This window comes from Castanea sativa, chromosome 4 (assembly GCF_040712315.1).
Source record: "Castanea sativa cultivar Marrone di Chiusa Pesio chromosome 4, ASM4071231v1".
NCBI classification, from domain to species: Eukaryota; Viridiplantae; Streptophyta; class Magnoliopsida; order Fagales; family Fagaceae; genus Castanea; species Castanea sativa.
In genome coordinates this window covers 30,044,293-30,116,381 of record NC_134016.1, presented here as the reverse complement: position 1 = coordinate 30,116,381, position 72,089 = coordinate 30,044,293, and the positions used below count along the sequence as shown (strand labels likewise).

The 72,089-nt window shown below is 34.3% G+C and overlaps 2 protein-coding genes, 1 long non-coding RNA gene and 1 pseudogene across 3 annotated transcripts; 3 read left to right on the top strand and 1 right to left on the bottom strand.

The window, feature by feature from the left end:
• The first annotated feature begins 12,856 nt into the window (after positions 1-12,856).
• On the top strand, positions 12,857-41,865 carry LOC142632161 (cytochrome P450 CYP736A12-like; annotated as a pseudogene).
• On the top strand, positions 34,983-38,669 carry LOC142632162 (uncharacterized). The gene is made up of 3 exons (XR_012843744.1): positions 34,983-35,281; positions 36,071-36,124; positions 38,263-38,669. It is a non-coding gene; the product is annotated as an uncharacterized LOC142632162 (long non-coding RNA).
• A 15,102-nt stretch (positions 41,866-56,967) lies between the features above and the next one.
• Positions 56,968-61,927, bottom strand: LOC142632041 (aspartyl protease APCB1-like). The gene is made up of 7 exons (XM_075806464.1): positions 61,230-61,927; positions 60,934-61,087; positions 60,749-60,834; positions 58,450-58,564; positions 58,280-58,352; positions 57,512-57,624; positions 56,968-57,205 (listed from the first exon to the last, which is right to left on the bottom strand). The coding sequence occupies exons 2-7, from the start codon at positions 61,063-61,065 to the stop codon at positions 57,131-57,133; spliced, it is 594 nt and encodes a 197-aa protein (XP_075662579.1). The 5' UTR covers positions 61,066-61,087; positions 61,230-61,927; the 3' UTR covers positions 56,968-57,130.
• Positions 61,928-62,101: 174 nt separating this feature from the next.
• LOC142632694 (uncharacterized) lies at positions 62,102-62,497 on the top strand. The gene has a single exon (XM_075807059.1). It carries the CDS (start codon positions 62,102-62,104, stop codon positions 62,495-62,497), a length of 396 nt encoding a protein of 131 aa, XP_075663174.1.
• Positions 62,498-72,089: the final 9,592 nt, after the last annotated feature.

Genomic DNA, 72,089 nt, shown 5'->3' with positions numbered 1-72,089 from the left:
TAATTCATCTTGTATTATAGAACTAGATGATGTATGCCCTTCTTCGGCTGTAGGCACATGAGTTCGAGCAGATGTACTTGCTTAAGATGCTACTTGGGGTGCCAAGGTTGCTATTTCGGCATCTTTTTCAATGAGTTTCCTTTGCAACTCTTGAAGTTGCTCTTCTAAACTTGTGGTGCTAGTTACTAGAACTGGCATGTCTTCAGAATCACTTTCATCTAAGATCTTTAACACTTTGCCAAATTGGTTTATTAGAATTTCTGGAAAGTCTTCTTCTTGAAAAATAGACTCCGAATCTCCGTATAGTGGACTATGAAAATCACTTTGTATTTCCATAGTATCAGAAGAAGTGGTGGACATTGATGAATCTTCGATGATGGATTGGGACATGAGGTGAGCCTTAGAGCGTGTGATAGGACCCAAGTAAGGCCTTGGTGGCTTATTAACCTCTTCACAAATCTTTGTCACATTTTTGTGCTTTGAACTTGTCCCTAATCCAAATTTTTCTTCTTTTGACAACAAATAGCCTGAGAAGAATGCCCATTTTTGGACCTCCAAGTTTGACTTGGCCCTTTTCGATTGTTTAGCACAAAGAGCCGTTAACAGAAAGTGATCAAATAATTCAAAATTTTGGCTTTCTTCCCACCTTACCCTTTTTCTAGGACCTTGCTTGGTTGGTGGCAATGTTTCAAAGGAGGCATCAATGTCCATGGCTACTTCTTTCCCTTTGAAAACAGGATCATACTTCGGTGAAGCTGATTCAAGAATGCAAGGTCACATTATCTTTGGTTGAGAAGTCACCTTTTGCTTTTGTGATGACGCATTCTTCAAAGCCTTGATAGATTTATTAGTAACCTTAAGCTTCGAGGTTTCAGGATGATTAGCTTCCCTTTCTTTAGTTGAAGTCACCATTACTGACTTGGTTGTTCCCAATCTGATTGGGATGGAGCCAATCATGATTTGGATAGGGAGAAGCCTCGAGGCCATACCCATAGTGTTAGAGTCATTTACATTTAGACCCTCGGTTTGGGATTTCTTAGCTTTAGCACTTTTCCTTGCCCTCCTCTTCCTTGAAGTCTTTGAAGTTGATGAAACTTGGATGTCGGTGATGCACTCACCATTCGGTACTTTGAGCTTGACGGAAGGGCGACCAAGGGCAAATGTCATGCGGCAACCACTTACTCCTCATGCGGTTGCCGAAAGCTTGTGGAAGTAAACAGTCACTTGGGGAGCCATTGGATAACCTATTTACAACACAAAAATTGATGTATAAGAAACATAGTTGGAGACAAAAAGGAAAATGTGTCCCACCGGGTGTGCCAAAAATTATGTTGAACGAAAATTGTTAAAAATAATTGTTAGATTATGTTTAACAAACGTTGTCAAATTATGTTCAACAAATGTTGTCAAATTATGTTTAACAAACGTCGTCAAATTATGTTTAATAAACATCGTCGAATTATGTTTAACAAACGTCGTCAAATTATGTTTAATAAACATCGTCGAATTATGTTTAACAAACGTCGTCAAATTATGTTTAACAAATATTGTCAAGTTATGTTTAACAAACATCGTCAAATTCATCAAACATAATTTCACCCATAGGCCTTTTGGGCATATAAGTTTTATTGATGTGAGTAGTACCCATTCAAGATAATGTATCTCTTAATTACAATCCCTTGTTTTAAGGGAAGACCCTTTGATTCCAACCATGTCATCCTCATACAAAGTTTATCTACTTTTATGTTTGAGGGGACATGTGTTTTTATTTATTTGTGGCTGCACCTAATAATTTGTTTAGGTTGCCTACGTACCCTTGGCGGGGATCAAGCCACTTCGTAGTTCTTAATTTGAGATCTTAGATTTAAAGTCTCAAATATGATTTTGTCCAATTTTAAATGATGGATCTTTAAGTCAATACTTGATATTTAGGATGGGTTTGGATTGGGTTGAAACGCGCACGTCTGCGTTTTAGCCCTTTTTTTTTTTTTTTGGACACGCACATGTCACTATTCATTGGCCATGAACAATGATTTTAGGCCAATGAACTGTGATTTTAGGCGTGAACAATGTTTTTTACGCATTAAAAAATTATTTTGCTACAGTGTTTTTCAGTTTCGATTTTCAATTTTCAATTGTATTCAAACTGACCCTTAATTAAGTATTAACATAATTTCTGAATTTGGGTGAGATAATTGATTTTAATCTCAAAGATAAGTTGTGGACAATGTTTTTATGGAAATTGTACCAAGGATTCTATCTTTGAGAAATTAAATGTCCAAGCAATTTTTCCTTTCTTTCTTTTGCTTCTTTGTAGGAATTTTAATGACATTTTGATTGAAATTTCCAAATTTAATTAAGGGAAAGAAAACTCCTTTGAAACAATTTAATCATTGTGAACATATTTGGAATTGGAAAATTTCCTTAAATCAATTTTTATGGTCATTTTATTTTAGGAATTATTAACTCTAATTTTGATTAAGGAATTAATAATCCCAAAGAATTTGTTATGATTAATATGGTAGAGTCAATGACTCCACTAAAAAAATTAGAGTCAAGGGCTCCGTAAATTTAGTAGAGTCAAGGACTCCATTGATGGGGTAGAGTCAAAGACTCCATTATTTTTGTAGAGTCAAAGTCTCCATTAATGGGGTAGAGTTAAAGACTCCATTATTTTTGTAGAGTCAAAAACTCCATTATTTTTGTAGAGTCAAGGACTCCATTGATGGAGTAGAGTCAAAGACTCCATTATTTTTGTAGAGTCAAGGACTCCATTAGTGGGGTAGAGTCAAAGACTCCATTGATGGGGTAGAGTCAAAGACTGCATTATTTTTGTGGAGTCAAGGACTCCAATTAAAAAGAACATTGCACCACAACTTGAGAGAATTTTTATTTGATAATGTACAAATAGAAGTTACGAGTCAAGGACTCATATTTAAAGCTTCATGCATGGAGTTAGGAACTCCTTATGAAACTCGATCCTATTTGCATTACCAAGCAAAAGTTCAAATTTGAGAAAGAGAGAGATATTTAGAGAAGAAAGGGACTGATGAAATCCCACATACAAGCCTATACTATTCCTCCTTTGCTTGATGTTACTCTCTCTTTTTTTTTTCTCTCTCTATGTCTTTGCCGTGCATGCACTTTTTTTTGTGCATTTTCCTTCTCTCTTTTTTTTTTTCTTCCTCCCTCTTTTTTTTTAACTTGTGCGTGCCTCTCTATTTATAGAGAGACTCCAAAGAAGTTTCTCCCTTCTTTTTCTCTCAACTGATCAGATCATGGAGCAGTTTTCGTCAGCTTTTCCTCCACAACTCCAAATTTTACGTTGAGCCGCGACCCACTTTCACCAAACTGTGCTCCTTAATTTCTGGCGGTGACACTTCTTTATCTACTTTTCAGCTTTTCAATTTTTTTATTATTATATTTACTTCTGCCGGCCATCTTTTCACCCTTTATCTCTCTTTTTTTTTTTTTAATAATTTAGGGACGTGACATATTGCCATTGTGGCAGTACTGCCACAAACCACCACCACTCACGTGATGTGAGTGTGGGGTTTTGTAATTTTTTTTTTTAACATCTTCCTTAACCATTTTTTTAATTAATTTTGAAGGGCTTTTTTTTTTTTTCCTGTCCCATGAACTTGTCCAAAATTTATATATTTTTTTATAAATCTTGCTTGGACATTATTTTTTTAAGTAACCTTTTTTTTTTTTTGAAAATTTAATATTTCAACAATACACAAACACAACCCATATCTAAATGTTTTTTTTTTCCTTCCTTTTTTATGTTCTTATTAGGGGCAGATCTAGGTTTGGAGTAGATCCAATGGCGCCGGAGCAGATCCAATGGCGTTGCTTTCGGGTTTGGAGCAAACCCAACACCAAAACAACATAATCCACCTCCTCAGCCACTCGTCAAACGATGTCATCTCGACCATGAAACGACTCCTTGGCCACCCCGTCTTGTCATCGTCCTCATCAATCTAGTGTCGGTGGCTCGTGGTCATAAGAGGTAGAGCTTAGACTCTTCAACCATGGGCTTATGGGTAGATCAAAGAAAGTGTTTTTTCCTTTTTATTTGGCCATGGGTGTCTAGGATTTGGCTTTTGTTATTGGGTTTTTTTCATTCGAGCTTGTTTGTACTAGGAGTTTGTGTAGATGGAGGTAAGGGAATTGGGTTGTTGCTGGTTTTGCTAAAGATGGATTGATGGGTTTGTGTTTGTATTCTTGCTGGATTTGCCTGCATTTGTGTTTGTGTTTGTGTTTGTGTTTGTGTTCTTGCTAGATTTGTGTTTGTGTTCTTGCTTATTCTTGGGTTTGTTTTTGAGGAAAAAAAAAAGAGAAAATTTCAATTCATGTTCTTAAATCTAGATCTGTGTCTTATTGTTCTTGTTCAAGGCACTCTTAATCTCAATTCATGTGATTTTTTTAAAATTTTGTTTGTAATTTTTTTTAGTTAAAATTAATAAATTAATTTTTTTAATTTAAATGCTGATGTGACATTTTTTAATGTCGAAATAATTTTTTTAATTATTATTTTAATGTGCCATCAACCACGTCAGCGTTTTCTATTAGTTGGGTGACGGTAAGGACTTAAATGTCATGCGTTAATTGGTTTAGGGACTAAAAGTAGTAAAATAAAAATGTAGGGGCCAAAATGGAAAAAAGCCAAAATGTAGGGACTAAAAGTGCATTTACACCAATTTTTAATTCAACTAGAATAAAATACATTTTAAAGTATAGAACAATAGAATCTAATTTATCAAAAACACAATTGTACAATTATAAATTTTATCCACTAAAGTTAAAGGACATGCTTGGAAAAATAAAAAGGGTGTGCCTTCCATTTTATTAAGACGTTAACTTCATTTTTTAATTGATTTTGTTTAATATACTATTAAGTGATCATTTGCCTATGGTTTTTTTTTTTTTACTTTTAACTCTTATTAATAAATTTTTAAGATCTCATGTTTTTTTATTATACATTTCTCACTTATTCAAAATATAGATATACTTTAATAGTCTTTCAATAAAAAATAAACTAATGTTAAACACACACTAGTATGAAGTGTATTAAGTTAAATTGCAACAACAACAACAAATTTGTACAAAAAAGATAAGTAAAAAACTAAATGTCAAGTGGGAGGCTATGCTAATATGATGTGAATAGTTGATGTAATAACTCATCCTAAGAGCATCCACAGCAGTGGAGCTAAAAATTTAGCTTTTTAGCTCTACAAAAAATTACTTTATCTATTTTATCTACTCACTTTACAAAACATGTTGCAGTAGTGGATCTATTTTAGCTTTCAACCTAATAAAACAATATAAACATCACAATAAAATAATATATCTACTACAATAAAATAATATATTCACTACAATAAACAACAATTACAACCCATTGCCACTACTGCTGCTGCCACCGACTATTCCACTGCTATCGCAATCGCTACCGTTGCCATCACCGCCACCGCCACCGCCACCGACTCTTCCACCACCAACACCACCGCCACGGTCACCGACTCTTCCACCACCAACGCCACTGCCACCGTCACCGACTCTTTTGCCACCGCCGCCACATGATAACAAATAATCATCTAGTGTTAACAAGTGATTTTTTTTAACCCCAAATTATACTTATACTCTTTTTTTTTTTTTACTAAAACAATTTCTCAATCATCATGATTGCAAATAAGAAACTAGAATAACAATAATATTTTGTTTTAACCCCAAATTATATATATACAAATTTATCTTTGGACTAAAAAAAATTTCTCAGCCTATTATCGTCTCAACCGTCTAATATTATATTCTATCTCTCCCTTTCTTCTTTGACTATCTTTCTATTTCTCTGTCTCTCCTTTTCTTCTCTGACTATCTTTCTATTTCTCTGTCTCTCCTTTTCTCTCTATTTTTTTTTCTCTTCACTCAGTTGTTTCTGGTTGGGTTGAACCGGTGTTTACTGGGTTTAAAGTGGAGGTTTGAATCAGCTGGGTTTTAGAGGTGGGTTGAATCGGCGTGGGTTGCAAAGGTGGTTTGAATTGGTTGGGTTTCAAAGGTGTGTTGGTTGGGTTTCAATTCCAGTGAAGTTGAATCGGTGGCTGGGTTTCAGAGGTAGGTTGAATCAGCGTCGTGGGTTGAATTGGCGTGGGTTGCTGAATCGTTGTGGGTTGCTGAATCAGTGGTGGGTTTTTGAATCAGTTTCGATGGCCGAAGCTTGTTTGAATCGGTGAGAGTGGTGGAGGCATGGAGATCAACTTGGTGGTTGCGTTTTGCTTGGGTTTCAATTGTTGATTTTTTCATTTTGAATCAGTGGCTGGAGCTTGTTTGAATCGATGTGGAGAGCGGTGGAGCCGTGGGAATCAAATTGAGTGGTTGTGCTTTGCGTGAGGGGTGGGTCGGAGCTGGGCAGGTGAGCTGGGTTTGTGGCGGCATGTGTCAATGGCGTGGGTCGGGGGGCGGCGGCGTGAGATGTCTGAAAGTTGAGAGAGAGAGAGACTTGAGAGTTCTGAGAAGAAAAGGAGAAAATAATAATAATAATAATAATAATAATATTTTAATAAGAGGGAGAATAAAAAATTATTTTTTTCTTTTAGCTTTGAGCAACAATGCACATCTATCTATAGATGTGCACTGTAGCAATTAGGTAAAAAAATTTAGATATACTCCACTGCTGTAACCTATTTTTGGTGTTTTGGTGTAGCTAAAATAGCTATATAGCTATTTAGCTACACTGCTGCAAATGCTCTAAATAGAGGAAAAGTACTCATGAAATAAAATAAAATAGAAAATGTCTATTCACTTTATTTGTTTTGGGAGACCGGGTCTTAATTTTGTCTTTTCTCCTACTTATTTTAATAGATGAAGCATTTTATTGATCAATAGAATGACCTTAATTTTTTAAGAGGATTTTCATTAAAATGTGTAGTATGTAAGATAGATAAATATAAATATTTATTTATTAAAAGAGGGGGTCTTTTATATTTTTATTTGGGGGCCTCAGGCCATTACCTTAGTTGCCTATAGTGTTGAGCCGACACTGAAAGTGACACCTATGTTTAAGCTAGCTGCCTCCTTGTCCTATAAAAGGAGGAAGTTGGCCATGGAAAGACAATTTTTTGTTGGCAAAGAAACAATAGCAATAGATAGAAGGGGATAGCAAAAGGTTTTTGTAAAGAAACACTTAGCAAAGCTGTCCATTGTTTTCTTCATAAAAGCTTTCTTAGGAGTAAAGGGTTCACCTAGGGGTGTCGAATGGGTGGGTTTGGGATGGGCATAATTGGGTTGGGTACATAAAACTAGGGTTGTTCAAGAATAAACTGGTTAGAGCTGTGCCGATCCGACCAACAGAAGGCTTCACCAAAGCTTTCAAGTACAGTGTCGACAGTTCTTTTCCGTTACCGACATCGGGTAGTCCGATGATATACTTTAATAATACTGTGTCATTTTAAACTTCTATTTTTAAAACTATTTAATGACCAACTTAGTCTCCTCCTTCACTTGTTAAACCATTAATGAACTTGTGCCTGGCTTTCTTTATTTTTTTAAACTATGGTGTTTTAGACTTCTTTTTTTTGCACTCAACTTAGTTATCATGGCTTTTGAGTGAAGTTGTAGTGTGCCTTTGTGTTATAACTCCTTTCTCTCTCCCTTGTGTGTGTTTGTTTCTCCAAAAAACTCCTCCCAAACCGACCAAACTGAACCACATACAGGCCTACATAAAACTCATTTACCCATTTATTTCTCATTTAAGTAATTACTTCTAACCCAAACCTAACCCAACTCAACCCAATTATTATGGGTAAACCCCAACCCACCAAATTACCCAATAATCATAATTACCAAAATGCCCCTAAAACTTGAAAATAACCAAAGTACTCCTAAAATCCTTTAAAATTACCAAAATATCTTCTAAACTTAAAAAAAGACCAAATAGGCTCAAAAACCACTAAAAATTATGAAAATACTCCTGAAACCTAACAAATGACTGAAATACCCCTAAAAAATTATCAAAATACTCTTGAAACATAAAAATATGACCAAAATATGCCCAAAACCTAAAAATTATGAAATACCCCTTAAACCTAACAACTGACCAAAGTACCCTCGAAACCTAAAAACTGACCAAAGTACCCTTGAAACCTTAAAATGACCAAAATACCCCCTCGAACCTTGTAAATTGACCGAAATACCACCTAAATCTAAAAATAACCAAAATATCCCCAAAACCCAAAAATTGACCAAAATACTTCATAAACCTTAAAATTGACTAAAATATCCACGAACCTAAAAAATGGAAAAAGTGTCCCTAAAACCTAAAAAATGATCAAAATGCCCCAAAAACTAAAAATTAACCAAAATACCTCCTAAACTTAGAAAATGAACGAAATACTCCCAAAACCTAAAAAATGACCAAAATACCCCAAAACCTAAAAAATTACAGAAATAACCCCTAAAACCTAAAAAAAAATAACTAAAATAATTGTGAAACCTAAAAAATGATTAAAACACCTCCAAAAGTTATAAAAATTACAAAAATAGCCCCAAAATCTAAAATTTAACAAAACACCCCTAAAACCTAAAAAATTACCGACATTCCCTTGAAACCTACAAAATGACTGAAATACTCTTAGAACATTTAATTTGACAAAAATACCCTCAAAAAATCCAAAATACCTCAAACCCCTATTTTGGTAATTTTAGAGGCTTCGGGTGTATTTTATTCATCTTATAGGTTTAGTGGTATTCTAGTCATTTTAGATATTTTGAGGGGTATTTTGGTCGTTTTAGAGGTTTAGAGCTATTTTGGTCATTTTAGAGGTTTTGGGTGTATTTTGGTCATTTTAAAGGTTTAGGTGTATTTTGGTCAATTTTAGGTTTAAGGTGCTATTTTGGTCATTTTGTAGAATTTGGGGGTATTTTGGTCATTTTTTTAGGTTTCGGGGGTGGCCTTTTTTAGGTTTAGGGGTATTTCAGTCATTTTGAGGTTCGGGGTATTTTTGGTCATTTTTTAGGTTTCAAGAGTATTTTGATCATTTTTAGTTTTTGGGGGGCATTTCGATCATTTTTTAGATTTCAGGAGTATTTCAGTCATTTTTTAGATTTAGGAGATATTTCGGTCATTTTTTAGATTTGAGGGTATTTTGGTCATTTTAGGTTTCAGGAGTATTTTTGTCAATTTTTAGGTTTTGGGAGTATTTCAGTCAATTTTTAGGTTTCGTGGGTATTTTGGTCATTTTTTAGGTTTAGGGGTATTTTAAAGGTTTCATGGGCATTTTGGTCTTTTTAGTGGTTTTGAGCTATTTTAGAGTTGGGTGATTTGTAGAATTAATACTTGGGTTTATTTGGGTATCTACTTAAAACCCAATTAACATTAGTGTTAGTTGGGTCTAATTGGATTAATACCCATTTAGCCCAACTAATAATTGGGTAGGTTTGCGTCTTAGTTAAGTGGGTGGGTTTAGGTGGGCAAATGGGTATGAGTTGATTTTACCACCCCTAAGTTCACCGTAGTTTTTCTAAACCTATTCTAGGGATATATTTCCCCCTATATTTCCCTTTTTAATTTGTAAATTTTTTTCTATTCTCAAGACATTTTTAACTAAAGTGAATGATAATCTAAATGTGCTAGTAGTTTCAGTTTAGGTGTTCATTTCTTAAGACAATCCCTAAAACCATACTCCTACATAAAGAGAGTGTGTAGCATGATTTTCCCTAAAAGGTATGACTATCTTTTTTCTTTTCTTTTTTTTGGTTTTTTTTTTCACGAAATATTTGAGAATTGCTACCTACCCATAGTGAGTGTCGGTGCCCTTTTACCATGGGCAAGGGGCATCATTATTATAGTAAATTCTATTTAGTTGTGAACAACTATGATGACTCAATACCTCTTCCATTTACTCCAACAATTAACTTTAATGTGTAGTTTTGTTATAAATCCACACTCACTTGATAGCTACTAGGATTGATTGGTCAATGATAATGTCATCAAATCAGTTATGTGACCCAATCTACAAGTAAAATCCCCCACCTATTGCACCCATTGGCCCCCCAGCACTAACTTGACTTTTGCAAGCTTCCATCTGTTGGGACATATGTGGTTCACTTAATAAGAACATATGTCATTCTTTTATGTAATTGGCTAATCCTTTGACAAAACGCATTTTACTTGTAATTGGGTAGATTTAGGATGTTTTTTATACTTCAAGAAACAAGGTTTCAAGATCAAGCATTAAAACCATGCAAGTCTGTCCAAGAAACAAGCTGAGAAGTGCTCTTCATTAAAGCTCGACAGTTGAATCTATCGAGCTTTAAGAAGCTGTTTTAGCCCCGTGGCTCGACAGCTGCTCGACAGCACCTCGACACCTCTAACTGTCGAGATTTAAGAAAAACAGTTTTTCAGTACTATTTTGATTCTAATCCGTGGACATGTCTTTGGACCTTCTTTTCTCATAACCCTAAACATATAAAACGATTATTTTAAGGGCCATCAAAGTAAGCACAAGTTGCACAAGCATTGAGCAAAGTCTGTTCAAGCAATTTGTGACCGGAGAAAAAGTTTGCCCTAGTTCATCTCTTTGTGAAGAAGCTGCTGTGTCTTTGCACCATAGGGTTTTGTAACCAAGCATCTTCTCATTCTTTATTGTGAGGATGAATTGAAGAACTTTGCAGCTAATATCTTTCTCAAGTTGGTGATTAAAGTCGCGTATGGAGATCCGCGCAATAGGTTAGTCATGTACTGGGAGCCGTGCATTGAAAATGAGAGATTGTTACTACAGAACAAGTCCAATTGGGAATTGGAGTAAGGGTTCAACTGTAGGTTGATATAAGGTACTGGGATTCCTTTACTTGTAACTGCTTGTTGTGATAATAGTGGATTCTCGGGAGTGGTGACCTTAAAATCACCCGGTAGGGTTTTTGCCTTGGAGGTTTTCCCCATTCGTAAATAAATCACCGTGTCATTTTTTTTTCCGCTGCATATTAGTTTATTGGTGATTTGTTTGTATTACCACGCGTTTGCATGTTAAATTAGTTAATTAATTAAACTTGGCTAATTAATTAATTAATCAATCACAAGAGATCAATATGTTTTTGGCCTATCACCATCAATATTAATCTCATGTGTTTGCAGGAGGAAGAGGAAAGCCTATTTTTACTTTTTTAGCTAGACCAAATTTATTATCATAGTATTTTTTTTTTTTTTTTTCTGAGAAGATGTTAGTAACTTTAGCATGTGATATAGTGTATTATTTAGGACAAAATGTTAGCGATTTCTTTTTTTTTTTTTTTAAATGAAGGTGATTCCCTAATATATATCTATTAAAATTATGCTTATATAAAAGTTATGTAACTCATAATGGTTCTGTTTTTTTTTTTTTTTTTTGAAACTCATAATGGACTTGGATGGTCAGTAATTGAATAAAATGAAAACTGTGACAAAAAATAAATAAATAAATAAAATGTATGATGACAAATTTTACCTATGAAAGGAAGATAAATGTGATTATAAGAAAGAGATATCGTATCATATCTTATAAATATAAATTATAGATAATTGAGTTATATCCATTACCCAGTTACTTTTTTTTATTGAAAATGATTTTTTTTTTCAGTACTTCCTTGGTCCCAAATTATTAGTCCTATATTCCATTTTAGGATATTTCAAGATGTAAATCCTCTTTGAAAATTCAATAAACTATTTTATTTAAAAGGTTAATACAAATTTTTCATTTGAGTTTCATTACTGAGGGTAGTTTTGAAAACTTATAAATTTTTTAACTAAAAGACAGCAAATTAAATTATATTTTATTAAAAAGTTAGATTCTTTAAATAATACTAAGGATTTGGGACAGAGATAGTAGTATTTTGGTTGTAGGACTACGATTTGTGACAAGTGTAGCACACATGGGAATTAGTTAGGATATCCATTTGGTGAAATAATATATATATATATATATATATATATATATATATATATATATATATATTGATTTTTATATTAATTTTTTTGAAAATTTTGGTAAAATAATTTTATATTAATCTCATGTGATGCACTAGCACATGGACTTGTTCAATTTGTCACTCAATAGTATATACCAACATCTTGTAAATATGGAAAGATTTCATGACCCAATAGAAGCATTGGTCATATACGTGCTAATTCTCCAAAAGAACTAATCAAATTATAATTGGAACTCCTTGTTGATAAAATAATAAAAATATAAATTATTTATAATTCTAAGTGGAGGAGGGAGAATTGATTCGAATCCAAAGTCACCATTAAAGAAATATTATAAAATGCTATTTTTCTTGCATGATAATTATCAGTTTACATGAATAGTATAATATAAAGTGTTCATTGTAAGTAAAAAATGTGACAAATGTTAGCCACTTTCTCCCAAAGTGGCATATATTTTGCCTATAATATATTTATATAATACTATCTATGTAAACTAATATTTTTCATTAATCATTATACTTTTGGTTATCTATCCCTCTTGAATAATCTTAATAGTTTGAGGGTAGGTTTGGATATCTATCCTTCTCTTTAATTAATTAATTAATTAACTAATTAAGGAGTAAATATATAAGAACAACCCTTAACAGAAATCATTATAAATATTAAAACATAATAATAATAATTAAAAAATAAAGACAAAACCAAACCAAACCAAACAAAACCCTATGATAATTTTTTACTACCCTTTCAACTTTACCCCTCTAAGTCTAGCTAACTCTTATAAGTACATTCCAGCAAGACTTTGCATTAGTATCTTAGCTTGCTAAAAAATTTAAATACCCCCTTGGCCCCTCCTCCCTAATATCATTGATTTGCTTGCCCCACGTACCCAAAATGTCTCCATTAATATTACTCATTAATCTTCTACTCTTCCTTGGATCCCTTGGGGCATTCATCCACATCATATATGCATCCTATTCACGTCCAAATGACCCCAAAAATAACAAGAAACCCCCCACCTGGTTCGCTGCCCTTAACCAATTATCGGTAACCTACACAAACTAGGTAACCACCCACACCGTTACCTCCAAACCTTAGCCAAACAATACGGCCCCATCATGTCATTGTGGCTTGGCAAAACACCGGCTGTCTTGGTTGTTGGTTAAATTTCAACAATTTACTTTTATGGTAGAGCAAAAAGAACAATACACAGATCTAAGAATAAGCAATAACACAAATAGATGTAAAAGGCAAAAGCAATAAACTAATACTGAATATATATATATATATAAAGAGACTGCAAATAATTAAAAATTCACAGACCAAATGTGTGAAGGATGAACAATTCAGATCAAGTCTTGTGTTTGACACAATCTCCTTAAAGCAGATTTCGCCCCTCACACAATCACTGTGGTGCTTTGAGACTCACGAATGTCTGTCTCCCTAGACAAACTGATCTACAACATTAAAATGAAGCACACAAGGTCGTATTCTACGAACTACTTAATGTCTCTTTCTCTCTTTTTGACACAAAATGAAAATGTACAAAATATTCTCACTAGGAGAATTTTTCTAAAAAGTAGTTTTTATGAATGAGGGACTATGTAAAAATTATACGTTACTGAACAGGCACTCTGTTTCAGTAATAACTTTTATCCATAGACTAACTGACTCAAAAATTAAAATAATAAAATATTATTATTTGAACAAGTAGGCTCAGTCTACATATGCCAAAAGCCTAACCCAATGTCCAACTCATGAGCATATAAACTCATATATTATCTCTTTCCTTTCCTATGTAGGACTCAGGATTTTTACCACTTATCATAACATCTTCAAGTGAACATAGAAAACATCAATTTCTTATTCACTCCATGCTATTTTTCCAACAATCCCCCACATGCATAGAAATTGATAAACACAATGCAAATGATGATGCAGACACAAAGAGAGTAGAAGAAAAGTTACTGTATCGAGTGAAGTAACTTGTGGCTTTGAACTTTCCTTTGTGAAAGACTATCAGATCTACTAGCTAACCAGTGAACATGATGTCTTGAACTATTCAGTCATTTGTGTATACTAAGACGATAGAATTCACACAACTCCTTTTCGAACATATTTCATTCTTATAATTGTGTTCATTTCGGCTCTGAATGTATCCTAGTAAATTCATGAAGTGCTTTAGAGAATACAGCCTTGACACTCTCAGGGAAACGACCCACTTCACACTCATATAGGTGATTCTTATTAAGAGTATCCTACTATACCCCACTCGGAATTCCAAGACATAAGAATCATTAAAAGTAAAGCTTACCCTAAACATCGCTTACAGGCATCACTATTTCATCATAGAAATGGGAGGAAGATGTTATCTCCATAGTGATAAAACTAGTCTCCACGATTCGGTTGTCACTTTGAACCTAGATCTTAGGATCTCCAATCAACTAGGTTGGGTTGCCATCCTGCAGACTTTTAAGTAATAGGTTTTAATCTCATTCTCCTTGATAAGCAGTTTACTTGCTATCCACTCAAACAACTGATTATGGATCTGTTTTTAATTTGAACCAATTTCCATTTGAGAGCAACTGCCTCATGGTAATATGTCTCTGACGAATATGTCTAGACCCACCATAACTATGTGTACTACCAAGACACTTAATTGGTACTTACACATTTAGAAATAGGTAGCATATTTCTCATGTCATTGTTTTGTTTCTCAATCAAAGCCTCTTTAAATAAGCCACCTTCTTTTTAAGAAGACACCCTCTCATTTAAAGAATTATAAAAAGTTATTTGACATTTCCATAATCCACAGTATCTTACAAATTTTCTTTGAGGTTAGAAAATATAATATTAGCAAAGGAACTCTTCCTTTTGATATATCCAACACCTTTCACACGTGGGAATCTTTTCCCTCTTATGCCTCAGTTTGATACTGAACAAGTTCACATGGCTTAAACATATTAAATAATCTTACAAGTCTATCCTGTCACTTTATATATCTAGGCCATGTGAACTCTTTTTCGTTCTGTAATATGTCAAACTACTTTCTCCAAAATGCAGGCAAGAGAAAAAGTTGAAAGAATCATATACACAAATAAAGAAAAGCCAAAAATTAATAAAGTAGTCTAGATATTTACATCAAACACATATATAAGTGAACTGAAGATTATATATATGCTTTTACAATACAAAGGTACGTAAACTCCAAGCTGGCTAAATATATATATTATATATATAATATAATATAAGTCATCTCTATATCACATAACTACAATATTACACTTCAATTATTATAAACCAAATCCACACTTGCAATAATCCAGATTTACTCTATATTAATTTTGAATAGCCCATTGCTCATATAAACGTACATGCCATTCCTTGTGAGTATAAATTTGTCAGATTCAATGACCAATTTGAAACCATTTTTACTCAAAGGTGAGCAAGAAACAAAATTCTTACGAATATCTAGCACATGCAGCACATCATTCAAAGTAAGTTTCTTACCCGAAGTCATCTTTAATATTACCTTTCCTTTTCCTCCAACCTTAGAGGTTTAAGAATTCCCCATGAATATTTCTTCTCCATTGTCCATAGGGAGGTATGAAGAAAACAAATTCTAATCTAAACATACATGGCGAGTAGAACTAGTGTCCATCCACCAATCCTTGGTATCTCCTCCTACCAAGTTCACTTCAAAAATCACTGCAGAAAGGTCTATATCATCCACATCTTTAGAAAAATTTTCCACTTCAGTAATGTTGACTTGAAAGCCTTCTTTGGTCCCTTGATCTTTACGCTTATGGCAGTCCTTAGCATGATGCCCCATCTTGCCACACACACAGTATTTTCCATTGAACTTTGTAAACTTACCCTTAATAGGCCAAAAATGTATTGACCCCTTGTAAAGGATTAATTGATTAATTAGCCAAGTTCAATTAATTAACCAATTTAATATGCAAACGCGTGGTAGCACAAACAAATCACCAATAAACTAAAGTGCAGCAGAAAAATAAATTGACATGGTGATTTGTTTACGAATGGGGAAAACCTTCAAGACAAAAACCCCACTGGGTGATTTTAAGGTCACCACTCCCGAGAATCTACTATTATTACAACAAGCAGTTACAAGTAAAGGAATCTCAGTACCTTATACCAACCTACAGTTGAACCCTTACCCCAATACCCAATTGGACTTATTCTGTAGTGACAATTTCTCATTTTCAATGCATGGCTCCTAGTACGTGACTAACCAATTACGCGGATTCCAGTACGCGACTTCAATCACCAACTTAAGAAAGATGTTGACTGCGAAATTCTTCAGTTCATCCTCACAATGAAGAATGAGAAAATGCTTGGTTACAAAATCCTATGGTGCAAAGACACAGCAGTTTCTTCACAAAAAGATGAACTAGGGCAAACTTGGTCTCCGGTCACAAATTTCTTGAACAGACTTTTCTTAATGCTTGTGCAACTTGTGCTTACTTTAACGACCCTTAAAATAATCCTTTTATATGTCTAAGGTTATGAGAAAAGTAGGCCCAAAGACATATCCACAGATTAGAATCAAAATAGTACTGAAAAACTGTTTTTCTTAAATCTCGACAGTTAGAGGTGTCGAGGTGCTGTCGAGCAGCTGTCAAGCCACCAGGCTAGAACAACTTCTTAAAGCTCGATAGATACAGCTGTCGAGCCAGCTGTCAAGTCAACTGTCAAGCTTTAATGAAGAGCACTTCTCAACTTATTTCTTGGACAGACTTGCATGGCTTTAACACTTGATCTTGAAACCTTGTTTCTTGAAGTATTAAAAGCATCCTAGATCTACCCAATTACAAGTAGAGTGCGTTTGGTCAAAGGATTAGCCAATTACATAATAGAATGACATATGTTCTTAATAAGTGAACCACATATGTGCTAACAATCTCCTCCTTTGGCAATCCGTGACAAAACCACAACAAACAAATGAACATATGAGAGAAGTCATAAATCACTCAACTCATACTCACTTGTTGAATACAATAAAATCTATCCTAACATAAACTCTTGAAAAATTTTGCAAGAAAAGAGTTCATGACAAGTAGACTTTGACAACTTGTATTTCTGAAACACTTCAAGGCATCTTTGTGTGAAACAGAAATAAGAGATTGCATACATAATAAGGAAACATGTGTATAAAAAAAGAAAAGAAATAACACATGTAGAGGTAGATGAATAAAACAAACATCATCATATAGATATACCAATTGAGAAACATCATGTATGTAAAAAAAAATGATGGTCACAAAACCTATGTACAAGAATAATGTATCTCTAACAAGAAAGAAAAGAAAAGATACATGTAATCCTTACTACATCCCTCAAAAACAAACTCTCCCCCTAACAAAAATCACCTAACTCTACCCTTAAGAGTGACTACTCTCATATCCAAAACTACTCCCCCTTTTTGTCACGAGTGACAAAGGGTAAAAGTGTCAAGTAGACATCTCGTCAGAACTGGAAGAGCTAGCATCTCCATCCTCATCATCATCATCGCCGGAACCATCATCAGGTGTCTCGGATGCCTCGGGAGGAGGAGAGGGAGACTCCACAAAACCACCAAGGTGAGCCTGCCGTTTAGCAATGCGGCTAACACATGTGTTCACCTGATACAACTCCGTAGAAAGTGTATCAAGACAAGCATCCATGCGTTGAAGCTGCACCATGATCGCATCCAAAGTCACACTTCCCGTTGAAGAAGAGGGAGCAGAGGTAGAAGGAGCCGAAGGAGTGGGAGGAGATGTCGAACCGGACCGCCTTGCACCAAACTGTGCCTCGCTCCTTTTAACGGTAGCATAGTCAATGGCACACATAAAGGAGAAGTGGTCGGTTGAGGGAAAAGTAATAGAAAAATGGCATAAGATTCGCGTGATAGTAGAAGGAAAAATGAGCTTATCATAGGTAACCGTATCCCTATAAACATCTATGATAGAAATGATAAATGTGAAGGAAAATCAATGGAAAGATCCTCAAGAAGGGACAACAGAAAACGAGAACGAGGCTCTATAATGGAGTTATAGTAAGAAAGAGGATACAACACAAAAGTCATCACCATGTTCAAGAATCTAGGACCTTAGCAAAAGGTCGACATGATGTAAACTGATGCTCACCCCAACCAACTGGACGCTCACAAAAAGCAGAGATCATCTCGTCTTTGGACATAGTTCGTAAACACTCACAACCAGGGTAGTCAGGATGCGCAACCCTTGGAACACGAAGCATATTGGATACCAACTTTGGTGTGACCACAATGCGCTTACCTCGAATGTGAGTATGAAAGAGAGGTACTGAAAGATCAGTTCCATGCATGTTGGAGTAAAACTCCTGAATTAGCAAGGAAGGATATGTGACCGGGACGTCACATAGTGACTCCCATTCTCGTTTGTGAATGACATTGGGAAGGTTAATGTCGACAAAATCTGACAAGACAACTTGGCGTTCCGAATGAACACCTCATTTAAAGAAGTTCTCCGAAAAGTCCTTTTGGGCTTTCTAATCACGAAACCGAACAGCGGATGGAGTAGGATCAGAAGATGAAAAGGCCCTAGAACACAGAGGGTTCTGGACAGGAGCAAACTTACGTTTTGGTGCCATTGACGCACTAACGTAAACAAGTGAGAGAGTGGGAAGAAAGAAACACTTAGAAAAGTTCCAACACAATTCAAAATATAGCAAGTATATTGAAAGGAAAGAACGTATGCATGAAAAATGCATGAACATGTGACATGCCATATAAAAGACATCATGGGCTCCGCCCAATCTAATCCTACCAGCACACAATCAAATTGCACACATCTAAATGCATGATAATACAGTTATTATGCTTATGAGATGCAATGTATGAGATTTGAAACTCATTTAGGCAAAAACCGTCCCAAATTTTCACAAAAACTCAACAATTTTGAAAAACCCTAAAAATTTTCAAAACTCAAAATCCTAGGTTTCAAAACATGAAATGCATGAATAATGAAAGATGAGAGGCTTACCAAGAGAAGAAAATCTTGAAAAAAGCTTGAAGAAACCTTGAGGAGAGTGTATGAGTGAGAGAAAGTGAAAAAGGGAGGTGAGAAAATGAAGCTATCGAGAGAGAGATCGAGAGAAATGAAGTCTGGATCGCATAGAACCTATTTATAGAACCTCAGTAAATCTCGAAAGATAGAGGTGTCGAGATAGGTGTCAAGAAAAAGACGTCGACAGATGCAGCTATCGAAGAGGTGTCGAGGAACAAAACATCAGACACGAGTAAGAAGCTCGATTGATCCACCAGCTATTAGGAATCTATCGAGAGATCAAGAGGTTTCTCGATCAATCTAGAAGCTATCGAGAAGCTATCAAGAGGTCAAGAGGTTTCTCGATCGATCTATAAGCTATCGAGGAGCTATCGAGATTGCAATAAGATGCAACTGAAAAGCTTGACAGATAAGCCAGGTATCGAGAGGTGTCGAGAAGGTATCGAAATGGCTTAAAAACAGTTTTTCAAAGAGGAGAAAAACACAGATATGAGTGCAATCAAACATGCAACTCAGCCAATGATCCAACCAACATTTTAACCTCTCAAAACATCTCTTAATCAACAAAGAGTTAAGCTTTTAGCTCCAAAAGCGCACACATACACACTAAACAAGTCTAACCAATTTTATATTTTAAAAACAAGTTAAGACAGTTTAGCGAGCATACATCAACACATGTAAACCTTGTGATGGCCAAATCACATTGTACCTGCACATGTATCAAGAGTAGCAAAGACCATTGCGTGTTGTGTATGAAAAACATCGCAAGATTGCATGAATGTCTCAAGGTTATGATGATTTGAGATATGAGAAAATCACTTTAACTCACACACAATCATACCTATTTGATGGGGACTATTACCTTTGAGGTACATCCTATAGCTCCTACATCTTCTAGAAAACACGCTTGCAATCATTTTTAGAGCATTTGTTCTTTTTGCTTTTTATTTTCTTTGCATATTTTCTTTTATTAAGCAAAGCATGCATGGGTATATAAAAGAGAGAAAAGAAATACCCAATTATGTTAAGTTTTTGACATTGCACTTTTGCTATGCCGAAGCATACAGATGTCATTGACATTGCGCTTTTGCTATGTTGAAGCATACAGATGTCATATCATGATTGGCGGGTAACAGTTGTGAGATGGTTATTTATGTCTTTCTCTTAGAATTTTCTAGTCATTTCCGTCAAAAAGAGTGATACGAGCATTAAGTACAGGAGATCAAATAACCTTACTCATCACAAACAAAGGGCCACAAAGCTCACTTACTTAGTTGTGCATAGAGATGCTCATCTAAGCTACAAAGGATACAAAGTTTAGAAAACTCTGTTTCAAAGGTCATTTTAAGGTTCACAAGAACCAATGTACACAAACACACACCGTTTTTGTATTTTTCTGAATTTTCCAATTTTTTTTTATTTTTGAATTAAAAAAAACAATTAAAAACTGAAAAACTAATAACCAAAAAATGCAAGACAAAGCAAAGCAAAGCAAAGCATAAAAACGAGACTAACTCAGAACATTAAAGCAAAACACACAAGTAGTGCAAAAACAAAAACAGAAGAAGAGAGAGAAAAAGTGATTAGATCACTTGGAACCCTTTTCCTTCCACACCTTGGAATAACCTTTCCTCTTCACAAACCTTTGAACCGTCGGTGAGGGGGAAGAACTGATACCGTTCAAGTTTGAAAGGAACATGAGGGTTTTGAGAAGATCTCCAAGAGGAGAAAATGAGGACGGGAGCTGATTCTGGTTTCCCAACGCCGGCATGCTGTTGCTATTTTGAGTGGCTAACCATATATAGCAATTTGGTCGAGTATGACCAGCTGCTCCACAGTAATGACAAAGATGCTGCTTCTTTTGTTTAGGCTTTTGAGAGATAGCCTTCTTAGCCCTAGGGTTTTTAACTTCATTCTTATCCTGCTTAAGGGGTGCTCTTAAGATAGATTTACCATTGTCTATGTTCTCACTAACTAATTCAGTTTTAATATTAGTGTTCTCAATTTCAACATTATTGCTAGGGGAAACAAAAACAGTAGTACTAGCAGAAGCAATATTAGAGGAAGAGAAATCATACCCTAAACATGTTCGATCTGAAGTAGATTTTTGAAAGCCGAGCATCTCATTGAGCTTAGCACTTGAAGTCCTTTCCAGCTGAGCTCTGACTTGGAATAGTTCTACCTCAAGCTTCTTAGTCTTCTCAGCCAAGAAGTTATTTTCGAACCTCAGTGCTCCAATAGTTTGATTTGCTTCATTAAACTTTGTGGAAAGCTCTTCACGTTCAAGCTTTACATCACTAAGCTTTTTGGTTGTCAACCTATACAGCTTCTCGTGCTTTTCTAAGACCTTCTATAATTTTGCATAGGCTATGTGAATGTCATTTTGATCATCCATCTTCTCAAACTTGGCTTCCACCAACTCCTCTTCTTCATCCACAACTTCAACAATCCCTTTAGTAGGATTAACTGTGGCAGTGAAGGCATTCAAGATTCTATCATCCTCATTGTCGGAATCGTCTTCAGGCTCGGTGTTGCTTATCGTAACAGCAAGTACCTTACTTTTACCAATCGTCTTGAGATACGTTGGGCATTCCTGTTTCATGTGTCTGAAGCCTTGACACCCAAAGCACTTAGGTCATGTAGGAACAGTGTACTGACCGTCATCCCTTGCATCCTTCTTCCCTTTGTCTTGACCCTTCAATTGAGAAGAACTGGATTGCCTATGGTCCTTGTTAAAGCCTTTCCCATTAACATTCTTCATGAACTTTTTGAATTGCCTGGTGATGTAGGACTTCATATGGGAATCTTCATCGTCTAAAGACTCTTCCGTCTCACTACTCTTGGCCTTCAGTGTCATATTCTTACTCTTGCTCGTCTTTCCGATTCTAGACAAACCCAACTCATAGGTTTGTAGATTTCCAATCAACTCTATCAAAGGAATTTTATCAATATCCTTCGATTCCTCAATCGCGGTGATCTTGGCATGGAATTTTTCGGGCAGAGATCTGAGCACTTTTCTCACAATCTTGGGTTCTGGGATAGTTTCTCCAAGATTAAAGGTAGAGTTCACTATGTCCTTGAGTTTAGCATAGAACTCATCAAATGACTCATCCTCTTCCATCTTTATCTCTTCGAAGCTTGTAGTGAGCCTTTGCAGCTTCAAATCCTTGACAGCCTTTGTTCCCTCATAGGTTGTCTAGAGAATGGTCCATACTTCCTTTGCAGTTTCAGTGGAGGATATCTTCTTGAATTCCTCATTTGTGACTGCACTAAACAACGCGTTCAATGCCCTGCTATTGAAGTTTTCCGCCTTGATCTTTGCCTCATCCCAATCGACCGGCGCTTCCTTTGGCTTGGTCCAGCAAATTTCTACAGCTTGCCACATCTTCTCATCTAGAGACTGCAAAAAAGCTCTCATGCGTACTTTCCAGTATGCATAGTTAGTCCCATCAAATAAAGGAGGGATAATAAGATATTGTCCTCTATCCATGACAACAAGGGTTAATGGATCACACACAAGGATTAAACCCTAATCAGAGTGTGCCTGCTCTAATACCACTTGATAGGCCAAAAACATATTGACCCCTTGCGAAGGATTAATTGATTAATTAGCCAAATTTAATTAATTAACCAATTTAACATGCAAACGCGTGGTAGCACAAACAAATCACCAATAAACTAAAGTACAGCGGAAAAATAAATTGACACGGTGATTTGTTTACGAATGGGAAAAACCTTCAAGGCAAAACCCCCATCGAGTGATTTTAAGGTCACCACTTCTGAGAATTCACTATTATCACAACAAGTGGTTACAAGCAAAGGAATCCTAGTACCTTATACCAACCTATAGTTGAAACCTTACCTCAATACCCAATTGGACTTGTTCTGTAGTGACAATCTCTCATTTTCAATGCACAGCTCCCAGTACATGACTAACCAATTGCGCGGATCCCAGTACGCGACTTTAATCACCAACTTGAGAAAGATGTTAGCTGTAAAATTCTTTAGTTTATCCTCACAATGAAGAATGAGAAGATGCTTGGTTACAAAACCCTATAGTGCAAAGACACAACAGCTTCTTCACAAAGAGATGAACTAGGGCAAACTTGATCTCTGGTCACAAATTGCTTGAACAGACTTTTCTTAATACTTGTGCAACTTATGCTTACTTTGACGGCCCTTAAAATAATCATTTTATATGTCTAGGATTATGAGAAAAGAAGGCTCAAAGATATATTCACGGATTAGAATCAAAACAGTACTGAAAAATTATTTTTCTTAAATCTCGACAGCTAGAGGTGTCGATGTGCTGTCAAGCAGCTGTCAAGCCACGGGGCTAGAACAACTTCTTAAAGCTCGATAGATATAGCTGTTAAGCTAGCTGTCGAGCTTTAATGAAGAGCACTTCTCAGCTTGCTTCTTAGACAGACTTGCATGGCTTTAACACTTGATCTTGAAACCTTGTTTCTTGAAGTATTAAAAACATCCTAGATCTACCCAATTACAAGTAGAGTGCGTTTTGTCAAAGGATTAGCCAATTACATAACAGAATGACATATGTTCTTAACAAGTGAACCAAATATGTGTTAACAACCCCCATTAGTTCCTTGACTCAAACTTTTACCAGTGTACTTCCTCTTATTCTTATTATGCTCCACAATACTTGCTTTAGATTCCATGTAGTGATTCCCTACGGTTTTTTCTAAAGGGCGATTATCTTCCTCAATGATCAATCTTACGATCAAGTCTTCTAGCCGCATCTCCTTGCACTTATGCTTTAGGTAATTTTTGAAATCTTTCCAAGATAGAGGCAGTTTCTCGATGATAGTAGCCACTTACAAACATACCCTCAGCATGTATTTCATGTAAGATTATCTGAAACTCTTGCACTTGACTAAGCACAGTTTTGGAATCCACCATTTTGTAATCCGGAAGTTTGCCCACAATGAACTTTTTAGTTCCAGTATATTCTGTCTTGTATTTCTTATCCAAGGAATCCCACAATTCTTTTGCTGTCTTGATTGAACTATGCACGTTATACAATGTGTTATCCAATCCATTTAGAATATAGTTATTGTACAGGAAGTCAGCATGTTTCCATACTTCTATAGCAGCAACCACTTGCCTATTTGTCTCATTTTCCTTGAGTTTTGGAGCATTCTCATACAAGAATTTTGCCAAATTTAGGGTTGTGAGATAGAACAAAATTTTTTTTTGCCATCTCTTAAACTCAGTACCATTGAATTTCTCTGGCTTTTCTCCATGATTAACAGGAACAATAATAGGGGCAGCAACAGGCACAATTTCATTTGACATTTCTGTCAAAATAAAACTCCATCAGATTGAATTCTCAAAATCCAATTGAAGCATTGTTTTATATTACAAAACAACCAAAATATATAGACACGACATTGCATTCAAGTATTACTTTAAAGTAAAAATCATATACAATATAATAAACTATCTAGTCTCTGTGCAATGTCAGAATATACAAAGAATTTTGATAGTAAAAGTATTCTACACAGGTACCAAAGAAATACAATCAAAATTCAAAAAGAGAACATGAATCTGCACTACAAACAAATCAACAACTGACAATCATTTTTGTAGACTAGACAATACATAGCCAACACAATAACATAGGTTCTAGAGCCACGTGAATAAGAAAGATCATAGCATATATAATATATAATATTGTATTCAACAAGTATTTAAAATACCAGATTGCAAACACATTCAGTGATTGAACAAATAAACCAAACCCCAGCCAAACAATAATTCAAGTTTCGCAAATATCCTAATATAATATATTATAAGTCAACTATACTTCTTCAAAACCAAACAATGCAGACACAATACCAGCAAATATATAGACCAATGCTCAGTCAAACAAAGATTCAAGAAGACAAATATCCTATTATAATAATATAATAAGGAAGAAGGAAAAATCATGTAAAACAAAGTTTAATAAATGCAAATCCTCAAATTGAATTGACACCTTTTTACACGGCATTGAAAGATTATCAATATCTCTAAGTTTAGTCGGTGATTGAATTGCTAAGATTTTGTATGCACAAGTATACAAAACTATTCACAAAGTTACCTAACCATCCGTAACTATAAGAATTTAAATGGATAATTCTTAAACACAATCACAGTAACAAATCCTTTTACATAATTCACAAAAAGTAAATTATGAAATCAAGGAAACTTGTTTTAAGACTATTGGTTAAATTTCAGCAATTTACTTTTGTGATAAAGCAAAAAGAACAATACACAGATCTAAGAATAAGCAATAAAACAAATAGATGTAAAAGACAAAAGCAATAAACTAATACCAAATATATATAAAGAGAAATCTGCAAATAATTAAAAACTCACAGATCAAATGCGTGAAGGATGAATAATTCAGATCAAGTCTTGTGTTTGACACAATCTCCTTAAAGCAGATTTCGCCCCTCACACAATCACTGTGGTGCTTTGAGACTCACAAACGTCTGCCTCCCAGGATAAAATGATCTATAGCACGAAAACGAAGTACACAAGGTCGTGCTCTACAAACTACTGAATGTCTCTTTCTCTCTCTTTGACATAAAATGAAAATGTACAAAATATTCTCACTAGGAAAGTTTTTCTGAAAAGTAACTTTTATGAATGAGTGACTATGTAAAAATTATACGTTACTGAACAGGCACTCTATTTCAGTAATAACTACTATACACAGACTAACTGAAACAAAAATTAAAATAATAAAATATTATTTTTTAGAGAAGTAGGCTCAGTCCACATATGTTAAAAGTTCAACCCAATGTCTAACTCATGAGCATATATAAACTCATATTATCTCTTTCCTTTCCTATGTGGGACTTAGGATTTTTACCACTAATAATATCTTCAAGTGAACATAAAAAATATCAATTTCTTATTCACTTCATGCTATTTTTCTAATAGTGGTCTCATCACCCGAAGCCACCGAGCTATTTTTAAAAACTCATGACACTGTTTTTGCAGGTCGACCTCCACCCAAAATCTCTGATTTCTCCATATATGTTGCAAAAAAAGGGCTTGGTTTTTGCTCCGTATGGTCCATATTGGCGTAACGTTAGGAAAATATGCACATTACAGCTTCTTAGTGCATCAAAAATTGAGTCATTAGCACCTATGAGAAAGCAGGAGGTAAAATCATTGGTGGGGTCTCTCAAAAAATGTGCGGCAATGCATGAGGTTGTGGACCTTACTAAGAAAGTGAACGAGTTTATTGAGGGAACAACATGTAGAATGATATTTGGGCCGAATAAGGCTGATAGGTTGAAAATGACGGCACTTATTCGCGAGCTTATGTTCTTGGGGCAGCCTCTCGATGTATCATCATTTTTTTTTTCCTTAGGCCACTTGATCTACAGGTATTTTTCATTATATGGGCCTCAAACTTTAGGCTCCATTGAACTATGAGGTATAGATTTGTTTGCAGATATTCATTTCCTAGATAGGAAAAGTAATTTTTATAGAAGTTTTATTTAACGTTTTCAGTTAGGCATTCGTTTCTTTTCAGTGAGAATGGTTTTCAATATGTATAAAATCTGCAGTATGTGATGTTTGATATGGTGGAAAATGCAGGTCAATGGAAAAGGTTTTCTGTGTTCTACCAAAAACAAGTTTAATACAGCAAAATGAAAACGTTTTTAAGAATGTCACATATTCAATTAATCATCACTCAAAACCCTCTTCTTGCATTATATAGGTTGTTAAAATCCCTTAGCTATTAGATATGACAAAGCGACCGCCAACTATTGATCAGGGGACAAAAAACTTTCTTCATTTGGTTTGGTTGAGGTAATGGTATATTGTTGCTTCACCTGGAATACTGAGGCCCACCGCCTAGTGCACGTCTAGGACCCTCTTGCTATCAGTTTCTGAACAAGGCTACTGTAACTACACCAAGATAGGATTTCCATGACTCTTCTCTCCCTCCATCCTATTATAATCTTTATTTAATTAGAGATTCAGAGTTCAAAACACCAAAAACCGATTAGAGTATTGACCTGGTGATATATATATATATATATATATATATATAAATTTTTAATAAATCATTATGAAATAGACCATAAAAGTTAAAATTCTATGCATTTTGGGAGGGGGGGGGGGGAGGGGGGTGCATAGCATGATTCTTGAATAAATCACCAAAAATATTATGGGGGAATAGAGGATTTCGAGAGCATATAAAAAATGTATTCTCTTCTTTCACATAATAGTGAGTCTTTAATTAATTTTATAGTGTAAAAATAGTTTATAATTTATTTTAAATATCTAATTTTTAGCTTTTTAAAATAAATAAATTTTTAATTTTTTATCTCACACTATACAAATAAGTTACTGACAGCATGCTATACCCAAACGCACACTACAATATTCACAAAGGACCTTGTAATCTAGATATATAGTCGTAATTGACTTTCAGAATGGTTTAATATTCAGCTTTTAATTTATGTGAGATTAAAATAAATCTATCCTTCTACTGAATGAAAAAAGATCTTTATTATACCAAACATGGAGATGCTTTAAGATTTATCACATATTGGCTTCATCTATTTTGTGTATCTACTAACTATCCTTTATGCTTGGTTTTGATGACCGATAAGAGTGAAGTTACCTGGTGAGAAGTTCAAATTTGTCATTATTGAGGGTTAAAGTAATAGCCTAGTGATAATAATATCTTTTGTAATACTTTATGTTTTGTGGTTCAAAAGTCAAAACCAAAGTGGTCGATACCATACCAGTACTGGACGGTATGTATTGTACTGGTACATATACCGGTATCGAAACACCAACATTTTGTATTGGTTTAAATACCAACTGTACTGACCATACCGGTTGATTTCAGGCAATACCGGCCGGTACAGGAAAAAAAAAGATTTTTTTTTATTAAAAAAAATTGTAATTTTTGAATTTTTGTAAGGACAGAATGGTAACTTATTGCAATAACTTATTAGTATTATTTTTGTTCTTAGTATGCAATGAACAATTTAGTTTTCTATTTTTTATATTGTGTTTTTTTTTTCTTTTAATTGATGCAAAAATCTAAAATCATGAATAATTTGTTCTGAATTTAGGTAATATTTTATGATAAACTTTTATATTTATTATAATATATATATATACACACACATACATATATACATATAAATATAAAAAATAATAGTTCACCGGTATTGATCGGTATCGAAATATATTGTTCCACTGGTCAAACCGGTATAGCCTCCAGTACGAGATTGACTCCCTTGGTCAAAACCTCCTCCCCTAAAATAAATTTAAATTAAAAAAAAAAAACTATTTCTACCCTTAGAATATTCAAAACCCCAAAATTTTAAAAAGCAAAACTTCATCCAGCATAAGGTAGTTGATTAGGACTAAAAACAATCCAAGTGATAATATGTTTGTAAATATCAAGAGGGATGATTGTCGTGAAGTTATTGAGTCTACTTGGTACTCGGGTAACCTTTCTGCCATCCCTGAGGGGATTGCATCTAATCTCTAGCTTTGTGCAAGTGCTCTAGAAAGCTGGAATCAAATGTAGTAGGCAATATACCAAAGAAAATTGCAGAGAAAAGGAAAGCTCTTAATGCCATTACCACAGGAGATCACCAAGGTTTTAGGGGGATTGAAATCAATCAGCTCAAAAAGAAAATCAATAACCTTCTAGACAGTGAGGAGACTATTTGGCGGCAGCATAGCAAGGTTCATTGGTACAAAGAGGGTGACAGAAACACTAAATTTTTCCACACCCATGCTTCGGAAAGGAGGAAAAAAACACCATTTTGTGGCTTTGGAATGATGATGGTGTCTGGTGTGACAATAAGGAGAGTATCTCAACCCTTGCAATTATCTTATTTTGAAAAAATTTATACTTCCTCCTCTCCACTTGGGATCAATGAAGTCACTAGCGCAATACCAAGGCGTGTCACAGATGAGATGAACTCTGAGCTTACAAAAACCTTCACAAGGGAGGAAGTTATAAAGGCACTTTAGCAACTACATCCCACTAAAGCTCCCGGGTCTGACGGTATGTCTGCAATTTTTTTTTCCATAAATATTGGGACATTGTTGGACCTAATATCATAAATATGGTTTTAAGTGTGCTGAATGCAGATCTGTCAACGGCTGAATTAAACAAAACCAACATCTCCCTCATCCCAAAATCCAATCAGCCCACCAAAATGACTGAATTTCGCCTCATAAGCCTGTGTAACACTACCTACAAAATCATCTCCAAGGTCCTTGCCAATAGGTTCAAAGCTATTTTACCTATTATCATATTCGAAAATCAAAGTGCATTTACGCCTAACCGGCTAATTACGGATAATGTTCTTGTAGCCTTTGAATTTATGCATTACCTAAAGAATAAAAGCGATGGTAAAGAAAATTACATGTCTGTTAAATTGGATATGAGCAAGGCATTTGATAGGGTAGAATGGAGCTTTATTAAAGAATTGATGGAAAAACTAGGTTTTGTGGAAAAATGGATAGACCTTATAATGAATGTGCCTCTTCTGTTTCTTATTCAGTGCTTATAAACGGGGAAGCTTATGGGAACATCTCTCCTTCAAGGGGTATTAGGCAGGGAGACCCACTTTCTCCTTGCCTCTTTCTCCTTTGTGTAGAGGGTTTTTCTGCCCTTATTCATGAAGCTGCCAAGAATCATCAAATAAATGGAATTTCCATTTGTAGAGGTTGCCCTCTAATCACCCATCTTTTTGTCGCTGATGATAGCCTCCTATTCTGCAAAGCAAAAGATCAAGAATGCCAAGCACTTGTCAGTATTCTCAATAAATATGAAGAGGCTTCCAGGCAAAAAATATACCCCGACAAATCTTCAGTTTTCTTTAGCCCAAATACCCCACAAGATTTAAGAGAAAGCATTCTAAATACTCTGGGTCCAATGCAAGACTCTCGGCATAACAAGTATTTGGGGCTACCTTCCATCATTGGGAAATCGAAAACCCAAGTGTTTTTGAAAGTTAAGGACAGAGTTGCTAGAAAACTTGTTGGCTGGAAAGGTAAACTCCTTTCAATTGGTGGGAGGGAGATTCTTATAAAAGCGGTGACTCAAGCGGTGCCCACATATACTATGAGTCGTTTCCAACTCCCTAAGTCTCTCTGCCATGACCTAGAAAGTATGATGCGGAGCTTTTGGTGGGGGCAAAAGGATAAAGAGAACAAAATTGCATGGGTGAGTTGGAGGAAAATGTGTCGGTCTAAACTTCATGGAGGTATGGATTTCCGAAATATACAAGCTTTCAATCATGCCATGCTAGCCAAGCAAGGTTGGCGAATGCTCACCAACCCGGATTCCCTAGTTGCTCAAGTGTTCAAAGCAAGATACTTCCCTTATGATGATATTCTCAATTCTAAAAAAGGGAGCAACCCCTCTTATGCATGGCGTAGCATTCACAACAACCTTGAGGTTCTTAGAAGAGGCACAAAGTGGAGAGTGGGCAATGGTCGTCAAATTCACATTTGGGAAGATAGATGGCTGCCAACGCCATCAACCTTCAAGGTGATCTCTCCCCAAGTTGATTTTAAAGATTTTCCCATGGTGTCTTCACTAATAGACCATGAAGCAAGATGGTGGAAAGCTAAAGTGATTAATGCCATTTTTCTACCCCATGAAGCCAGTACCATCCTCAAAATTCCCTTAAGCTTTGCATTGCCAGAGGATAGCCTTATTTGGATCGACAAAAAGAGAGGTGAGTCTACAGTCAAAAGTGATTATCACATTGCCTTAGGTTTTGTGGATTCTATTGAGGAAGGAGAAAGCACATCAAATAGCTCAATGAATTTGCTTTGGAAAAGAATTTGGCATCAAAAAATTCCTCCGAAACTCAAAAATTTTTGCTTGGAGGATATGTGTTAATGGTCTTCCAACTATGCAAAATTTAAATCTCAAAGGAATTCATTGTTCTTGTTTCTGCCCTTTATGCGATAAAACCATTGAAACCACAGCCCATGCTCTATTGCATTGCGACCATGCAAAATGAACTTGGTCATTTTGGAATAATTGTCCAGTTAATCTCTCCTCTCCCTCTTGTGACTTGGTGAATATTGTTCTGAATATTATTGAAAAGGCTCCCCGAATGATCTAGAGCTTTTCTTTGCTGTTGCTTGGTCTGTTTGGTGGAACCGTAACCAAGTAATCCATGAAGGTTCTAGTTGTCCTCTAATTCAAGCTTGGGTTTTGGCAAGCAGCACCTTGGCTGAGTTCAAAGCGGCCTACTCTCTCATGTTTGCCCCCCAGGACCCCCCTCTGTCCAAATGGAAGGCTCCGCCCTCTAGTTTCTTCAAAGTCAATACTGATGCCGCTGCGTTTGATGATGGAAGAAATTCCTGCATTGGTGTGGTAATCCATGGCTGCAGAGGCGAAATTCTAGCTGCTTCAAGCAAAGTCCTCCCTGCGGCTTTTCCTGCTAATATATTAGAAGCTTTGGCCATGCAAGAAGGTGTTCTCCTTGCTGTAGAAATGGGGGTCTCTTATGCCATTTGTGAAGCTGATGCCTTGTCCATTATTCAGGCAGTTAATGATGGGGTCTTTGGTGGTGAGTTTGGACACATCATCCAGAATATTAAGGACATTTCTTCTTCCTTCAGCTGGTGTTCATTTTAGCATTTGAAAATGGAAGGCAACAGAGTTGCACACAACCTTGCAAGAGTAGCTAGGAATTATGGTGTATCTCAGATTTAGAAAAGATCAATCCCAGGTCCTGTTGAGCACCTGATTCTTGATGATCTCTGTTTGTAGTTTCGGTTTTTACCTCTCTGTTGTATCTCCTTTTCATTTGAATGAAATTTCAAGTTTCTCATAAAATATATATACATATATATATATATATATGTTTGTAAATAAATCTAGCTATTAATATTCGCACTTGGTTCCAATAAATGCTTGTCTATATTATTTTAGGATTTACTAAACAAGTGAACGAGTCAAATTCAAAAATGATAAAATGTTCGTGAACAAACTCATGAGTATGAGTTTTAATATATATAATATTATATTTATATATATATATATACATATACAATTATATACTTATATAGACTTCAAATTGGATTATGTAAGTATGTGAGTAAGTTTATAAGATATCAATTATTATTTGTAATTTATTAATGATATAAATAGACTATTTTATAGAGAGAGTGTGTGTGTGTGTAATTTTTATAAATTTAAATTTGGGGAATCTAATTTTTAAAATTTCATATAAAAAATCAGTTCTATCTAATTAACTTAATTGATATAATTTCAATTTGTAAAAGCACAAAATCTGGCGACCTAAGCCCACTTAGAATAGTGAAATTGGTATCACTTGACTAGGTCCAAACCAATAGATATTTGTAAAGAGAGTGGAATGAAACAAGTGGGGCTTTGCCTAAGGATACTAATAAAGAAGGAATAAGCAAAAGGCAAAGACTAATTATATTGATAGTTCTTTACATGCTTGCTCGAGAACAGTACTCTTGTGCAAATGTATACACTGTTCTTCCTCTTTTCTCTCAATCACTATTCTAGCTCTAATCTTTCTCCCTTGATTTTTCCGGATCCCTTTTCTCTAGAAGTTAATTTTCTTTATATACTCTTAAGCTCCTTGCATCCTAGCCCTCCAGCCACAATCCTCTAAATAGACTATTTTTAGAGAGAGAGAGAGAGAGATAGAGAGAGAGAGAGAGAGAGAGAGAGAGAGAGTGTGTGTGTGTGTGTGTGTGTGTTTGTGTGTGTGTAATTTTTATAAATTTAAATTTGGGGAATCTAATTTTTAAAATTCCATATAAAAAATCAGTTCTATCTAATTACCTTAATTGATATAATTTCAATTTGTAAAACCACAAAATCTGGCGACCCAAGCCCACTTAGAATAGTAAAATTGGTATCACCTGACTAGCCCCAAACCAATAGATATTTGTAAAGAGAGTGGGATGAAACAAGTGGGGCTTCACCTAAGGATACTAATAAAGGAATAAGCAAAAGGCAAAGACTAATTATATTGATAGTTCTTTACAAGCTTGCTCGAGAATAGTACTCTTGTGCAAATGTATACATTGTTCTTTCTCTTTTCTCTCAATCACTATTCTAGCTCTAATCTTTCTCCCTTGATTTTTCCGGATCCCTTTTCTCTGGAAGTCAATTTTCTTTATATACTTTTAAGCTCCTTGCATCCTAGCCCTCCACCCATAATCCTCTAAACTCTTATTAGGACACTTGTCCTATTAGACTTCTGGTGAAGGTAGTAGAATGAGCTGCTTAGCTATGGATATGTTGTTTAGGTCATATCATCATCAATGCAGCTGATAAAATTATTAGTCATTTAATGCGGAGGTGTTAGATGAAACTTTATATGAGACTTCCCAAAAATATCTTATTTCTCCCCTGAGACGCTCCTCTCACTTCTTTTACTTCCAGAAGACATTCTGTATCTTCCCATCTTCTCCTTGGGCAACCTCACTCCTCAGGTTATAAATGTTTCTATTAGAGGAATGACTAAAGGCTACAGTTGTGCTATCCTTCCTTGGTCCTTGGGCACCTACACAATTATAATTTAGTTATTAATTTTTAGTATAGATTTACAAGGGTAACCAAATTTATTGGGAAAGAATAAATTAGCCAAGTAACTCTTGAACAAACTTAAACTTGTTCGACAAAAAAAAAAAAAAATTAAGCATGAACATGTAAATCTAGGTTGGTGATTAGCTAATCTGTCTAATGTCAGAAATAAAATTAAATGAATCGATCTCAAAAGCTTGCTCTTATGAGTACAATTAAGGAAATTTTATTTAAAATTTTCATATATTTATGTTTTATATATAATTGATGTGAAAATTTAGATTATAAATTAAATTTGAAGTGAATCCATATTTTCTTTTAAAGTTTAAGTTATTGAGTAATTCTATTGTCAGGTCAAAACAGAAAATAGTACTCTTGATAAATTAAATTCTATTGTTCTACATTTTAAAAGTTCTTTTTTTTTTTTTTGATAGGATTTAAAAGTTCATTTTATTTTAATTATATTATAAATAGGAAAAATTTTGATGGATTATATTTAAATTTACAACTATATATATATAATACTCGAATTGAAAAATTACTGAATTAAAAAATGATATTTATTTCCAAATGCATTTATCAATCGATTAAGTAATGGTAATGTGACTTTACAATTGATTGACCATTTATTGTCCACAGGGATTGGACCGGCGCCTGAAGAATGTTACTGAGGCTCTCGACAAAGTCTTTGACGCAATTATCCAAGAACATGAACAAGTTGACATTGGGCAACAAGGTCATCATAGGGACTTTGTGGACACATTACTTTCCTTGATGAACCAACCCATGAATCCTCATGACAAGCAAATTTACACAATTGATCGAGAGAGTATAAAGGCTATCATGTTGGACATGTTTGCGGGCGCATCAGACACTTCAAGTGCTGCAATTGAGTGGAGCCTCTCTGAGCTCTTAAGGCATCCACGAGTAATGAAACATCTGCAAGAAGAGCTAAGTAGTGTTGTTGGAATGAATAGAATGGTGGAGGAAACAGATTTGGAAAAGTTACCATACTTGGATATGGTGATAAGAGCAAGTTTTAGACGACATCCTATTGCGGAATTTCTAATCCCACATCAATCCATGAAGGACATTGAGATTAATGGATATTACATACCTAAGAGAACAGTAATTTTAATAAATTCTTGGGCTATTGGACGAGATCCTAATGTGTGGTCCAATAATGCGGAAGAATTTTACCCTGAAAGATTTATAAATAATAATATCTATATTTATATTTTTTATATATATAATAGCAAAAGCTGAAAAAAAATTAGTTCATACCATCAAAAAGGTACTGACATATAAGATAACTACCTATCTAACATTTATAGACGTTTAACTTTAAAAAGCGATACAGTATATTGTTTTACAAGCTAAACACCGTTTGACAGTGTTTTTTTGTATATTAAAAAAAACCGGTTAAAATAAAAGAAAGGAAAAGAAAAGCGTAGCAATCAAAAAAACCCTAGCGATCTAAAAAAAATACTCTCAGACGCACACCTACTGAAACTCTCAGGCGGTGGCTTTATTCGCTCAAACGCACGCATACAGAAAGCCATCAACACGGTTACCATCAGATTGAGAGATACAGAGATAGAGAGAGACAGTCCATAAGGCGCACAGGAGTAGAGATTGAGGAAGAGAAAACTAAGTGCCATTAACACGTTACCATCAGTAAAGTTCTTTTCTTCCTTTCTTTCTTTCTTAGATTTGGGTATGTGATTGGTTGGATTGAATTTATTTAGGTATATGGATTACTTTAGGTTTTGATTTTTTTTTTTTTTTTTTTTGGGTTTTCACTGTAAAGAAGGGGATTTTTTTTTAGATTACAGAAATCGTACTTCAGTTTCTAAATAAGTATAGGATTGAATGTTGTATTGATATTTATTTTAGGTTTTTTTGCCGTATACCCATAATCAGAATAGTTTTTGTTTTTGTTTTTTCCTTTTCTTTTTCAAATCTGGGGATCGAATATGATTTAGGTTTGAATTTTTTGTTGTATTGCTTTAGATTTAGTTATTTAAGTTAAAAAAAAATATACCAGTTAAAATGCTATGCACACAGAGATAGAAATAAAGAGAGAGAGAGAGGCCATGAGGCTTGAGAGGCTGAGACACGGAGAAGAAACAGAGAAAGAGGCAAAACGGTAAAGATCGAAAAGTTTCAAAATGCTCTAACACGTTTAGATTTTAACTGTGAAAAGTCATACCTTCCAACAAGACCACTCTGCCTATTAACAATGCCTCCGACGGGATTAGTATTGATTCTCTGACTTTTTCCCCACAAATTAGATCTGTTATATGTTTCTAACTTTTACAATTACAGTTGGGTTTGGTTCCAGAAATTAGGGTTAAGGAATTTGAATTTCTGATATGTGACTATTTTATTAGATATTTTTAGTAATGGGTTTTTTTTTAAATTCGTCTCTTTTGGATGTAAAACATTCAATTTCTTTCTCTGCAGAGATGAAGTGGAATCTTTCTTCAATCTGGAGTCTCTAATTTCATCAAAGCAAAGGTACCAAAATTTTTTCCTAATATTCTCCTAACTTTACCTCTCTTACATGTTCTGTTATTTGTAAGGGGGATTGAAATTGTGGGATTTTGAAATCTGAAAATATTTTGTTATTTTGTTTATACATTGTAGATTTTAGACGATATTAAAAAAAAAAAAACTTATAAGTCATGATTTTGTTATTTTTGATGTTGGGTTTTTCTAGGTTTTGCATGTTTTAAACTCTTAAATATGAAAGAATGATGTTCTTTGTACAAAATTGATTACTTTGTATGTTATGGTAGAGCATAATTTTCTCAAAGATTTACTTATCAAAAAAAGATAATTTTCTCAGAGATAGTATGATTTATGTTTGGATATTTGGTTGGATTTCGGCATTTGGGTTAGATTTGGTTTTGATTCAGGTATTTGGGTTAGAAAATTAGAATTTGTTTAGTAAGTATTTGTTTTTGTTTTGGATATTAGTAATTGAATTGGTTTTGGGGCTGTTCTGTAATTAAGTTTACAATCTGCATAGTGAGGGGACGAAAGAATTCAAAGCGTGGCCAATGTTGCCAATCATATCTTCTTTGCTGGATACTGCTTCTCTGTCTACAATAATTTGTCACTAAACATGTATTTATACTTTTATGTCTTTCTTATAAGAGTTAATCTGTACTTTTTCCTCTTTATTTATAGGACATCTATTGGATGTTTTTTTTTATAATTTTTTTAAAATATAGTTGCTTAAGTGTATATTGCCATGATCAACACAAAGATTAATTAATCTTTCCAATGACTCTTGGAAGTAGCGAATCCAACACTTAATATTTGTGTTTCTCCTCAAGAAATCTAAACATGTGAGCATTCTCAAGGATTGATTCATTTATCTACAACTTTGCCCAATTTTGAAACTCACAGATATATGACAAAAATAAGGATAAAGTAGAGTGTTTGGTGATAGATGATTTTATATAGTTCTTGAATTTTTTTTTTTTTAAGTTCCATTGACACTTACAATAGGATGAAAAATGAAATAGTTGGGTATATTTCTAGGCAATTATCTATAGGAAAGCAAATTTGATTAATTCTTTCCAATCTAGTGGTGTCATCTTAATATCTTTTGGTTAATTTTTTATTTATAGTTTGTGAAATTTCAATTGCTAAAGATCTATATGGTAGTAGTATGTTTGGTTTATTTCTTTAGCACGAACCTGCAATTCTTTCATATGACTTCTAATTTTACTTCCATGGCTACAGCCTTTCCCTGGAATTAAGGCTGTGATGACACGTAAGGAAAATTGCCCACTTAAAAACCTGCCACGCTTACAATTTGAAAGTTACAAAATACAGCATGTTGCACCGTTTGAGGCTTTAAGCTTTAACTGTTTATTGTGCAACCTACACAGTTTAAAACAGAAAACACAGATTAAAAGAGAAAGAGGGAGAGAGTTTGATAAACATTGAGAGAGAGAGAGAGAGAGAGAGAGAGAGAGAGAATGAGTCTATTAGGCACAGAGAGTGGAGAGAGAAAAAAAAAAACTGAGAAATCTGCCCCCAACTGCATCAAGCAACAGGCCAGGCCTCTGCCATCGTCAAACCCATTACCTCCACCAGTATAGTCTCTGTTTTTTGGTTTTTAACTTTTATTTTTATTTTTTAATTTGGGGTCAAATCTGATTTAGGTCGGGGTATTTTGACTGGATTGGATTGCATTAAGTTTTTTGGCTTAGATTTGGTTTTGAATAAGGAAGTTGGGTTAAGATTGGTTTTTAATATCCGTTATTTGTGTTGGATTTGGTTTTCCTTTTGGATAATTGGGTTCAATTTGTTTTGAGTATATCTCTGCACTTTAAAGCTTTCATTTTATTTGTTCTGTTTTAAATTTTTTGTTGAAACATTTTTTCCCTTTATAATTTCGTTTCCCATGTTTCTCTTCTAGCATTGTTATCAAGTTTTTTGAGTATATACTTCTGTGTATTAGATTTTTTCCACATATAGTTCACATATCACAGTGATTGCATCAATTTTATTTTTAAATTGTATATCGTTGGTATACACACATTGTAATGTAGAATGAGGTTGGCCATATTTGATCAATATGGCTAAGATTGCAGACTTTGCATCTGAATTGGATTTTCATTCCTATTTATTGATAACAGATGAAATCAAATACATATAAGACAGCCCTAAAATCCAAATACAGAGGAAACAAGAAGCTAAATATAGTACAGAAGTACAGACCAATAGGTACGCGCAGAGAAATTCAGAGCAACAAGTATGCAGATTGTAGAAAATGCAGACCAACAGGTGCAGAGAAATACAGACCGTGACAAATATTTTTAGATGTCAAATATTTGAGCTTCAAGTCCCAATATTTATTTATTTCAAATATTTGTTTAGTGATGTGCTCCACCTGTTTTTTAAAAGAATAGAATCAATAAAAATTTCAGAAATTGTTGTTTCCTTTGAGATACGAGTTTAACAATATGAACAATTTGAAGAACCCTTTACTCTTTCGCTATGGAATTTTCGTTTTAAATTTTAACGCATTATCCTTTCTTATTTATCCATTCATATGCATTTAGTTTCTTGCTCTTTTCCATGTTTGATGCATCTTAATTTGTTATAATATTTTGCTATCTTGGAGGGTTAGTCATGTTGTTCAAGTGTTTTCCACTAGAGTCACTAAGTACATTCTCATGTTTGTAAGATTTCAATTTAATTTTTCAAAGTACAAAATTTTAAAAATCTTTCGCTGGGTGAATTTCTAAATGCTGCTCAATGACACTTTGTGTTTGTAAGGGCATTCAAAAATTAAACAAAGAGGTACTTAAGAAGATTTTTGAAAGCGTGAGGAGGATAGGAAAAAAAAATCAAGTAATTTTAAATGTAGATAATTCATGTTGACAGAATTAGAAATTTTTTTTGTACTCATTGCACCTTACAACTTTCTCAAACTTACATGATGCAGGTCTTTGAATTATTATAATTTATGCATTTATTATATTTGAATTTGGTGATTATTTCTCTGCAAATTAATTCTAATATAGATATCTTTTTGATCAATTAGTTTTAGGATATGAACGTTTTTTTAGGTAAAATAGGTTATCCAGATTTAATATTGATCATCTTTGCTTTCTAATTTATAAATACTGAATTATCAGTTTGAATTGGTACTAAATTCTTTCTAAGTGTGTCGGATAATTTTGACCGACAATGTGATTTTATGTAGTACTTAGAGAACTTGAATACTTTCACACTAATTATCGCCAAAGTACCGGCTAATGATTTCATAGTACTTTGGAAAGCTGTGGTATTATGCAACAACCTGATTTAGCTATTCAAGGGTCATTTTTTCTTATTTTACAGTTTTCTTTTCATATTGAATTGTAAATTTAATTGGTATGAAATTTGACATGCGTGTTAAAAACATAAAAAATATGCAATCCAACAGTTCAATTTTCAAAATATGTAAATATGTTAATTTTTTTAGTGGGAGTTGTAGACTTGGTTATAAGCGAGTTTGTAGTCAAACTTTGTGCTTCTTACTATATTTATTTTAAAATTTTATGAATATTATGTGATTTTTCTCTTTAGTTAAATATGGATGATAGAAAAGGTTCTTGCAAACGTGAAGATGATTTTACACTTTGGTTTATGGTGGCCGATTGTTTCAACAATTACATGTTGATGCACACACATGTATTAAAAAAAATTGACTTATGTGGGTGTGTAACCATTAACCAATGTATATTGAAGACTGAATTATATAATAGATTGAAGCATGTGATTATCAAAGGCAATTGCAAATATTCTAAACTAATTATTGTTACTAATTTTTTTTGCTTTATAATTTACATGTATAAATATAACTAGGCTAAAATATTACTTTTACTTTTGTGTGTATAAATATAACCTAGCTATCTTAGAATTTTTATCATATCATGTTTATTTTTACTTTTTTTTCTTATTTATTGGATTTTCCTTGGTCAAGATTGAACTTGCATTATGTAAGCTTTTCTAGGTTTGGGAATATTTTTTACATTGGCTGATGATATTTAATTTATGTTTAGCCGATGAAGAAATTATGAGATTAAATGCAATGTTCAAAGGCATGGTTGTTAACAACTTTGGACCTACAAGATTTAGAGATGAAGCAGGAAATCATTAAGCAAGGAATAAAGTATTTGAAAGATTTTAATAAGTAGAACTTCTTTTTTATTTTAGTAAGTGCATTTCTTTATTTCTATTAATTATATGTATTGTTGTATTATGAGCAAGTCCAAGGACGAGGCTTTAGGCCTTATTCTTTTGGAGTAACCTTTGAATTTTATAATTAATTGTTTTGTTTTGATGCTAAGTAAAAAAGCGAAGTTACCATGTCAGCTTTTCTGCTTATATAAATTGATAGTTTTGTTTGATTGAACTTGGATCTTTTGAAGGCTTTTTTTTTTTTTTCTTTTTTTGACAATTTTCTTTTCTAGGATGTGTTATAATTCAAACTTAATGTATATTTCCCTCTATCTTTGTTTTTACTTTTCACTCTTTCAGTGCTGTGTATGTGCTATATTCAATTTTCTTTACTAAATTTGCTGTGAAAAAAATTATTTGACTTAATTTCGATTCAATTTATTTTCCATTTTTATAATTATTCAATCTTTTCTATGAAGTGTCATAGTTTTTGGGTTTTATCCCCATTAATTTAAATGTAAGGGTTTGCTGTGACTTGAGCCACATTGTCTAAGGAAGTTAAAACACTTTAGTGAGAGTTATGTTTTGTTTATGTGTCCGTGTGTATGTTTTAATCTTTGGTTGATTTATTAATTATTTTTCTTGATGTGCTATATCATAATAGGTTGTTGGTGGTTGCATTTTCATCATGATCAGAAGGTGAAGATAGAAATTACCCTAATACCTGCTGTGTCTTCATCATTATCACAAGATATAGATAGACTTTTTTTTTTTCTTCCCAAACCTCATCTTGCTTGACAAACCTTATATTTATATGTTTGTACCATATATATTTATCTTACATTTGGAATTGATTCTTTAATTCATTATAACATTTGTATATGTCTATTGATTTTTGATGTATATAAGTTTTATGTTAGGTTGTTCTATACAGCTTTTTTAGAATTGTTATAAAATATTATTGCTGTAAATAAAGTTTAACAGTTTAACGTTGGTTTATTTTAACAATCAGTTAAATTATACATGCCCCATAAGAATTTTAATATATTTCATTGTCTTCTAATAAGTAAAATGACCCCGCACATTGCGCAGGTTAAATGCTAGTAGATATTAAGGGACGTGACTTCCAGCTTCTCCTATTTGGGTCTGGTCGAAGAGGGTGTCCTGGAATGCTATTAGGCATTACAAATGTCAAATATATTGTAGCTCAATTAGTGCATTTCTTTCACTGGGAGCTACCTAATGGCACGTTGCCTAATGACCTAGACACGGAGGAGAAGGATGGGTTAACAATGCCAAGAGCCAATACCTTGCTCGCCATACCAACTTATCGCCTACTTGATTAAACTTATAAACGAACTACTATCTTATTTTGTTAATTTCTCCTATTTGGTGTGTTTTAATGGGGTTTTATTCTTTGTTTTTCTAGAAAGAGCTGAGGATGATTTATTCGAAGATTTGAAGGTGGTGCCACATGATATTAAGTCACTTCGGCTATTAATTGGCTTTTTTATATTTCAATATCAATTAAATAATATTTATTTCAATAAGGGAGTATTATTAATTGGTCTCTTTATATTTCATTATCCGTTAAATAATATTTATTTCTTGTTCTATATTATAATTTTTTTTTTAATCCAGTATTCTTACATTTTAATATGACTGATTGTGATTGGATTGAATTTCTATTAATTCTTTTTTTCTTTTGAAAATGTGAAAGCTATTACCAAAAACTACAAAACAATGTTGTAATGAATGTGATTTATGACACTTGAACAAAATAATAAATGTGAATTTAAATTACTTGTATATTGTGATTGGTGACATTTCAATTTATATGACCTATATAGTAAATTTTGTAATATTCTTAATATTTATTACTCAAAAACAAATCCAAAAGATTTGCCTCTAAAGTCTAAACGATTTTCTTATCAACCATGTCCCTTAATTTGTACCCAAATTCTTCATGTGTGTTACGGAAAAAATGAATTGACTCCTTGCAAATTAATTAATGAATTAATTAGATCAAATTACATGCAATGACGTGGCAGCATAAACAAATCACCAATTATACTAAATGCAACGGAAATTAAGGTCACCACTCTCAAAAATCCATTATTATCAATCACAAGCGGTCACAAGTATAAAGAATCTTACCAACCTTATGGCCTATCCCAAAATACCAACCTAAAATTAAACCTTTACCCCAATACCTAATTGGACTTGTATTGTAGTAGCAATCTTTCCGTTCAATGCACGAATCTCAGTACGTGACTAACCAACAATACACAGATCCTAGTACGTGACTAACTCCAGCAACTTGAAGAAGATATTGGCTGCAAAGTTCTTCAGTTCATCAACAATAAAGATCAGGAAGCTCTTTGGTTACAAAATCCTTGATGTAAAGACGCAGCAGCTTCTACAGAGAAATGAACTAGGTCACTATCTGCTTGTATTCTCTTGGCATCACCTAGTGACGGCCTTTAAAATAAACCTTATATATGTCTAGGGTTATGAGAAAAGAAATCCTATACAAATATTTCAACATGGGCCGAAAATTAGATCTGAAAATTCTGATTTCGTAAGTCTTGACAGAAACAGCTTGTGTCGAGCTTCTGTCAAGTTTCAATATTAAATCTCGATAGAAAGGATTTTGTCGAGATACCTGTCGAGTTTTAATGAACAGCTTTTTTTCACTTGTTTCTTGGTCAAATCTTTATGGCTTTAGCACTTGACTTGAACAACATGTTTCTTGAATTCTTTGTTAGAATTAGTTCCCCTAAATCCTATTGTATGATGCTATGTATGACATTATGTATGACTTAATGTTGTATTAATAAAGTTGTTTTATTATAATCTAAAATAATGGTAACATGAATATTGAATATTATCATATAGTCCATGAGATGCATAGTATGTGATTTATGTGAAAAGTCACAGAAGATACAAATCACAAGTTCTTTATAAACTCAGAATTGTAGTTCGTAGTTAGTGATGAAATTGGACATTTCATCTGCGAAAACTATAACATACCAACTAAGATGATTTGTCTTGATCATGGAAGTAGAGACTTCTAGTTGGTATGTTAATATGTTTTAAGAGTTAAGACATATTGAACTGAACCGCTGTGAGATTTATTATTCTCCTAATGACTGTCAATTGAATAATAAATCTCATAACTTATATTTACATGAACTCTTAATCCTGAGAGAATAATAGACCTGATCATGAAGTGTAGGTTGCTTTGATATATCAAGAGTGAGATCTAAAATTATGGTCAAAACCTCAGTATGTTAGGCAAACACATTTAGTGTTGATGGAACATATATTCTCAAGATAGAATTCATAGTCTCTTAACAGAGATACAAAATATTCCCTAGAGATACAAAATATTCCCTTGAGATACAAAATATTCCCTTGAGATAAGTTTAATGGGTTTGTTATTCAGAATGCTAAGCCTAACTAATTTAGTAAATAGTTACTGAGTTATATATTTATGAAATTGGATCTCATAAATATATGATGAATAACTTAAAGGATTAAATCGTATATTCAAGGATTAAGATGTAGTAATTTACAAAGTGGCAGTCTACATTTATGACTTTGTATTACTACGAATATTTTATTAAGGGGTAGTGTTTATAATAAAGTCTTGGGATATAATTTTATAAAAAATGTCTAAAGTGCAACTATATTTATATAGTGGTATTAAATATAGTTAATGGTAACTTTGAACTTGTCAAGAGTTGACAGAAAAGCCCAAGGCCTATTGGAGCTAGTGTCTTATTGGTCCCTTTTGGTCTCACTCCAAGCCATATACTAAAGTCCAATAAGAAATGCCCTAAAGGCTAGCCCAATTAGATAATCAATTATAAGGAGATAAACATACAAAATTTTAAGATGAAAAACATGAAATGGTGTGTATGTGAGTGTTAGACACTCTCTCATTCTCTCTTGAACAAATTCATATAACTGATTGAGAGAGCACACTTCTTGAGCATTAGTGGAATTGGAGTGAAAATTAAAAGTGTTCCCTAGTACTTTTAATCTTTGTTTTGAAATTCATCACACCAAGGTACATTCTCTTGTTCTTATATTCTGAAATTTACATGGTACAAGTTATCAATTGCGAATGAAGTAGATCTATTAATTTTCTGCTGCGTATGTTTTGTATGCGATACAAACATGTAATTTTCCATCAGTCTTAAACCCATCCCAAATCTACCCAATTAAAAGTAAAGTGCATTTTGTCAAAGGATTAGCCAATTACATAAAAATGTCCCTAACAATGTGCATGACCTAGGAAGATGTACTATTTTGATTTTCTATCAAACTTAGACATCTAATTTTTTGGAATATGAACAGAGGCTCTACAATAAAACACTCTCAAGTGCTCAAAACAAACATCTTTCCCTAACCCAACTCTTTAAGGAATATTACCATCCTAAGGAACTAGCAACGAGATTGATCAAATCAACAACGGTCCTCAATATCTCACCACAAAAAGATTTAGGCAATGGTACATGAGAGATTGTACATCTAATTATGAGTTTGGGCTCAACTATCTTACGTTAACCATGGTTTTGATTGGTGATTTTCTTGATTGGAGTACATGATTATTATTTCTGGTGCATGTTCATCATAAGACCAAGAGACAATTTGGTGTGTAGAGTGCATAGGATCGACAAGTGGAAAGGTGGCAGTGTTTGATACAACCCACAAACACAACATGAGATAAGCAAGTCAATAAAAAATAGAAATATATATATATTGCTCTCAAAACAAGTTGACCTACTTAAACACGGATTATAAATAGTTCAAATTCATGTTCATTTTCCTTAGGGCTGTCCATGGGTCGGTCTGGGTTAGGTTTGTCCCCAACCCGAAACCAACCCGATGGAATTGGGTTTTGGAAAATCTCACCAGCCGCCAACCGCCGGAGTAAACGGGTCGGGCATATCAGACTTCAATAGGTGGCGGGAAGGTTGATCGGCGTCGTAGATCAAAGAAAACTCGAGAAAACAGTGAAAAAAACCCAGATCCAGTGAAAATCTCACCGGAATCTATGAGATTTCGCCATATCCGGCGGTAATCTCAGCGAATTTGATGAGATTTTGCTAGATCCAGTCAAAATCTCACCAAATCTACGTGAAATATCACTTGAATCTGGGTTTTTTGGCCGAGATCTGGGTTTTTTTTGCCGGATTCTAGAATTTTTCTCACCGAAATCTGGGTTTCTAGCCGGAATCTGGGTTTTTCTCTAGTCGGTTTAGGTTTTTTGGGTTTTGGGGGGATAGAAACCAAAACCGACCCACCGGAGTTGGTTTCTGGTGGAGAAGACCAACTGCCGAAATAGTCGAGTTAGCCGATTTCAAATCGGTCACCGGTCGGGTCCTCTGGATGGGTCGGGTCTCAGATGGGTCTGGACAGGCCTAATTTTCCTAACCAATAGTCATTACAAATTAATCCTATTAATTATTCATGTCATTACTTGCTTAACAATCATAAATATATTTATCCAATATAATTTTTAAATGACAAATTAAGTAATTAATAAAATACCAATGTGCAAATTTGTTAGGTTCTAAAGATTTAGAATTAAATATTTAGAATCATTATTGTATTGTGTTGGCAAACCGAAATCAAAACATGTCTAGTCTAGGTGTTTAGGCAATGCTTAAATAAGGGTGTTTCAAGTTTTGAAGTCCATCTGTTTGCAGAAAAGAAAAGTAAAGTTCTACCTTTCTCGACCGATCAAAAATTAGGCTCAACCAATCGAAAATCATAGGTCTAGTTTTTTCTACAAAATTTTATACAGGTCCAAGCCCACGAAAACATTTAGGGTTTCACTTAAACTTCTCTACATATAAAAGAAAAACCCTAGCCACGTTTTGGGGTGCTGAAGAAGACTTGAGTGTTACTCTTTGTGAGATTTGAGAGGTTTTGTACCTTCTAACTACACAAGAATCTACTAGAGCAAAAACTACAATCAAAGATAGGTAGAACTAGTTGCTGCATCAAGATCAACAAGTGAAGGTGATTAGAAACCTTTGAGTAGGATCTCAAAATCACAAGCAAGGCGGCTTGTGTTGCTATAAATCCAAGAAGAGAAGAAGTTTGTAGATTCAGAGCTTGCACGTGGTCGTGTTAGTAAGTTACTACTAGAGGTAGCATTAGATTTAGGGTTAAATCTTTTATAAAAACTTCAATTCTCTTATAGTGGATTTGGTTTATGAAAAGTTTTAGACCCCTTAAACACAGTTATTTAACCTAGTTATTTAGCCAAGTGATTACTTACATAAATTAAACAAATCTAGGTTAACACAATCAAATCACACCGTGTACATATGCGAAAATATAAAGAACACAACGATATGATAACCCAAGAAAACCTAACCGGTAAAAAACCTGGGGAGGATTTAACCTAGCTATCCTTAAGGTAAAAAGCAAATCCACTATAGAGAATTGAAGTTTACAATAAGACTTAGACCACTAACATCCTATTGCTACCACATGTAAAACTTACTGACACGACCAAGTGCAAGCTCCGAATCCACGGACTTCTTCTCTATTAGGCATTTGCAACACAAGCACCCACTTATGACTTTGAGACTTCACTAAAAGGTTTTGGATCTCCTTAGACATTGATCTTGTATGCAGCAACTTCTACAACACTGGATCTTGAGATTCTTCAAGGAATAACACCGGTAGAAGACTTTAGAGAGCTTTTGGGTACAAAACCCTAGATCTACAAAAGAAGCACAAGATGCACTCTAATCTCTCTAAAAAACTCTGAAAAACCTCTCTAGGGTTAGCTTATGATGTCTTTTAGATACTAGAAAAAACGGATCGTAATTTAGGCTTCAAACGGATAAGTTATGACCTTTTTACATTTGCTGATATGTGACTTTCGATCGATCGAGCCTTGCAAGAATTGAATAGTAATTTCTTGCAATTACTCGATTCCAAACTTAATTTAAACCAAACTTTGAGCAAGTCTAAACCTAGACTAAATGTTTTGATCATGGTTTGCCAACATATACATTAACCTAAATCTGAAAATTAATCTAAGTAATTACTTGGTTAATAAATTAGGTTAAACAATCTGGTTTAAGGAGTCTAAATGAACTTTCAATTGGTATCAGAGCAGGTTAGCTCTTGTTTATAGATATTTTTAGCTAGAGTTGATCCTTGACCCCTGCTATCATGGAACACGGTCATTCTCTTGTGATCCCCCCAACACTTTGATAGAAATAACTATGCTTATTGAAAAGATAGGACGAAAGCTTTCTTGAAATCTATTGATGAAAGTGTAGGAAAAACATAGTTTGTATCACATAAAAATTATACACAGCGGAAAATTAACAAAAATTTACTTCATTCGCAATTGATAACATGTACTATGTAAATTTCATAATTTAAGAACAAGAGAGTGTACCTTGGTGCGGTGAAATCCAAAACCAAATATTAGAAGTACTTGGGAACACTTTTAATCTTCACTCCAATTCCACTTATGCCCAAGAAGTGTGGTCTCTCAATCAGTTTATACGTATGTGAATAAGGGAGAATAAGAGACTAGGTTACACTCACATACACACCATTTTCATACCTTACATTACAAAATTTTGTATGTTTCTCTCCTTATATATAACTGATTGTCTAATTGGGCTAACCTTTTGGGTCATTTTAATTGAGCTTTAGTATGTGGCTTGGAGTGGGACCAAAAGGGACAAATAAGACACTAACTCCAATGGGTTTTTGGCCTTTCTATCAACTCTTGACAAGCCCAAAATTACTATTAATTATATTTAATACCACTATATAAATACAATTGCACTCTAGGCCTTATTAATAAATTATATCTCAAGACTTTATTATACATTCAACCCCTTCATTAAAATATTCGTAGTAATACAAAGTCATAAATATTGACTGCCACTTTGAAGATTACTACATCTTAATCCTTGAGTACCGGGTTTAATTCTTTAAGTTATTCATCATATATTTATGAAATCCAATTTCATAAATATATACTTTAGTAACTTCTTACTAAAGTGGTTAGGCCTAACACTCTGAATAACCAAACCCATTAAACTTTTCTCAATGGAATATTTTATATCTCCATTAAGAGATTATGAATTCCATCTAGAGAATATATGTTCCTTCAACATTAAATGTGGCTGCCCAACATACTGAGGTTTTGATTGTAATTTTAGATCTCACTCCTGATATATCAAAGCAACCTACACTTCACGATTAGGTTCATTATTTTCTCAGAGTTGAGAGTTCATGTAAACAGAAGTCGTGAGATTTATTATTCATTTGACAGTCGTTAGTAGAATAATAAATCTCACAGTGGTCCAGTTCAATATGTATTAACACTTAAAACATATCAACATATCAACTAGAAGTCTCCACTTTCATGATCAAGAAAAATCATCTTAGTTGATATGTTATAGTCTTCGCGGATGAAATACCCAATTTCATCACCGATTACAAACTAAAATTCTGAGTTTACAAAGAACTTGTGATTTATATCTTCTGTGACTAAATCACATACTATGCATCTCATGGATTATATGATAATGTCTAAATATTCATGTTACCATTATTTTAGATAATAATAATTAAAAAAAATTATTAATCACAACATAATATTATACATAATGTCATACATAGCATCATGCGATAGAATTTAAAGGGCACATATCCAAATAGAAAGAGTATGCCTATCTGTTGAGAACGGTTAGGAAAGACCAACCACTGCTATTCGTGAATAGACTACCGCCCAAAAGGAAGCATGAAGCTTTAATAGCAAGGCTATGAATGCGATATTCAATATTGTTTCTATGGAAGAATTTAAGAGAATCTCAAACGTGGAGATTGCTCACACTGCATGGAACATCTTGCAAACAGTGCATGAAGGCACTAAGACAGTAAAAATTAATAAACTGTAGCAGTTGACATCTAGATTTGAATGTATTAGAATGTCTAAAGATGAGTCTTTTGATGAATTCTATGCTAAATTGAGTGATATTGTTAATTCTGCTTTTAATTTGGGTGAAGTCGATGATCAACCTAAAATTGTTAGAAAAATTCTTAGATCTTTGACTGAGGATTTTAGACCCAAAGTAACTACCATAACTGAAAATAAAGATGTTGACTCTTTCTCTGTAGATGAACTTGTAGGATCTCTTCAGTCCTATGAATCTGATTTACCAAAAACTAATAAATCCAAATCTATGGCTTTAAAAACTGTTGATGATGTTGAAGATTATAGATTTGATAATGAACTCTCATCTACTGAGATAGCTTATCTTGCCAAGATTTTAGATATTTTCTGAGAAACAATAATAAGAAGGCAAGAAATAGAAATACTGCTGATTTTAGGAATGTTAAGAAGAATGACACTGCTAAAAACAATAATGCTGATAAATCTAAAGAAAGAGTAAGTTAATCCTCAAATAATTCTTTGGGACAACAGTGTTATGGTTGTCAAGGCTATGGTCATATGAAATCTAAGTGTCCAACCTTCTTGAAGTCAAAAGATAAGGTTATAACTGTTACTTTGAGTGATGATGAAGTTTCTGATCATGAGTCTGAAAGTGATCAAGAAGGAAACTTTATGACTTTCACTGCTACTGCTGTAGTAAGTGAACTTGAAACTGCTGATGAGAACCCTTATGATGGGGAACTCTCTAAAAATGCAGATTTGCAGGAAGCTTACAACAAGCTTTGTAAGATAGCAGCTAAAGATACTATGAGTGTTGAATTGGGTTTGAAAAAGATAAACACTCTTGAACAAGAAAAGAAGAATTTGCTGCTAAAGTTGTTTGATGCTAATGAACTCTTGAACTCTGTTAAGATTGATAACATATCTTTGCTTTAAAAAGTCAAAAGTTTAGAACTAAAATTATCTGTTGCTAGAGAACAAATAAATAGAACTTCTACCTCTAAACTAGATGAGATGTTACATGTTCAAAAGTCTGTTTCTGATAAGACTGGTCTAGGGTTTGTTGAGAATGGATCTAATACTGTAGTGAATCCTCCTAAGTTTGTACCTGCTACATCATCTTCTATTGTTCGTCAAACTCTTTCAGGTGTTAAGGTTCATAAGGAAGTTTCTCCTACTTCCAAAAGAACTAGAGTAGATTTGAGTGAGTTTGAATCTAAAAGTCTAATCAATCTGGAAGCAAGAAAAACCACAAACCTCAGTGGTTTTGTCACTTTTGTAGTAGAGCTAGGCATACTAGACCAAATTGCTTTAAATTGCAAGCTTTAAAGCAATCTCCCAAACAAAAAGTGCATGTGCCAAAAGCACAAGATCCTGTTGCACTTATTCATGAGTTGGCAAAGGTTCTTAACCTTTATACCAATACTGGAGCTGAAATTAAGACAAATCCCAACTCCAAGTTTGCATCTAGACTCTTCTGGATGCAAAAGACTCAACCTCAGTGAGTCTGTATGACATGGTCCTTGTGTTAATATTTTCTATCTCTTGTGACCAAAATTGTTTTTCTTTAAGATTGCATTTGCATAACATTCATACATTGCATTCTAGGTTTGTTTTGTTTTATGTTTTTCAATTTTTTTTTAAATCCAAAAAAAAAAAAAATCAGAAAATATTAATAAAAAAAAAGGAGAAAGGTTTTTGTATTATGCATCTTCAAGATGTGTAATTGAGGTTGGCCTATGAAATTTACATCTCATGACTGTGTACCTTGTTTAACTTTGATGAGTTTTATTTTTCTGAACTTTGTTAGTTTGTGCTATGTAATGCTTATATTGTGTGAGTTGTTTATAGTTTTTAAACACATGCTCTTGATTTTGAAATCACATTCTTTTAATTGCAAGAACTAAAAAATCCTAAGAGAAAGGCATAAATAAACATCTCACCATTGTTACTCACCAATCATGAACACCTGTGTGCAAATCATAAAAGTCGTGCTCAGTTAGATGTAACACTTGCACAACAAAATTCTTAAAGTGTTACTATACATTAGTTAAAAGAAGCAAAAAGCAAAATCAAAAACAAAAAAATAAAATAAAATAATATGCTTCAAAAGAAAAGAATAAAAAAAAAATTTATACATGGTTGCAAGCGTGTTTTCTAGGAGATGTGAGAGTTATATGATGAAATTCTTTAGGAGATAGTCACTTTCAAACTTATGTGATGGATAATGTAGAAAGTGTGTTTATTCTTTGTTTACATGTTACCTTGTCAGTATCTCATGCACTTGCTAGTTGCACACACCACAAACAAAACTTTATTAAATATGGTACATGTGATTGTGTGTTATGTTTTGTAGCCTACCAAAATTAAATTTCTTGAAGTGTTTAATACATCTTTGGGGCGTGAGAAAAGAAAAGAGGGAGGAAAATTGATACAGTTGAATTTCTTTTTGAAAATTTTGGATTTGAAGATCATTTGAAGTCGTGAACATTCATGTCATATCATAAAAACAGTTTTTCAAATGATTCTGCAGAAAAAAAATTTCCAAGATTTTTCAAAATTTTTGTTTCTTTGAAATTCGACCGATCGAAATGTGAACGAGAAAAATGGCTTTTTCTTTTAAAAGCCTTAGGTTCCCTCGATTCCTGGCCGATTCCTTTCGATTAGTCGAGCATGTTTTCATGTGATTTTCGATTTTTGCTCAATTCCTCTCGACTAATCGGATTTCGGATTTTAAAAAACAAAAGGGAATCAGATCTGACTTTTTCAAAAGAGTTTTTTTTCTATCTCTTCAATTCCTCTCTCAATCCCTCTTCTCAAAAAAAAATTGCTTTTGTGGTCAAAGCTTTAAAGGTTTTCTTTATCTACATAAGGTAAGACTCTTTTCTTTATCTACATGCATTTTTCATGAATTTTATAAGGATTTACGCACATTACAATTTTGGGGTTTTTGATGAAAATAGGATTTTTGTTCAATATTGAACCATGGGTTTTTGTTCATGCATCATTTAAACATGATTCACATGCTTTAATTTCAAAATTTTTGAGTTTATTTGAAAATTTCGAAATTAGGGTTCTTAGTTCGTGAGAAATTGGGGATTTTGTGAAATTGAGCAAAATTGAGTGAAATTGGTTTCTAACATTGATGAATTGAGTTATGATAACTTGAAATTTACTTGTTGTGGTGTTCAATTTGTCAATATAAGGATTTTTGAGAATTGATTGCTTTTCAAATTTGGGATTTTCTGAAATTCTTGAGATTTCCTTTGTCAATTTTTCAAAGGCGAAAACCATATTTTCGTTCCTACATTTTCACGCAATTCCCACTTTGGTCCCTAACTTTTTTTTTCCACCGCTTTTAGCCCCTATCCTGGAAAACGCGCCTCGTTTTTGTCTCTGCCGTTACATGAGAGACGAAAACTACACAGGTGACAAACGGCAGAATTAAAAAATATTTAAAATATTTTATTTTATTTTAAAATAAAATAAAATTTTAGTTATCATTTAATTATTTAAATAATAATCGTTCTTCATGTTCTTGGGGACCAAGAACATGGTTGCCCAGAAAATAAGAAATTTAATATTTTCTTCTCTTTTCTTGCATTTTCTTGGCATCCAAACAAGCAAAAACATATACGAAACTATGAAGCAAAAACATATACAAAACCATGATCAAGCTCAGATACTCTAACACAATCAACTAACAAAACCCAAAATACTTAATCAAAAAATAATAATAAAACAAACAAAACCCAAAACACAGTCTAATAAAAAAAAACCAAAAATACCAAAACTCAAAGCCAATTCTTATCAATAAAATACACCAAAACACAATCATGAGCTAGTCAGATCAAACCACAATGACCATCTGGGTTTAAAGAGAGAGAAGATCGGATCTCGGTCAAGGTGGGTTTCGGCCATAGATCTTCAACCATGGGGTTTTAATTAAAAGGAGAGGACGAAAGACTGAAAAGGAAAATTTTGTTCTTGTATTTAAATCTAGCCTTTTTTTTTTCTTTTGAGAAACATCTGGGTTGCAGGGACGAGGTTGTACTAGGTTGGGTTGTCGGTGGAGCTGATGATATCGTTGCCGACGAGGAGGAATCGGATCTTAGTGTGTGGGTAAAAGGGTTGGACATTGGATCGGACCCAGAGATCGGACAAGGTTTGGTTGGAGGAGATGTTGGAGATGAGTCTGTTGGGTAACATGATTGAGACTTTGATGTTTGTGTGTTTGAGGAAGTTAAGGATTTTTGGGTTTGTGTCGTAGATTTTCACAAGCTTGGCTTTGAGAGATTTGATAAGCTCCACTGACTTTGATGGTGATGGTAGATTGTTTCCCAATTGACCATAGTTAATTCCTACCTTACTCATGAGCTTAGCACCTGTACAAAACCTGATACACTTGGATCTTAGATCTTGATTCTTTTGGTTTTTAGTTTTTAATTATGTTTTTAGTTAAAATTGATAAATTAGTTTTTTTTTAAAAAAAATTGGATGCAGATGTGGCATTTTTTAATGCCAAATAACTTTTTTTTATATAATTTTAATGGCCACGTCAACTTTTAGTGTGCCAACAATGCACTCCGTTTGCCACCTATGCAATTTCCGTCTCTGATGTAACGGCAGGGACAAACGAGACGCATTTTCCAAGATAGAGACTAAAAGCGGTGGAAAAAAAAGTTAGGGACCAAAATGGAATCACATGAAAATGTAGGGATGAAAATGTGGTTTTCGCCTTTTTCAAATTGTAATGATTTTGGATTGTTTAAGAGCATTAGATCATGCATCATATGAGTATAATTGTCATGCATCATATAGTTTTTCAAATTACATGTTATCCTGTTCCTAATCCTTCTTATGCATTCTACCCTTGGTTTTTTGTTGTTTTTCTTTTTCTGATTCTTAGTCATGGCTCCTAAAGTTGGTTGGAAATTCAAATCTATAGCCAATAGGAACCCTGGGTCTTCTTCTTCTATTTCAGCCCTAGGAGATAGAGATAGGTTTCTGTCAGCTAAGTGTGAGGAAAGATATGAGACCTTGACTAAGTATAGGTTTATTTGGGGTGAGAGGGAGATAGTGTTGAGTGAACTAGATTCTTCTATACGTAGGAACTTCGTGTCTAGGAATTGGGTTTCCTTGTGTGAGTTGTCTGATCCTCCTCTTGCTGCCTTGATTAGAGAGTTTTACTTTAATCTTTCTATCTATTCTGAGGTCACTAGTGGTCATTATTTGACTTCCTAGATCCGTGGTCAGGAGTTTACCATCACTAAACAAATTGTTTTTGAGACTTTAGGAGTGCCCTTAGTTCGTAAACCCACTTACCCATACACTGATTTTCCTACTGTGGATGATATGATGTCTCTTCTATGTGGTCATCCTATTTCTTAGGGTTTTGAACCAAGAATCAATTCTTTTGAGTTTACGGAGCTTAACTCTTTATACTTACGAATCACATGTCACAACATCTATCCCATTTCCCATGTTCATATTGTTCCCATTGAGCGTTGTGCTTTCCTTTATGCCTTCATTACTGATGGGTCTATGTGTTTTCTGTCCATGTTTATTCAAACCATTGTAGATATCTATAGGAGTAAGAGTAAGAGTAAAAAGCTATTTTTCCCTATGTTCATTTTTAGGATTTTGAGGTTTTTAGGTTTATCTGAGTTTCCTCCCCTAGAGTTAGTACACATTACTGCCCCTATAGGAGCCATCTATCTTCGACAGAGAAAGGCACAGATAAAGAGTGTTGAGCAAAGCACTAGGACTACTAGTAAACCATGAGGAGATGCTACTACTTCCTCTGGAGCTATGCCTGCCACTAAGGAGACTTTTGTGGATCTGTCTGTAGCTGTGGATCTTGCTGGTGATGCTGAGGACGTTGATCCTACAGTTGCTCCTCCACTTTCACTCCAAGCTATGATGCAGCCCATCATGACTACTCAGGCTGCTCATGGACAGCTTCTTGACAAGTTGTTGACGGAGGTTGGCTCATTGAGGACTAATTTTGCCTTTGGCAATTTGTAACAAAAAAAGGGGGTAGATTTAAGACTTTTTGTAGATAGGGGGAGTAGACTTATTTTGTTTAAGGGGAGTTTTGATGTATTTACATTTCATTTTTTGCTGTTTTTTTAGATTTTGATGTATTAGGATACTATTCATTGTGTTTATTTATCTATTTTATCTTTCATTCACAAACTTTGATGTAATGAGGTTATTGATTATGATAGTTGATGATTATGAGGTTATTCATATTGATGTGTTCACTATCTATCTATGTATTTTGTGATTTCAAAGTTTAAATCTTGTTTTAGTATTTTATACTGTATTTTCCACACATGCGTTTATGATTTGTTTTCAATGTTTCAGGAATTTACAAGTTAAGTCTTTCTATAGCTTCTGTCTATTCTAGTAACTAATAGTTAGTAGTTGTGTAAGATTTGTATTAGGGCAATAACTTGTATTTGAGCTGGTAATTGATTTAAGTATTACATATTGTATGTAAGTTTTGTCACGCATTCTCAAAGGGGGAGATTGTTAGGTTCTAAAGATTTAGAATCCTTATTGTATTGTGTTGGCAAATCGAGATCAAAACATGTCTACTCTAGGTGTTTAGGCAATGCTAAAATAAGGGTGTTTCAAGTTTTGAAGTCCAGCTGTTTGTAGAAAAGAAAAGTAAAGTTCTGCCTTTCTCGATCGATCAAGAATTAGGCTCGACCGATTGCAAATCGCAGGTCCAGTTTTTTCTGCAGAATTTTAAATAGGCCCAAGCCTGCGAAAATGTTTAAGGTTTCACTTAAACTTCTCTACATATAAAAGAAAAACCCTCGTCACGTTTTGGGGTGCTGAAGAAGACTTGTGTGTTACTCTTTATGAGATTTGAGAAGTTCTATACCTTCTAACTACACAAGAATCTACCGGAGCAAAAACTACAATCAAGATTGGTAGAACGAGTTGCTGCATCAAGATCAACAAGTGAAGGTGATCTAAAACTTTTAAGTGAGATCTCAAAGTCACTAGCAAGGCGGCTTGTGATGCTATAAATCCAAGAAGAGAAGGAGCCCGTGAATTCGGAGCTTGTACGTGGTCGTGTTAGTAAGTTACTGCTGGAGGTAGCATTTGATTTAAGGTTAAATTTTTTGTAAAAACTTCAATTTTCTTATAGTGGATTTGGTTTACCTTGGAGATAACTAGGTCAAATTCTCTCCTAGGTTTTTACCTTGAAACGGTTAGTTTCATTAGTTATCATGGGTCATCATATCGTGATGTTATTTACTTTTTCGCATCCTTGCATGATATGATATATTTTTGTTTAACCTAGATCTGAAAATTAATCTAAGTAATCACTGGGTTAATAAATTAGGTTAAACAATCTGGTTTAGAGGGTCTAAACAAACTTTCAAAATTAGCCAAATAGACCAAGTGACTCCTTATTGATTTAAAAGTATTAAAACAAGTGTTAAAAATTAGCCGTATTCATCTCATACCTATAAAATCGAACACCCTCACCTCGACACAAAGTCACAAACACAAAACTTATTAATTAATTAATTAATATGTAAATAATTCTGTTTATTTGTAATTAGCAAGCAGAAAATTACATCTAAATATTTTCCAGATTCTTGTTGCAATGTGGAATGGCTGTGGATCGAATGTCATGTTATCCTAAAGAACAATATCTTACATCATCAGTAACAAAATACATACAGAATACGTTCCATGGTGCAGAAAATTTTTATTTATTTACATTCATACTTATATATCATAGACGAATGTTGAGACGTGCATAGTTCACATACACTACTTCATAGAATATTTACAAAAAGAGCAGCAAAAGCTTAAAGCCGGTATGTACAAAGGAAGCTGGTCTACTTCGTCCCATCCTAGCTACAAAGTCCCTTCTCCCCAAAAGGGCTGAAAAGATTTAAATTTTCGGGATTTGGATCCGGTGCAATACCCTAACAAAAAGAGCAGCAAAAGCTTAAAGCCGGTATGTACAAAGGAAGCTGGTCTACTTCGTCCCATCCTAGCTACATAGTCCCTCCTCCCCAAAAGAGCCGAAAAGATTTAAATTTTCAGGATTTGGATCCGGTGCAATACCTAAGGTATTGCACCAGGTGCAATTGCTATCAATGGTTGAGATTGATGGTTGCAAGCAACTTTCAATCTCAACCATTGATTAAAATGAGTTAAGAGAAAAGTAAACAAAAGTAAAAAGTAAAATGTAAAAAAAAAATTGTGAGAGAGGGAAAGGTGAATTGCACCTGGTCACCGAATCCTAATTCAAATTTTTGTGACCTGTTGCAGTCTGATGGTTGCCATCCAATTTTATGCTTTACATTGTCATATATGACCAGTTTCCCACACAACGAGATGTCTGCAGAGGTCATTTCAACTATAGTCAACAATTTGTAAACAAATGGAAGAAAGAAACGGTGTGGAAATATTTGTATACACGTGTAAGTGATTAATTATAGTAATAACCGCAAGAATTTAATATAACATACTTGAACCTAAACTTATATAAGTTTTTGGGCTTGCATGATCAAGACATGTCATACCAAGGTCTCACGTAAAAACTCGGAACATCTTCCCAACACAATGAATACAAACCCACCCAATTCGGATCTAGTAATTAAATAAATAATGTGATAGGCTAATCATAATAGGGGCAAAACTTATGTATAATTCTTAAGGGGCAATTCATTACTTTCTCCACCCTGTTAACAATCTCACATTTTCCCACTTTTTCTCATTTTTTTCAAGGTACAAGCATACTTAAGCACACTTTTAGCAAAAAACTAAATAAGGATTTTTAGATCCTAAACCAACAGAAAACAGTAAACTTTGTGATAACTTTAGAGAATCCAAACTCACAAAATCCACCTCTGGTTCTAGCAGCTTCTCATCAAAAATGACCTTGGGGATGGAATGAGGGCTAATATACTAAAAGCCACCTCATCCACCCCCAAGGTCATTCTTGGTGAAATGAAGGCTAGTTTTTATTCTCTTTCTAATAATACTGAACATACCTCCAAGTATAATCGTTGATCCATCATGTACATTGCTTCCATCAAGGATACCCAAGCAGACTTTGCCTTTGTCCTAGAAATAGAGAGGCTTGTTACACAATGGCCTATAAATACCATACATTTGAACACTTTAAGTTAAAATCTGATGGAAAGAGAATATGATTGCTTACACTAATAATCAAGTAGCCCTCTGGCGGAATTTGAAGTTTTGTGGAGACAATCCACCATGTGCTCCCAAACTGAAGGGTTAAAGTCTTAAAGAAATGCTTGACATCCTTGACAGATCTGCAAACATATGGGTGCAGCTTTTAGAATTTTGAATCTATGAATCAGAAAGCCTTAAAAGTGAGGTCAAATTGAAGCAATAGAATATTATGACATGTTTATTGTAAGGCTTGTTTTACATTTTAAGAGATCATTGAAACTTAGCGGATAAAGTTCAAAGTTGCAATGAACTTAAGCTACTTGTTCAGGCCACTTTTTTTTCATCAAAGGGAAGGAATACCTTTACTTTTCTTTTCTTTCCTCTTTTTTTTTTTTTTTTTTTTTGATAGGTAATAAGAGTAATATTATCGATGAAAAAAGGAAAGGAAAACATACAAGGTGTTCATGATGATGAACACAGGAAAACAAAAACAGACAACAAAGAAAAAGAAATCAAGAGGCTATTCTAAGAGAAGAGATAAACTTTGGAAGCAAGGAACAATCCATAAAACCCTAGCACCGAGACCAATCAAAAAGACTACGCTGGCACAGATCTTTTAACTCTTCCAAGGTCTTCTCCGTGTCCTCAAAGGAACGACACTTTCGTTCCATCCATACAATCCACATCAAATAGCCTGGAATCCAATTCCAAGTATATGAAGGAAGTATGAATCCCAAGCCAATGATTCCAAAAAAATAACAACCCCACCACAGAGCCTGGCATGACCCATTCAATACCAAAAACCTGAACCCATACAGAGCATACTACACAATGAAGATGTAGATGGTCCTCAGATTCCCCATTACCGTGGCACATACAACACCTATCATGGATACTAATTCTAATCATTTTAATTAATTTCATGGCCATTTTGACAGCAAATACAACTCACAAGCAAGTCTTATCTAGGCACGTTAGAAGGAAATTTCAAGAAACAACTACATTTTGATATAACTTCCAGTCTGACGATGCATATCAGCTAGCTCAAAAAGCCAGATTTCGATTAGAAGTTCATGTGTCAAATTTATGGTCAAGTTCCTACACGATTTTCCAATTGATAAGCAGCTTTCCCTTTCTTCGGGGAAACAAAAACTGAAAAGTTCATCTTAAACCATGGTCACAAAAGAGACAATGTTTACAATAGGGAATGAGATGAGGAATCCCCTCAAAAAAGAAAGTGCCTCTCTAGTCGGCCCAAAAAAAATGACTTAAAATACAACTACTTTAATATATTACTTTGCTCAACTCCCATCCAACTTCTTCCATTTTAAAATAACATACGCATAAAAATTATATAACTATGGTAAGTAACTTACCGAATATAGAACAATAATACTAATAATAAATAATAATAAAAATAAATTACCGATTCCCTATTTAATGCTAGTGAATGAAAAGTTTAATCATCAGTATCATGAACCAACCATGATGGCAACTCAACCCTCCCTCACTCACTCCAAATGACAGGCATTGCCCCCGGCCCAAAAAAAGAAAGAACTTATGTGAACCTCTAAAATCAAAACCTAAAAGAATAAAAGATTTTATTTAAAGTAATCATGGAAAAAGCCTTCTCTGTCTCACAAGCAAATATTTAGGAAGGTTTTACAATTAATGCATCTTTCTGCTTTTTTGTAATAGGAGTTGCAACATTATAGCTTTATGAGAGACAAATAAATTATGCCTTTTGTAGATTTCCTCAATCTTAATGGAACCTCCATCCACGGTAAAGGCATATAACATGGTAGTAGTAGTGGAGATGGTGGTAGAGAGACGTAGGGGCATACTGACAGTGGCGCAGATGCTAGCAATGAAAAATGTGCGGTGACATTGAAGTTGATACTGCAGAAATTCACAGCAGTGGTGCTGGCCACCAACAGTGGAATTGGAAGATATGGCTAAGGTGGAGGAGAAATCAATAACATTTTGGTAATGTCTATTTTATAATTAGCTGGTTATGTCAGTGATAGCAGTGTACTGTATACAGAACAGCAGAACATTTACTTTTAGAATTTAAAATTTTCAGTAAGAGTCTAATCTCCTTTTCCTTTTATTCAGAATATTCAGAGATGCATTACCTATTGCACTTTTTCTTTCTTTTCATTTGCTTTTTTACAATATTCATGGAAGGAACAAACATAACTAAACTTAGAGAGTGATTCATAACTTGGCTAAGAGAAGGCTAAAAGATAAATTATACTAATGACAATTATTATACTTGAAACTGATACCAGGTGCAGCACAATCAACCACAATTTCTGTCATACCTGATTGGGGATTCTGCTTTCCAACAAATCGGCAATGTTAAATCTGACGTATCTCGGATGAGTCCTAACCCGGAAACTTCTTCAAGCTACATCAACAGGTAATAAATAATCGGTAAAATGAGTGGATTCACTATGTAAGAGGAATTTCTAGAATTTTTCAGGTGGGAGTGGATAAAAACACTTACAGAAGCAACTAAATCAGAATATGTTGGTGGCTTAAAATATGTGTAAGAACTACCACTATCAATAATTACTGGTGCTACGCTGCTGTCTGGATCACCTAAGCGGAGACTCCTACTTCCATAATTCATTTTCATAATCTCTGAATGATAAAAATCCCTGAACAGGAAAGCATGGAAAGATCTCAATAAGCCAGATATTATAAGATTAATTTTTAACCGAAGACAATTAAAATTTAACCCAAAAAAAAATTATTAGAAGACTGCTCTGGAAATGTTCACTCACAGTGGCCGACACTTACAAGGTGAGCAGCCCAAAAGTCCAGATTAGAGGAGGAGTGGATATGGTATCGGGATTGATTGATGAGGAGGGGAGAGGGTGGAACGCTGACCTGGTCAGAACCTCCTTTTTACCTCAGGAAGTAGAAGTTATTCTTGGCATCCCAATAAGCCCCATGGCCCCTGAAGACTCTCTGGTTTGGTCAAAAACTCCGAATGGAACCTCCTCTGTGAACAGTGCCTACAAAGTTGCATACAAGCTGCTGAAGGACACTAGGTGTAAGAATCTCAGCTCTGAATGCTCTGACAACTCCAAAATGCAAGCCCTGTGGAAAGATATATGGAACTTAAAGTGTCAAAGTAAAATCAAGCACCTGGTGTGGAGAGCTGGCAGGAATATCCTACCCACTAAGCACAGCCTAATGGAGCGGAAGGTTATTACAGATGACAAGTGTGAGACCTGTGGAGAAAAGGAAACTACAGGACACATTCTATGGAGTTGTGATACAGCAAAGGAAACGTGGGAAGTCCTGAAAGTAAAGAATGCCTCACGGATCCCACCCCTGGAGGATTTTGTGGATGTGTTGTGGTGGTTGTGAGAAAACTCGGGTGTTAAAGACTGGGAGGTTTTTGCTGCTGCGGTATGGGGCTTATGGAACAACAGGAATGTCATTAGGCACGGTGGAAAGGGCAAACAGGGGAAAGAGATAGCGTTGGATGCACGGAAGTATGTTGAGGAGTTCCGAGATTTTCTACCAAATGCCCCCCCCCCCCCCCCAAGAAATGGTCCCCGCCCCCTCCCAATTGGTATAAAGTCAATGTGGATGGGGCGGTATTTAAGGACCAAGGCAGTTCAGGTGTGGGGGTGGTTGTTAGAAATGCGAAGGGGGAGGTCATGGGGGCGATGAGTAAGAAACTGCATTTTCCATTGGGTGCAATTGAGGCCGAAGCTAAGGCTGTAGAAGAAGGTGCTCTGTTGGCATGGGATTTAGGATTAAAGGATGTTATCATCGAGAGTGATTCACTAGCAATGGTCCAAGCTCTTAATGGGGTAACTTCCCCTGCTATCTCTGTTCAAAAGATAGTTGAAGGTGTATCCTGGTGGCTCAAGAAATTTGATAAATGTAAGGTCTCCCATACGGGGAGAAGCAGCAATATAGCTGCGCATGTAATGGCTAAAGAAGCCAAACTAATTTTAGAAAGTGTAATTTGGGTGGAGGACTCCCCCCCAGTTATTGCTGATCAACTGATGTATGATGTACTGTCAATGGACTCTTGTCCTAATTTATGAATGAATTTATCGAGTTTTCATCAAAAAAAAAAAAAAGGGAATCGGTAATTTATTTTTATTATTAGTATTATTGTTCTTTTTTCGGTAAGTTACATAGCATAGTTATATAATTTTTATGGGTATGTTATTTTACAATGGAAGAAGTTGGATGGGAGTTGAGCAAAGTAATATATATTAAAGTAGTTGTATTTTAAGTCACTTTTTTTGGGCCGACTAGAGAGGCACTTTCTTTTTTGAGGGGATTACTCATTTCATTCCCTATTGTAAACATTGTCTCTTTTGTGACCATGGTTTAAGATGAACTTTTCAGTTTTTGTTTCCCCGAAGAAAGGGAAAGCTGCTTATCAATTGGAAAATCGTGTAGGAACTTGACCGTAAATTTGACACATGAACTTCTAATCAAAAGCTGGCTTATTGAGCTAGCTGATATGCATCGTCAGACTGGAAGTTATATAAAAAAGTAGTTGTTTCTTGAAATTTCCTTCTAACGTGTCTAGATAAGACTTGCTTGTGAGTTGTATTTGCTGTCAAAATGGCCGTGAAATTAATTAAATGATTAGAACTAGTATCCTTAATATGTGTTGTATGTGCCGCGGTAATGGGGAATCTGAGGGCCATCTACTTCTTCATTGTGTAGTATGCTCTGTATGGGTTCAGGTTTTTGGTATTGAATGGGTCATGCCAGGCTCTGTGGTGGGGTTGTTATTTTTTTGGAATCATTGGCTTGGGATTCATACTTCCTTCATATACTTGGAATTGGATTCCAGGCTATTTGACGTGGATTGTATGGATGAAACAAAATCGTCGTTCTTTTGAGGACACGGAGAAGACTTTGGAAGAGTTAAAAGATCTGTGCCAACGTAGTCTTTTTGATTGGTCTCGGTGCTAGGGTTTTACGGATTGTTCCTTGCTTCCAGAGTTTATGTCTTCTCTTAGAATAGCCTCTTGATTTCTTTTTCTTTGTTGTCTGTTTTTGCTTTCCTGTGTTCATCATCATGAACACCTTGTATGTTTTCCTTTCCTTTTTTCATCGATAATATTACTCTTATTACCTATTAAAAAAAAAGAAAAAAAAAGAAAAAAAAGAAAAGAAAAGTAAAGGTATTCCTTCCCTTTGATGAAAAAAAAGTGGCCTGAACAAGTAGCTTAAGTTCATTGCAAATTTGAACTTTATCCGCTAAGTTTCAATGATCTCTTAAAATGTAAAACAAGCCTTACAATAAACATGTCATAATATTCTATTGCTTCAATTTGACCTCACTTTTAAGGCTTTCTGATTCATAGATTCAAAATTCTAAAAGCTGCATCCACATGTTTGCAGATCTGTCAAGGATGTCAAGCATTTCTTTAAGAATTTAACCCTTCAGTTTGGGAGCACATGGTGGATTGTCTCCACAAAACTTCAAATTCCTCCAGAGGGCTACTTGATTATTAGTGTAAGCAATCATATTCTCTTTCCATCAGATTTTAACTTAAAGTGTTCAAATGTATGGTATTTATAGGCCATTGTGTAACAAGCCTCTCTATTTGTAGCACATAGGCAACGTCTGCTTGGGTATCCTTGATGGAAGCAATGTACATGATAGATTAACGATTATACTTGGAGGTATGTTCAGTATTATTAGAAAGAGAATAAAAACTAGCCTTCATTTCACCAAGAATGACCTTGGGGGTGGATGAGGTGGCTTTTAGACCTCTTAGAAGGATCAAACCCCCGGCCCAAAAAGCAAAAGAAAAAGAAAAAAAAGAATCATGGTTAAGAGCAGGCCCAACACAAAGAGTAAAGCACCTTTCTTCTCTGTTTCAGATTGAGAAAGGACAGCTGCCAAGGCTTCTTTGGTGCTTCCACGGTCATCAGACAGTGTGTTCAAGAATTTTACTTGCTGGACCATGGATTGGCCAAGTAGCTACCTAATTTGCCACTATGTTACCCTAAACCTAAAGATCAACCTCCTTGATTCTAAAACAATACTAAATCTCCTCCAATTTTCTAAACAATGATCCAGCTCACCCGTATGAATGAGTGCCACTTCGAACAAGCTATAACCAGAACTTTCCAAATTCGCATACTTTGTCTCATTTTTCAAAATGATCCACATACTTTAATATATTTTACTTTGATCCTTATACTTTCATGTTTTTCTTTTCACAATGCTTGTATTCTTGTACTAGTTGTATTAGCACTCCTACTTTGACTAGAAAACAAAAAAAACTAACTTCTACTCAAACAAAATAAAGCATAAGATACTAAGAATCTCCTAGAAAATTCTAGACTCAACTAAACTACAAAAATGTGATTAATTTTTAGGAATTGCAAAACTTACAACATTTCCCCTAAATATAAAATTGACTTTAAGAAATAAAATTAAAATTGTTTTGACCTAAAACACACAAAACTAGATCCTTAAAACCACACAGCTTTTACTTCAATCGGACACATAAATTCGATAAACTAAATCTTAAATACACAAATTTGCTAAGTAATAACAAATCAATCTTCCATGACTACATTATTCTCACCCAATTGAAAAAATATTGGCCTCAAATTTTTAAGAATTGAAATACAAGAACCTTCGAACTTGAAACTTGCACCAACTCTTCAACCACCTTTGAAAGCATTAAGAATAAAAAAATTCTTTCCCACCATATCATTAATTCATTTGGAATAATAAATCATAATTGGAGGATTTTTCAATCTCTTCCTTGGTTCTTTTTTAATCATTAAATAAAAACGTTATTGAAAATATGAATATATATATACACACACAATGAAAGAACAACTTCCTTGGTATACAGGGAGTGTACAAGGAAAGCAAATGTCTATCCAAAGTTACATAAATCTACGAAATCTAAAACAAAGGTTGTCTCAAAACCACTCAAAACAGTCCTCCATTCAAATAGAGACAAAAGGAAAATGTGCTTCAACTCAATGATAGAACGCCCCTCCCCTTCAAAGATTCTGTTGTTTTGTTCTCTCCATATGCTCCACATAATATATTGCGGATTAACACCCCAAATAGATGCCATCCTATGTCACCTAACACCTCCACAACCATAAGCACCACTTGTTTAGGCATAACTCAGGAGATACCAAACAAGCTAAATACAAAGGGCATTAGGCAAAAGGACAATGAATGAGCTAGTGGTCCACCGATTCCCAATCATTTTTACACATACAACACCTATTAACAACACAAATATTTCTCATCCTCAAATTATCCCAAGTTAGAATCCTCCCCCTTCGTCGTAGTCCAATTAAAAACGTTACCTTAGTAGATAGGTTTCACCTCTTCTTCTTTTTTTTGATAGGTAATAAGGAAATACTATTAAAAAAAGAATAGAAAAAAGATACACAGAGTTCACGATAGTGAACAAAGAACAAACAAAACAAAGAGGAACAAAAAAAACATTAAACTATTCCATGAGACAAAATGACTTCACCTCTTCCAAATACTCTTTCAAGGGAAGAGGTAATTTCCTCTGTTAGATAAAATTAAATAAATGACTTTAGCTCAAATATCTAACCCAAAACCCTAAAGTTTTGGGTTTTAGGTTTCACCAAGAATGATGTGGTTTATGAAGTCTAATGAGAGTTCTTCATGGATTAAAGGCTAGGATTTAGTGTTAGGACATTAGGGTTCCGGTTATGGTTCTCTGGTTAAGGTGATTATGGTGTATGATGGATGTTTTTGAAGTCAAATGTACTAGGGTTTCATGAAAATGAGGCTAGGGTTTTGGGTTATGAGTGTCGATTTGGTTGGTGATGGGTCTAATGCATGCAAATGGTGAATGATTAATTGGCTTGTGACTTCTTAGAGAGAGTCACCTTCTCCAAATAATAGATAACTTCAAGGGATACTCTAGCTCCAAGAGAATTAACAAGAGAGAAAGCAAGACTAATTAAGCAAAAAATGATTATTTTTTGTTCACATCCCAAATGAAAGTTACAAGGATTTATTTATACATCTCATGACCTAATCTTATTGGCCACACATGGCTCACTCTTATTGTTTGTGCACTAAAGAAATTACACATGTAATTAATGTGATAAATGTGCATGAGCCCTAACTAACCCAATCTCCTTATGGGTTCTAATTAGCTCAACAGATAAAGTCGTTTATGGTTGAAAAAGAAATCTGGGGTCCAATCCCCGCTTATACCAAAACTGATTGGTGTCTTGGTTTGATGATAAAAAGCTATCATCAGAAGTGGACGTCATAGGTTAAAACTCTCTCTCTCTCTCTCTCAACCCAAAAAAAAAACCCTAACTCACTTTATCCTTGTAACTAGCTAACCCTAATCATGTGCAAAGCTTGTAAGTTGATCCCACTGAGCTCTTGGCTAACCAATTAGGGATGATCCACATGCATAGGAGTGAGGAGGAGCTACCACAAGAGTTTGGGAGCATTTGGATGAGAGAGTGCCAAATGGAGGCAAAAGTGTCAATTGGCCTCCACTGAGTGTCAATCCTCACTTCCCCCAAATACTAGGTTTTCTTTTCTCAATATTTTCAACTTATCTTGTGTTCCTAACACTTTGCTTCTATTAAACACAACCCTTTTACACAACTAGTTCAAAATCCTCTTTATTTCTTTGTAGTCTTGAGAAAAATCTTAAATTAGGACTCTATTCCGCGTTACTCATCACTATCTTGGATGAGAAATTTTGTCAAGCAGTTGGTGGGAAAATGTTATAACAAAAAATTTGTAAAACGATTTTGGCTGTGAACAGTGAAAAAAAGAACAGTACCCATGCGAAAAGAAAGAAATAAGAGAAATAAAGAAGAGAACAATAAGGCAAACGTGCCTCAATACTCAAAATGCTTGATATTTTGTTGATCAACTTCATTTCTTCCTTAGGCACAAATATATACATAAGAACTTTTTCTTGTACTAGTGGTATTAGGATTCCTAATTTAACTAGTAAACAAAAAACCTAATAAAAGGCTAACTTAAACTCAAAGAAATTAAAACCTAAGATACTAAGGATCTCATATAAAATTTTAGATCAAACTAAACTTCCAAAATATCCTTAATTTGCAGGAATTGAGGAAATTACAAATTTACCCTCGAATATAAAACGGATCAAAACTAATGAAATAAAAACACAAATAAAACTCAGGTTTAGCCCTAAAAAACACATAATGAGACCTTTAAACCACATAACTTTTACTTCAATTATTCACACATGGGTCTCATAAAATAAATCTTAAATAGACGAATTTGCAAAGTAGTAATAAATCAATCTTCCATGACTGCATCTCTCTCTCTCTCTCTCTCTCTCTCTCTCTCTACACGCATAGACACGCACACAAAAGGTTTGAAGAGCATAAAGGCATAACCAACTCCCCATCCCTCAGCACACACCCATGCATGCAGAGTACACAACCCAATATTATTTCTACATAACCAATACTTCCCAATTAGAGTTCTCAGTTTAGCCAAAATTAGTAGAATCACACACCCCACAAATTAATAACAAAGATTTCAGATCATTCCAAAAATTGAAAAAAGGAAAAGTACACAAAATCTCCATGTGGTTTCTCTATAAAACCAAGAAAGGCCCCTAAAGTTTTTTGAGTGTAAACTTAATCCACATTGGGTATCTTCTGTGTGTAAACCGTTAATTGTGTCATACTTAACCCCCTAAGGTTTTTTAGTGTAACACAATCAACAATTTACACATTAAACAATACCATAGGAGGTTAAGTGTTACACCCAAAACCTCAATGAAATTCCATGTTTTAGGTGAACTCCACAAGGGGGTTTTGTGCATTTTTCCCAAAAACAAAACAAAACAAACTTGTCTTTCATGCTTTGTAGCTCCTTCACGATTTGCAACCCCATATGATGGGGTTTTTTCCTTTATTATCATTTGGCAATGTAATAGATGAATATGGTGGAAAAAATTAATAGATGTATATCAATGTAATGGACTTGATAATTGGGATTCGGTTTTGACACTATGTATTGAAGCTCATGATGCAATGAGAATGGAAATGAGTTAGTGTTAAGGAAAATGATCTTAACATTATGTAATGATTTGGTTTTCTAATTTGTCGACAATTCTCCATAATGACTTGAATATGAACCTCACTCAAGTGAAACTTCTAGCTCGACACATTGTTAAACCAACTTCAAGTGAACCATATCTAGTGTTAAACAGAAACTTCGCTTGACCTTTGTGTGACATTCGCGCGAGCGAAAGTTCACTCATTCTTGCTTGACACTTAGCTCAATCCAGGTCAGCTAAATTATTTGGGTTAAATGAGTTCCATTTGCCACATCACCTTTTTCCATCCAACAGTTGATTGTAGGGATCTTTTTAAAACAAACATGAAAATAAAGGAACTAAAATGAAACATTTAAAGGATAGTGACCATTTTGAAGGTTTTTTTTATATATAACTACACTTACAGTGGCACAAATCAAGAACCATTACAAGGATCAATATAATCGGGGAGAGAAAAACAAGAATACAAGAATAAGAAGGCAAAACTGAACTCCAATCAAGGAGGGGGTACAAAAAAAGAAAGACTTAATGTCAAGAACAGATAGTTCACAATTCTCAAAGCATCTAGCATTCCGCTCCCGCCATAAGCACCAACACAAACATTTAAAGGATAGTGACCATTTTGAAGGTTTTTTTTTATATATATAAGTACACTTACAGAGGAACAAATCAAGAACCATTACAAGGATCAATATAATCGGGGAGAGAAAAACAAGAATACAAGAATAAGAAGGCAAAACTGAACTCCAATCAAGGAGGGGGTACGGAAAAAGAAAGAATTAATGTCAAGAATAGATAGTTCACAATTCTCAAAGCATCTAGCATTCCGCTCCCGCCATAAGCACCAACACAAACAATGCTGCACAAACCTCTATAAATCTATATTTCGATGTTTACCAAACTTGTCTTGCCAAGAAGCTAACAACTCACTAACTTTATATGGCATAACCCAATGTATACCAAACAAAAAAAATACCATAAACCACAACAAACAAAAAATTAGAGAGGGAAAGTCTAGGTTAGAACAAGAGAGAGAAAGATAAGCTAGAAAGATTCTTTAAGAGTTTTCAACCTTTGAATTCTACTTATGTACCTCAGGAACATTGTTTCTACATATATAAAAGCTTGGTTTGGCTTTTTATGACCTCTAGTTTGTTGCTTAGACCTCCCATTGTGGATCTTTTCCCCTATTTCAGAAATTAGTTGTGCATATCATATATTATCTCCACTATCCTTGTGTCAGTTGTTTTTGAACCCCACAAAAAGCATTATACTTTTAGTCAATTTCTCTTTTCATAATTACTACTCAAGAATCTTCTTTTTTTTTTTTCATTTTTTACATATTGTTGCAAAAAATAATTAGGAAAAAAAGGCTTCAAAAATAAAATTCCACATCGCTAAAGATAAGGTACACAATATTTTTTAATATAAATAATTACACATAATGAAGTACTTATTTTACGATGATTAGTAATGACTAAGGGATCATTATGATATCACCACACATCTGCTAGATCTTCAATAGAAAAATAAATTTCAAACAAATGAATTTTGGATCCTGACTAGAGCCTCTTCAGGACTAGTTGCACCCCCTCACTTATCCCTTCCGTATCTTCATGATAGCAAAGGGGATTTGAATTCTAGTTGTAAGAGTTTTCCAAAAAATTTACAAGCAATACTTGCAATTGAATTAATATAACTTAATTTCATAACTACCATTCAAATTTGGAAGTTGGGGGAAAAACATTCAAATAATTTTTCCTCATAGTGCATATTTTCATGTCATGTGTTTTTTTTCCTCCTCTTTGGACATATCCTACATCTTTTGTTATCACGCATCACACAAGTAAGGACTAATTTATCAATAATCATAATTTGAGACATTTAACAAATTCTATATAAGAGAAGTTCATAATACATTAAACCTCTACTTGTTCCAATTGAGAACATTTTTAATGTTTGCTTCCAACCTTAAAATGGATTGAAAGCATTTTTTACTTTTGATTGGAACATAAAATCATTAACATTTATTGCTATTCTAAATATTTTATAAAAAAAAAAGTTTTTGTTTTTTGAATTTAATTATTTATTTTTATAAACTACAGAATTTCATTCAATCGCAAAAACTATACAACTAGAACAACAACAGAGGCAGTAATACAATAGATTTTGGTATAACTAAATCGTATGTCATATCTATCTAATTACCCAAAGCGTGAATTTCTATAGAGAAAAACAACAAATTTTTTTATATAAACTCAAGAAAGACTACCAAAATTAGCCTCTAAATATTCTAAAGCATGGATAGTAGCAAACTAGCACCTGGACCCTAGTTAGGGAAGAAATGTGAGACCTTTGAGTGCCTTGGCGAGCTTCATTATACTTGTTCCAAATCATCCAGGTAGCAGTAAAAAATATTGTAATCTCCAACTCTTTTAATCTATTTATCATTTGGTCTGCCACATCCATAAACGATAGATTTGATTCATTTGAGCATTGGGGCAGAGTATTTCTCAAACCTGTAAAACTCCACATCTCTTTGGCATACGTACAGCGTAGCAGGACATGGTCTATTGATTCTTCCCCATCCTCACAACATTCACATCCAACATCATGCAAAATTTTCCTCCAAGTCAGATTACATATAGTTGGCAATATGTCTCTACAAGCTCACCAAATGAGAGCTTTGATTTTATTACATACCTTAACTGCCCAAATTGAGTTCTAAATACGGTTGCTTTGCAAGTGGTTTGATGATTGGCCATGAGAGGAACTTAGTTGTTGAGTCCGAATAATTTTATATGCACTTTTCACTTTTGACTGAGAATTGATCCATGCTTATGTATGTCCAAGCTTGGGTATCTTGCCCCGCTCTTTCACTCAATGGGATAGATTTAATAACCTTAGCTTCATGGTGGAGAAACCTTTGATCAATCAAAGATACTCACCATGATCTTGTGGATGAATCAATGAGGTTATCTACTATTTCAATTGTTGACATTGTAGAGCACAAGGACAACACCTTAAAAGATAATGGGGTTGGTAGCCATTGATCTTGCCAAATTCGAATCCTATTTCGGGTTCCTACCCACCATTTCAAGCCATTTTGATAGGCTAAGAATGTATTGACCCCTTGTGAAAATTTAAATCAATTAATTAACTAAGTTAATTAATTAATCCAATTAACATGCAAAACGCATGGTAGCATAAACAAATTACCAACTAAGTAAATATGCAGCGGAAAATAAAGTTGACATAATGATTTGTTTACAAATGGGGAAAACCTTCAAGGCAAAAATCCCATCGGGTGATTTTAAGGTTACCACTCCCGAAAATCCACTATTATCACAACAAACGGTTACAAGTAAAAGAATCCTAGTACCTTATACCAACCTACAGTTGAACCCTTACCCCAAAACACAATTGGACTTATTCTGTAGTAACAATCTCTCCTATTCAATGCATGGCTCCAGGTATGTAACTAACCAATCGATGTGCAAATCCTAGTACACGGCTTACTCCTTTGCACAAATCCTAGTACACGGTTTACTCCTTTGCACAAATCCAAGTACGTGACTAA

Bases quoted from the DNA above. Each gene is read 5' to 3' on its own strand.
- LOC142632694 (XM_075807059.1), top strand. From the start codon at position 62,102: ATGGGGGCGATGAGTAAGAAACTGCATTTTCCATTGGGTGCAATTGAG.
- LOC142632041 (XM_075806464.1), bottom strand. From the start codon at position 61,065: ATGAAAATGAATTATGGAAGTAGGAGTCTCCGCTTAGGTGATCCAGAC. The intron at 58,353-58,449 runs GTAAGCAATCAT...CTCTATTTCTAG, and splicing joins AGGGCTACTTGATTATTAGT to GACAAAGGCAAAGTCTGCTT. The intron at 57,625-58,279 runs GTATGTTCAGTA...TGACCTCTGCAG, and splicing joins ATCAACGATTATACTTGGAG to ACATCTCGTTGTGTGGGAAA.